A 67,495-nucleotide genomic window follows, 5' to 3' on the forward strand; every position below is an offset into this window, starting at 1 on the left:
CTCGGGTTACTATGAAAACTTTTAGAACGATTAACATATGACACCAGTTTGGAGTGATGCACATTGGCACAACAATTCAAGATAGCTGTAATTTTGGGTCTTAGTATCCTAAGAAAAGAGTTTGTTGGGGGGAATTGTAGAACGTAGTCTTGACTTTCCAGCAAAACATATTAGAAAGATTAGATGAGAACTCACCTGTTTGAAGCTATAATCTCAATTCTATAAAGTAATAGGAGGGTGATATTACGTCAGGAGAGAGCCTGCCATGTGTGCATGCGCAGTAGAGCCAATTTTCAAAGAGTGAAAAATGGATCGTCACTAGATGAAAGATAATGGGAACTTGTAATCCTGTTTGAAACAATGCAATCGGCAGTCAAAGATTCATGTCTTCCGAGTTCAAGATAAAGCCCAAAATTGGATCACTCTTTGTGGCTGTCTATTTGTGACTTGTCTCAGTGTCCCAGAAATCTTAGGCTTTCATAAAGCCCCGAGTGACTGCTGTAACAGAGTTCTTTGTCTGTTTTACAGTGTCCAAAATAATAAGTGTATCATCTGGATAGGAACCATAGTGTGGCCCTTTTTGCCGTAACACTGCCAAGAGAGGTTTCAACAATTTTTTGGATAGTCCTGGGGCAGTGATCAAGCCATTAGGTAGGACCTTATAATGCCAATATTGGCCTTCCCAAACAAATATGAAGAATTTTCTGTGAGACAGGTGGATGGGGACTGCATAATATGTGTCCTGGAGGTTGACTGATGCCATGTAGGCATTTTTTGATAACATCTGTGAGGCAGTAGGGATATTTTCCATTTTGAAATGTTGATAAGGTAAATACTTGTTCAGATCTGTTAAATCCAGTATAAGGTGGGTACCTCCATTTTTCTTAGGTCTTGAGAAAATATATTAGAGACAATTCCCCTGTTTCTCTAGAGCATGTTTCATTGACCCCCTTTTGAGACAGTTTATTAATCTCAATAGATAGAGCTCTTCTATCAGTTTCAGATAGCCTGTGGCTTCTTGGGGGGTTTGTTTCTGGATGGTGGCAACGTGGCCGCAAATTCTGGTTTGTAACCATTTATGACATCTGAAATATATGGGTCAGATGTAACAGCTCGCCTATTATCCTGAAAGGCATACAGTCAACCTCCAACTTTGGGAGAATCATGAGGGAAACAAGGGGTTTTTCATCTCTCCCCTCAAGACCTAACGTTTCCCTGTGTGTGAGGCGCTGGGGCAGTTGCTTCTTGTTGCCTAGTGGTTGGTTCTTGCGGTACTGACTCGGGTTCCGCTCTAAAAAAGGCCGGTCACAAGTACCAGAAAATGGCGGAGTGGCAGTGGCAGGGGCACGGGATCTGGACCAGCCCGCCTCCTTGTAGCTTCGTTGAGTAACACAAGCGAACCCTGGCGAGGGCCTGAATCCCCTGTAGGGATGTGGGCTTGAGTAGCTCTTTCTTTGTCCCTTCGTCACCCCCGCCGTAACTTTCTGTTCTTCCATGAGGTCCTTAAAGGCATAATTTACCATTTGCAGATGAAACAAAACCCAGCATTAGTGGTTTAAAATAGTTCTACAATGTGCATTAGGGAAAGAAACAACCACTGTAAAAATTTGAATCAGTAAAATCTATGTTAACTATTATTAAATATACGAAATGTGAATAAAAGTTATAATAAAAATGTTTCCAGACCAAACCGTCTACAGTTACGGTTTGTTGAGAAAAATACTGATACCTCTGTATATTTTAGGCTTTATCACAAAAATTTTATATGGTAGGATGTTTTGTGGTACAACAGACCTACACATACACATCAAATGTGATATCTTGAACATTTTTTAAATCACAGCTCCCAAAGGTAAACAGGATCTTTAACCTTCTTGCTGAGGTTTTCGCTAAACAGTAGTTTGTTGGTAGTGCCAACCATATTCTCTGGCTTGCACAGTCTGGCACATCTGGTGTCTAGGTGTGGTTTGATAAGCTCACATCGTAAGCAATTCAACTCGAAAGATGAACTGCAAAGAAGGGCCAGCGCATCTTGTGGGTTCATGATGTTGCCCGATGGAAGCGAACGGATGAAGGCATTAGTGCCCTTTGTCATTGATTTCTGAATATTTTGTAGTTTCAAGTCTCTTGACTTGGTATGTGTCGGAAGACTGTCCCAAATGAAGGGGTTCATTTTGGGGGAATCCTTAGCTTGGCAGTTGCTGGGCAGGGCATATTTAGCTGCTGTCTCCCTCTCCAGTGCTTTGGTTTTTTTTTTTTTATTAAATTGAATTGATAAGGTTTATTATTCCTGAAATTAGCAGCCCAGAGGCTGAAATACATTCAGTTTACAGAGTACATGTATATAGATAAAATCACAGTGCTTCACAAATACATTTAAAGGTGTTTACAATAAACATATTGCGAAATTATACATAAAATCATACATTTATCAATCTAAAACATACATACATGTATACAGTACAACAACAGAGAAAAAAACCCTACTCATTACAATCACTTTCCTTTACAACACTGGATTATGATTATTTATAAAAAAACACTTAATCTAAGCAACAACAACAAAAAAATACATATGCAGGGATGTAAGAAAAGAGGAAACGTTATTGCACAAAAATTACAAAACTTTTTACCATTCAGCTAAAATTACCAAAATGTTGAAAAAAAAATCAATGAAACTATTAAACACCCAAAACTCCTAACATAGTATAATTCATCAAATGTTGCATTTTCATTTTACTTTATTATATCATAACAGAATCTATATAACAATCACACTTCATTACTCTCCACATATAACAAAAAAAAATCATATGATTATACAATAGATTCGAAATTGCACTTTAATATTCCTCATATATAAATACAATTGTATATACCAAGATGTCCATCATACGTCATAAAAAGTGAAAGAAATATACTTTTAAAAAATGCAGTTTTCCAGTTGATATGTGAGCAAATATGTAGCTGACTGAGCAATGTCTGCTTCTGTTGGTTCCCTGATATCAGCATTCACTGCAAACTCTGCCGCAATATGTGGAACTTCGTCTGGCATGACCACATGGGTAGCATTCCTCGTCATTGTGATCGAATGCGTTTGCCCCAAACTGGCCCCCAAGTATTCGCTATGCTTGCCACTGTATGGCTGCTGTGTATGTGTGTACGTGTCATCAGCAGTGTGTGTGTGCAGCCAGTGGCTGTCCCTGCGGTGTGACTGCAGAGGAATGCGATACTCTGTAGAGTTTCCAGTACGAGTTTCCTATACGAGTTTGAGGTGGTAATCGCTAAATAACGGCTCTAACAAGTCTTCCAATTTACTCAGTCTAGTGTTCACATTGGAGCTTGTCGATGATGGGGTTTTTGCAAGATTTGTAGATTTGCTCTTCTTAACTTGTGCTTTGCGCTGAGCAGGTTTCATTTTCCCGCCATCTTGTGGAGGGGCACACAGCTCTGTGAGCTTCCCCTGTGCGGCTAGTTGTCCGCTCATGGCGGCATGTGAAGCTGCCGTAGGCTCGCGTGGAGTTGCAGCGCGAAATTTCTCTCTCACTGAGGTCTGCAATGCCGATGAAACCATGATTCGATGCTTGAAACTGCCTATAGAATGCTACCTGTGATTCGCCCAATTGTATTCTAGAACTGTATTCTAATACAGTTCTAGTATCTGGAACCCATATACCAAGAACACCTTCATGAGATTGGCAAATCCATGAAATAGCTGCCAGATAAAACGGAGAAATAAAATCCTCCGTCTGATTCATAACATGCACTATGAGGTATTGGCTCTGCAGCGCATGCACACATGGCAAGCTCTCCTGACGTAGTACTATCTAACGAGTATTATGCAATAGAATTTATAGATACATATTCAGTATTTGACCGTTGATTTTTTTTCCAACCCTAAATTTCCATATTTTAAGTGACAATTTGAAATATTTTGCTTCAGTACTGTTGCTTTGTGAAATCTGAACTATCCTGATATTATGTGAGATAACAAAACACTAGTACTGTAGTGGAGAAGCTGTATTGACCATGCCGAACATATGGATGAAAAATCATCGCTGGGGCGAAAAGACCTCGTATCTACAAAATGTCAAATGTTCAGGAGAGCCAAAAAACATGGCAGCCAAAGCACTGTGGCAAATTGGGAAAGCCTTTCCTTTGACATGCCGTGGTGGCTTCATTTTTGGAGTAAGACAGTTGGGATTTGGACAGGACATCACTTAACCCATTGTTTGACCGTTAATCCAAAAAGGTCATTTTCACAAAAATTGCAGATACAAGGTCTTGTCACCCCAGCGATGAAGTATTGTTTTATAAGCCAGGTTGAAATTCACTTGTGCACATTTCCATAACATCTTTTCTGTTTTCCTCAGTTAGGCCCTTCACTCATTTTCAAAGTGACATAATGCACAAGTACGCTTGCCTGATGTAACAATTTTATGGAATTCATGTTCAAACAAATAATGAACATGAGCAGTACCCAGTACTAGACCAGGTGACCAGAATGGCCCATCGATTAGCACAGTGGGGTGTTCATAGTATTCATTTCATTGTTTTGCATTAAAGGTTGTTTTTTTTTTCCTTCTCTTGTCAAATGGTAGGCTTTCATGAACACTTTGTTACTATCTGGTGGATATGCTGGCAAGCATCATTTATGAGGATTTTATGAATATCAATCATTACATCATAGATGTTTATAATCTCGGTGGATTAAAAACCATTAGACCTGTTTTCGCTGCTGAGTTTTCCTGTCATGCACAAAAGTGGAACATGTACTGGATTATGAAGTGTGAAGCTGTCTCAAAGCCATGATTGTATGTGTCACAAAACTGCACTACATGATTTCAGCACTATGGAGGTGACTTAGCCCATCATTTACAGAAACCTGAGGTGTGGTATTTGAGAAATGTGGAGTGAAAACCACCAGATTTAAAATACTAGCGGGTAAAACCTGGTCCAGTCTTCTCATTTTCTTCCATAGAAAAACCAGGTAATTTGGTCTTATTCAAGTGTGCTACCAATTGTGTGTGACTGTACAATGCCATCAGTGAATTGCTATTAATATATCTGTATATGTTGTCTAAGTCACACATGGCAAGCAAGGCATTGATTTGATGTATGCAGTGTTTATATTTTCAGTTTTATATGTAAAAGGCAATAGATCAGGTCTTCCACAGTCATCACAATGAAGGACTAATCGGTCTAATATTTATTTCTTTTTATTGGGGGGGGGGGGGAGGGGATGGCTGTCAAAAGTTGCAAAGTTATTTGCAAGTTTAATGAATTTGTCATGCATTGCAGTGTTATTTATTTTGTAAAAAATTTGCACATAGAAACAAGAGTTTATGTGAATATTGCAGCAATCAGTTTTGTGAATGCCCAGCAGTACTTTCTGTAAATACTTTGTACAAAGTTTTATGCCAAGGAGTGTTTCATCTCATGATTCATAAATTAAAAACATTAAAAAAAAGATATTTGTACTGGCACACGATGTAATTATTATCATAGTTTGAAGATGCTAAAACAAAGAGTATAGCATACTTGCCAACTAATAAGATTTTATCAGATTCAGTAAGATTTTTTACATTAAAAATAGCAAAAGAAGATTTTCTGTCAGAGAGATAAGATTAAAAAAAAAATATTTAGATATACATTTCATGTGTATTTTCTGAAGATTTTACTGAAAGTAAGATTTTAACTTCAGTTTGCATATAAAATAAGATTTTTGCAATCCACGTGTAAGATATTTCATCTTGAAATGTTGGCAGGTATGGTATAGGTAAAGGTTGATGTTACGTGGAGAGTTTGTTTGAGTGTGCGTATGTGTGGGCATGTCAATCCTTTTTCTATTAAGGATTTTGAATTATATTGGACAGATATAAAATCAAAATGACGTGGACACAAACTGAAAAACAATGCAGGAGAGCACCATCTCACGTCTCGACATATTCATTTTTATTGACTTTTACAATGAAGCACCCTTTCAAATTCAATACATTTACCGTTTGTATTGACTCTCAGTTAGTTCAACAAAAAATATATAATGCATATCACTATACAACACAAGCAAGCACTTTTTGTTTTTCAAAGCTACATTTAAATATTTCTATGCATTTTCTCTCTCGTTACTCTGTGCTACTTTAGAAAAAAAAATCTTTCTAGGAATAATATTTTCATATAATATGCAGATAGAATTGATGCAACTACATACAGAAAAACAGAGTACTCGACAATGAAGTGATGTTTTAGACTTTCACACTCTACTGGTTGCTTTGATAGGCACATAATAACTTTGAAACTAGGAAGAGAAAGTATGTTGTGTTCCCATAAAGTCTGTCTTTGTTGGTTTGCTTGAGGCCCAAAAGTGCGATATGCCCTGTTCGAAACAGGATAAATGTTGAAGTGTGAATTTTCTTCAATTTGTCTCCGTCTACAAATGAAATTTGTAAGTTCGCTACTGCTGACCTGTAATTTAACAAATGTTCATTGTAAGAACTTGTTGCAGTTTGTGTGCACCAAATGGTCCAAATCACATTTTTTTTTTTTCCAAATCAGAGTGCATGCTATGCGGAACCCTGTTCTTGTCCGTAGTTTTCTGACAAATTTTAACAAAACTGAACGATATCCTAGGGGATATTCCACATTTGAAACAGATGGGGTTTAGTACAGAGCTCAAAGATGGTGCACTGAACTTAACAAATTACAGTGCATTATTGTCCTCATTGGTGACATTGAAAAGTTTCTAATATTTATACAAGAAGACTCGAGGACTTTCACATTCTTGTTCCTCTTTCCCATCTTTTTCTGTTAGATGGAGAATGCAAGTAATGCTTGGTAGAGGCAGATCAGACAGTACAAAAACAAAAAGATAAAATGTATTTTTTATTGAGGCTACAATAGTCACCGCTTTACATTTGTTCTCTACTCTCGCACTTATTCAATACACATGTTGGAAGAAGACAACTGTACGTACACTGAAAACTTGGTATGACGACGTTCTCAGGGACAAAGAGTTTTCAGTCATGACACAAGGCAGATAATTACGTCCCACCTCTCTCAACTTGCTGAGATTTTAATACTTTTCACTCTGTTTCCTTGCACCCGCACACAACAGAGAGGACACTTGGTGTACTGCAGTCAACCTTGCCTAAGTCGAATTTCTTTGGACTGAAGAAATACAATGTAGCTTCCACTTTGAGAAAATTTGACTTCTGAGGGATTAAAGGGATGGTATAGTATTGATGGAGATGAGGATTGTGCTTTTGACTTTTTGTGAGATGGCAAGAAACCACTTATGAAATAGCATAGAACATAACATTCTAAGAGGACTTCAAGGTTTATTTGATGGAAATTGGGTTTGGAATGGCTGAAACATCCAAAAATAAAGTGAAACAAAGCGATCGTAATAAAAGGTGGGTTCCACCTTTCATTAGGATTGCTCTTTTTGGATTTCTTAGCCATTTCAAAACCGATTTTCATCAAATAAATGTTGAATTCCTCTAGAAATTACATGCTCTTTCATATTTCATAACGGGTTTCTCAATATCTCACCAAAAAAAGACAGAAAGAGAAGAGGACTTGAAGAGACCTTCGACTTAATGCGAGGTCAACTGAAGCAAGGTTGACTGTACGTACATATTCACAGACTGATACAGATATATGAAACTCATCATAACAAGCTCCTTGGGACCTCTAAAATTTCCTTGTTACATCAGGGTTAATATATTGCCTCATTATACATGTACCAGGCATCTTGCTATGTCAGACATTATTATGAGGTTCCACTTTTAACAGGAGGAATGGAAAGATACAAACACAGAGGGGGGGGGGGGCAGATGAGCAGATGGAAAATAGAAAAGTAGAAAAGTGTGGACAAGAAGAGACAATAATATATAATATATAACACATCTCAGGAAAATAATCGGTTGCGGAGATATCGATGTTTAAAAGAGAGCATGTCGAGACGTATGGGAAATCACTGTTTCGAGAAAAGCGCCCTAAAAGTTTTCCTTGCGACGCAATCGCGATCAAGGGTCACGCTAGTCAATTTTCACCTCCGGACAATAGAAGGTAAACCCTAGCAACCCCCGAAATGCTCATTCAAGCACAGCGTCGGCGGTCTCCTCACCGACCAATCAGTGACCAGGATGCCAGGAGAAGCAGCTGGGCATAGCGCACCCCGCCCGCACGCACCAGTCGAGCTTCACGCTTCGGTTAGCGGCAAGCAGCAAACTGACCAATGAGATCACTCCGGTCGTTGTTAGGGGCGGAGCCTATCTGTGGCGCTCAATCCAAATTTTCGAACCGGTTTCTGCTTGGTTGAAACGCCAAAAACATGGCCCAGAAAAACGCTATTTTTTGGGTCTTTCCTTTCATCATTTTGCTTCAAAATTTCGACAGATGATAGAAGACATGTCAGACCCCAACAATATGTCAAAATCAGAAAATCGTAAGTTTTGACCAATTATGATGCTCAGACTTCAAACTCGATTTTCACGGCTTCGACCGTGCGCGACTTTAGGACCTTTTTGTTGTAGCGGGTCACATATACATTGAAAGGGATACACACGAGTATAGACCGATTCTGTGACGCGCTATGTGTATTTTTGGCATGGGCAGCGCCATTACTGCGGTGTCTCAGCCGACCCCCCATCCCACTCCCCCACCCCTCTCCCTACATTAGCACGCACACGGAATGAAAAACTGATGCATGGTTGCTTTAGCCAATGGGCGTCTCGTACTGAGTGCGCGAACCTTTGTTACAAGTGCGCGATAAACATGTTGCCCGGGGGTGGGGGAAAGGATCCGGAGGGGGGGTAGGCTGGGACACTGCAAAATGAGCTAATGGTTGCACCCAGTGCCACAAATTGTCTGCTGCCCTCAACGAACCCGAATCGGTCTATAGATACATGTGATCAGGGAAATACAGTGTACACAAGAAGAGAGAGAGAGAAAGAGAGAGACTGACTCACAGACTGACAAACACATGGAGACAGACACAACTGACATCCATTGTCCATGAAACGTGCACAGTTGTCACTACAGGTAATTTAGGACTGAGATATATTTGTATCTGCACGAAACTGATCTCTTTCGTCACAACGTATATGATTTTTAAAAAATTAATTGAAAATTTGACAAATGTAGATATCAAAATGGCTGTGGGAATATGCCTTTTTCTACAGTGAAGAGGTGTCTTTTTATGGAAAGAAAGCAAACTATCTGTATGTGCCCTTTCACGCTTTGTACAGGTGACACAAGCAACTAATAAAATGCAAATAGAAAACATGTTTGATTTGCAAACAGAATGATATTAATAACAATAATAAACATATAATGGTAAATGCACTAAAAATGCTTTATACAAACATGACATACACTTCATTTTTTTTTTCTGATCACACAATGACTCTCTTCAACAACGTGAAAGCAAAATGAAAATAAATACAGAGTATGACGGCTTGTGATGTGACCAAAATGTACAGGTTACATTTGCATATACAATATGTAATAATAACAATATCATAAACAACGTATTCACATTCAAACATTGTACATATATATATATCTAGTATGAAAGTGTACTATGAACAATATGAACAAGACTCATCTTGTAATATCTCTTTCAATATTACCATGACACAAGTATTTCTCACCAATTATTTTCACGTCACATTACACTGTTTGCAGCTCAGCGAAATCAAGATACGTCGGGGAATTCCATCGGCTCAAAAGAGCTGCTTAATAGATAACGTCTGGTACACGTCACACCTTTTTTTTTTTTTTTTAAATCACAACATCAACAGATTCTTATTGCAAATAAGACACATATCTTGACATATCAAACTCACAACAACCATATGGCATAGTCCTAGATTTTTCCGTAATGATGGTGGACTACAAGTGCAATAATAACCCGGTAACCATCGTCTGCTCGCGGCATTTTGCGACTGATCGATTCTAAAGAGCTTGTGATGCGTGGCCGACTTTGTTCCACTGACAGATAGTACTGTAGAGTGTTTCACAATGGAAGACAGAAACTGACGAGATCGAAGACAGCCTACAGCAAGAGAGCGTCTTTTCTCGTCCGACTGCTAGTCACGTGGGATGGAAGTTGGTTTAGCGGTGCGCAAGCCAATGATCAGGCAGTCAACAAAGAAGGATCTTTTTTTAGAATCTCTCTCTCACTATTTTGCAAACAGAATAGCACGGTGCCAGTTGAGAAACAAAACACACTTGTTGAAAGCAATACTACAAAGAACATTCATTTCAATTTTGTCTCTTGTTGTCTTTAGAATGTATAATATATTACAGATATATGTTTCACAAACAATTGTTCTACTTCTTTTGATAAAGAAAGGTCATCTTGGGGTACATCAGAGCGCAACAATGAACGTGTGCATTTAAAAAAAAAATTAGGGAAGGTGCAAGCTAGGCTGCTTAGAATTTGATTACAAAAATCATGTAAGAGGGTGATGGTATTTTTGAACACATCATTCGTAAGGCAGTAATTATAACTGTCGGCAGTGGAAAATAGTGTACCTATATCACAAAAATGGCAGAGTGTCACTTACACATCAAATAGAATGAAGCTTTCAGAATGAGAAAGCAAACTAGACATGCTTGCAAATTTCTTCATGAATAAATTGCTACCCACCTACTCAAACTTTAAATTAAGTCATCACAAACCATATTCTTTTGCTTTAAGTTCAGTTTTACCCTTATTTCTAAATTTGAATCCAAAGTACACTGTAGTTCCATGTCACATCAATTCACTTTGTAACTTTCCTTTTCAGCTTTATACACTCGAGTATCTCCCATGTGGGCAATGAAAAATAATGACAGCAGAAGGAACTACAAGCACACAGTATATACCATACAAACATTTTCCCCAGTAAAAACGTCTATCAACATGTAAAAGAAAACATTTAAAGACCATGATTTCTTCAACATTTTCTAAATTCATTAAAATTTGAACATCACAGTAGTACATTGTTTGATGTCCTTCTCCCCTGGGTACACTACCCATTGCAAAGAATGAACACTTGGAACTTGCAGCATCTCTGACATCACAAAATTTGATCGCTTCGGCTTTCTTGTTTTGTTTTGTTTCTTAAATCAAAGTCAAAACACGAAATTGTTGACTTAAAACCAGACTTAGGATCTTGTGCAAATTAAATGAGTATTGATCCCCATTTTTCCCCCAGTTTCAACCTAATATACCTGAATGGCACCTGTTTATAGGTGGAAATGGAAAGCATTGGGCATTTCGTTGAATAGAAGAGTGACGATGCAAAACTTTAGAGTCTTCATCACTTCAATTAGAACATCAAAGTGTTTAGAATGATGGTAGATATATCTAAAAGGTTGGGGGGGGGGGGGGGGGGAGGATGCATGGTGAAACTTATCACATGGTACGCTCATCTCTTCCACCTGAATGAATGAAAGCTAAAGAGATGGGGTATACAAATGCTGATCTGACATAATCATATCAATCACTAAAATCTCCACCAGGAATTGTTGCTTTGACGTTAGCTGAGATGATGGGTACTCGCTATGAATGTATAAACTGAAAGTCAATGTATTTACGTCATTCTCTTCATAGAAACATAATTTGGTCACATTCATTGGACGATATTCTACACTCAAATCTCTACAAAATGACTAAATCTTCTCTTCTCATATAAAAAACAACAACAGGAAAACAGATAAATCAAAATCAAAATCACAAAATGCATACTTTTGAATCCAGATGATCCTGGTGTGTGTTCGCTCATAACTCTGACTCCGCATGTCATATAGCATAGTGTCTTCGTAATATAATGCTCATTTATACATATAAATAGTAAAGGTCTTTTAACATTCTTCTCAAAAAGTTCCCTCCACTCTGTCTACACACTGATATCCCCAAATTGACGGGAAACAGCAGCTCCATGTAACTTTTACAATTTTTAAGTTTTTCACGGGCCTTCGCTGGGACAGAACTGCGAAGGTTTTGCCTCCTGTGGCAGTGTGTTTTCGTATAGGTGCAAATGATCCTCGTCCAGTAAAACATTGCCAATGCAGCCGACGTAATTGATGTAGCTTGATGACATGCTGCCCGGCACACTCCTTCCGCTTCCTGTGAGGGAAGGCCACGGGAATAAACAATGAAAAGAAAATATGATTAATTGCTCTTGATGAGATTAAAGCACACATTATTCTTTCCCTATGCGAAAATTCAGTAAGTAAAGAGATGTTGAATTGAAAACTACGGGTAGTGTCATCTTGCTCGTCTGACACATATTAAAGCAGTTTTGTCTGAATATAATGGCAGAGGATTCTGTGCTTTAAAAAGAAGAGTCTTATCTATACATGAGAGCAGTCATACCAAGACAGGAACAGTATTTCTTCGTCATAAGTGTTCACCTTCATATATAAGAAAATTTCTGCTAAGTACAAAAACAAAATTTCCCAAATGGGAGACCAGTCCAACCTATTTGAAAAGGTCTCCTTACCCTAATGTGAAAGCAGTCCATAGATTACCCAACCATATTATGCACCAGTTAAGTTAGGAGCAAAAGATCGCTAACAAGGACTCTCAAACATAAATCACAAAAAGATTCAAAGATGTATATCACAAAGAGATTCAAAGACATATATCACAAAGAGATTCAAAAACATATATACAACAGAGACTCAATGAAATATATCACAAAGAGACTCAAAGACACATACCACAAAGAGACTCAAAGACATGTATCACAAAGACTCAAAGACGAATACCACAGAGACTCAAAGACACATATCGCAAAGAGACTCGAGGACGTATACCACAGAGACTCAAAGACATACACCACAAAGAGACTCAGAGACATATACCACAAAGACTCAAAGACGTAATATATCACAAAGAGACTCAAAGTCATATACCACAGAGACTCAAAGACATATATCACAACGAGCAGTCTGAACCCTTTGTGTCCTTTGAGTGCTAATTAGCACAGACAGTCCCATAGCATTATACACACTGTCCAAAGTCCCTGGTACTGAGAGGGTTACTGTATACGCCAAATATTTCACGAGGTTTTTATTTTCGCGAATTTCGCGAGTCGCATGCTATTCGCGAAATTAAAAACACGCGAAAATATTGACTCTGTACGCGTCTACATTTCTCCGTTCAGCGCAGGACTCCACAATCGCGAATTTAGCCACTCACGAAGTCGTCGGGAATTCCCGATTCGCGAAAATTTAGACTCACGAAATATATGGCGTATACAGTATTTACTTCATTCCATGGCAAATTCACACAGATACCAGGACATCCACATCCAGGCATTAGATTCTTCTTAACTAGATATTATTAAAGCTTATATCTTACCTAGATATAAGATGCCATCAGTGTCCAGCTGGGATGCCCCACTCTTTGACTCGCCCATCACTGGAGTAGCATCATCCACTTGCATAGAAGCAGTCACTAGATTTCTGGGAGATAAAAGAGATAAGTGGGAGAGGAATAGCATAAGGTGACTAGTGAACTATCAAGGGGCAGAAAGTGGGAATACAATGCCTGCACAGCACAATGAAATACATGGCAGGGTGCTGCATCAGTGCTTTCCCCAAAAATTTACGTATACCAAACATAACAATCTGAAAATATGTAACAGATCTTCCCCAAATATATCACAAGGCTCTTGTCAGAAGGAAACGAACAGTCTTTCCATGAAGGTTATTAAAGTTCCTTGCCCAGAGGCATTACTGCTGCAGCTAATGAACTCAAACCACACTGTAGAGACCTTACGACTAGTGAGTCACATCATTGAGATATATTAGAGCCATGCATCTGAACCAGTGGGCTGCGAAGCTCTCTCAGTTGGGTTGCGAAATTAAATAAGAGAGATTTGTATTTGGTGAAATTGGACATTGAAAAATTCATAAGAGCCAAAGTGGGCCTCGAGATAAAAAGGGTCAAGGGACGAGAAGTGCTGTACTGAAGCATGGCCTCATAAGCAACATGAATGGGAAAGAGGATCGGAGGCTAACAATGGGCTGAACATTACCTTGTTATTGTGACTGTGTGCCAGACATTATCGTCCACCCTCTGCACCGAGCGTATCCTTGTGATGCCCTTGCCGAGGTTGTAGGCGTACTCCGCGAAGCCGTCCGACACGGCCACCGCTTGGAAGTCGGCCGTTCCAACGCCGTTCCAGAGGAGGACGCCGTTGGGCTGGTCAGTTTTGAAGGTCACTTCCAAGGTGTGGGTCCTCAGAGCTTGCCGCCTGATGGTAGCAATGTGTAAGACAGGTCAGAGGTTAAAGGTGAAAGGTATACATGATCAGACAATACCAGTGAACTATGGTCTCCGTTCAAGCATGGCCGACAGAGTTGAACAAATCGTAGATAATTAGTGATGGGTTACATGAAAGGACAAAAAGGCATACTGTTATTTGAAATTTAACACAGCCCAGGACATCGCTTTCAAATCATGAACCATGAAGAGTTCCAGTAATAGATTACCAGCAATGATATCTCTGCGATGGTGCTCACAAGCAGCTTTGTTGATGAATACATCTCAACCATCATCTACTGTAATTGGCCTTCAACGAAGATATTTATGAATAAATGTGATACCAGTACAGTGTATTCTCTGACAGTTTTTTAGTTAACCTGGTCATTGCCAATTATGACTGCATACAATGTAACAACGTAATATTGGGACGGTCATCCTTGGGAGGTTCAACATGATGCTTTGGTGCTCGTTTAAATCAGTCTGTGGAATCATTGTACTGCCTGCCTACAAAGAACAACACATTCTCCTACTCTTACGCAATCAAAAGAAAGTGACAGTGCCACTGAAATTGCACCTCCTGATACGAATATCAAAATACACCCTCCTTTGTTCCATACTACCACCAACATCAAGGATATCTTACTTTTTCGAGACTCCATTGAAGTACTTAAAAGTAGACTGTCCATCAAATCGCACTGGGTCGTTGACATCAATAACCTGAACTGGGGCCGTGGTCGCTTCCGTTTTTGTTAACATAGAGGGCGTAGTTCTACCTCGGTTGGTCTCTGGTACTTGGACCATTTGCTGTGTTCTCCTCGCTGGTGTAGTGAAAAATGATGAAACAGATGACCAAAAAATAAGTATAATAGCAGTTTATTGCAACACCTATCAACCAATAAACCATATAAAAACTTACGTACTATCCTGAAACTTTACTTGTACATATAACTGACAAGATAGACTAGTCTTAGGATTTTATGTCGGTAAAAGCTACATGATCAAGGTCACAAGTTAAAATTTTACTTCAATGCAATAATTACATGAGCATCTTTGTGATTTAAAATGTATGATGCTGCGAAGTTGCTGACTTGATTTTGAAGTCAACTTCCAGTGGGTTGGAGGCTAACATAACAACTTCCACAGAATGTTTAGAATAAATAATTTTGTCTTTTCATTTTCAGAACAGAATAGAACAATTTCACAATTAATTGAAACAACTGAGTTTGAGGCTAGAGGGTCATAGGATGAGGCAGATAGTGGAACTTTACATGCACAAGAAAATTACTGGTAAAAATAGAATAAGCATCTTGGATTATTGATAAACAAACCAACTGAAATTTGTCATGGCAGGACATTTTCAAAAAAAAATCAAAAGGTACTGAGAATATTCATTCAATTATGCTGATATTCACAAAACCTTGGGAACAATTATCGAGCAGATACAATGTAAGTTCTTGCAAAACTCACTCGGCGGTGCAGTTGGTATCATGTTCACAGCGTCGTCCAAATACTCTTCGATGTTTACTTCTGCTGTAGCTAAGGCTTTCAGATCCACGTACTCCTCTTCGCCAACAGCAAACTATAATGCACAGACAAGACACAAAACATTTATGTCCAACTGTAAAAGTGAAAATTTTTTTACATTTCACATGACAAGTCACTAGTGTGAAAATAAAAAATGTGAATTTCTTGCTTTTTACATGTAACACTATTCTATGTTTTCATTTTATGGAATTAAAACATGCAGAATTCATTGCAAATGATTAATGCGAAATTCATCTTACCACAATCTTCACAAACAAATATTTCTACTTTTACAGTCACACAGACACACTCACATTTATACATATGTCTAGAATAACAGACTGTTTGAAATCAACCTGAATCATAGCAACAAATGATTGTAAAATGTCTTGACTACAACGTGCAGCTCTATGTTACTTTCTGAAAACGTTCTGGAAGATGTGTAACGCTGTTTGAGATGTTTTATCAACTTACGTATCTGATGGCTCCCTTCAATCCGTCTGTGATGCCAGCCCGCCGGGCTATCTGGTTGTAGTGTCGCACCCCTCCCAAGTACAGCGGCAGACGAAGATTGAGCTGTGATGCTCCTCCCTACAGAATATACACGTAATGAATGAGAGATGACTCCTTAAAATCATTATTAAAGCCCCTGAAAACATGATTCTGTGCTCTTTTCTAACCACACATTTCTTATTATTAATCACCAATGTCTTCTAAGGTAGAGCAAAGTTTTCCATTAAAAGTAATGACATTCTTGAGTAGTGTTAAATTGCAACTGACTGACAAAGTGCCCTACATATATGTATTAAGAATTAACATCAAACCAATCAGTGTCTAGCAGTGGCCATGTTCAAAATCATGGGCATACAAACTCCGACAGGATTCGAACTTATGACCTCCTGATCACTGCCTGTTTGTTTTAATGCTCATTTACAACGATGTTGCAATAAAAACAACTCCACGCAAGAATTTCATTAATCTGAATAAATATGCAGCACATGCTGCATGCTATTAGGGATTAGAACTTTTGGAGGATAGTTTCTGAACCCCCCCCCCCCAAGAAAAAAAAACCCACATGAAAAACACCAAATTTAGAATCTATGATTCAATGGAGAAATAATGATCACTGTTCTGTTGTTGTGCCACATGAGAGTCCACCTGTGAGCCTTGCCTACACATAAAATCTCTCCTCACTCCTGTTCAAAGAAAAGTTGCATGACCAAAGGAGATGTTATATATGTGACTGTGCACCTCAAAACGAACATAAAGTCGCACACACTGATTTTGCATGAGGACTGAAAATAAGTGAAATGGGTCAACCTAGCGGAACTTGACCTTTTCATATTTTCTGAAAGAGCGGGTCTTCTTTTACATTATACTAAAATTTGGTATCGTAAAACGGGCAGGAAAGTGTGTTTTTTAGCAGTTTATCTCGAACATTTTTGGTAGAATAGTGTGATTAGGTGTGTCTTTAGAATCCATTTTTCATTTCTGAAAAACCTTGTCCACACTCTTCACTTTTAACACTAATAACTTTTGAAAAGATAGCGCTACTGCTTTGAAAGTTGGCATTAATTATGGAAAGAATGTGTTAATGAGACATGCTTAATTTCAGTTAAACTGATAATCCCTTTATTGTTGTTACTCTGGTGGTTTACTACCTGTTTTTTGTCCCATTCATCGCACAGCCAGCACGGTTTGGTAAAGATTAAGCGCTTGAAGAGACACTGTACTTCGGAGCCTCTTTTCTCAGTTCACACTTTTAGTGGGTTTGTGCTTTCTTTCCAATATTTAGATAGGTTAGGAGAGTCCATTTGATTTGAGTTATACATCATTTTAAAGCTTAAAGTCTGCTCTTTCAAAATATGGTCTTAACTAAAAATTCATGTCTGGCGACTTTTTGTTTGTTTTGAGGTGCAGGGTCATATATGGTCTTACCTGTGATGATCCGGTCACTGTGGGGTTCTGGTTGATGGTCATCTCACCGGACTTTCCTCTGCGGCTGACCCTCACGACTTGCCACTCGTTGAGTGGAATACGATTCACACTCCTATGAGGAGAGAATGAAAAAAAGGAGGAAAATGGTCATATTGCCTTTAAACAAAATATCCTTGGGTCTGGTGCACAGTAGTACATACATAGCTCTCTGTTCAGTTCCTGCAGACAATCTTTCGAAATGCTTCAATCTGAAAACTTTTTTTTTCTTCCAGATGTGGTGCCAGCTTTTGTGTCTTCATGAACTAGTCTTCCAAGATTCTGGGAGCATCCTCTCACAGTGGAAAAGGCACTGGGATCTTAAACTGTGTTTTATCAAGGTCCGCTTATATGAAATTCAATACCAGATGATATTCGTAAAGTTACCTCTTTTAATGTATTCAAACGTAAACTTAAGGAGAACTTTATACAAAATTATCATTCCTAAGTTTTTGACATGCTTGGCTGGCATTACATGTATTCTATCTAATGATTGTAACTCACTTTGTTCGTATTGTCTTTGTAATGTAAATGTAGTGTATTGTGTATCATGCTGTATTGCTTTATGTTTTGTTCTTGCAACGGTAAATCTGTTCATCTCATTTTTTTTTTTTATAAATATGAAATAATTTACTACCAATGCATTTTTCAAAATTGATTTTCTGGGTCGGCCAGATTTTAAGGAAACTTAATTCCTCGTTGGCTGCTTCCCTTCAGCTTTATGTATTCCAAAGTTATGTTGTTGTTTTTTTTGTCTGTGTCTGTCATGATTGTTCATCAATGTCTTTCTCTGTTGTTTTTATGCTGAATAAATAAATTCAATTCAATTCAATTCAACTCAAAACTGGAGATCATGCAAACAAAGTTTAACATCATTGCACAAGTTGAATATTTTTTTTCCTTCAGATGCCCCTCTTGCCCCATGTAAAAGTGACAATGATCTGATAATGATGTGGTAGCAGTAAGAGCATGGTTCTCTGAATGTTGTGTTAACACTGAAGATACATGTGTTAAACCATACTATGTTACAACTCAACTCTTATATAATTGCAGACAGCACACGCACACCAATATAAAAAGCAAAGTTGTGGCACGTATATCCTCTCCCTAATCTTTCACTGACATGATTTTAAAACTACAAGTTTGATATATTTGTGAAGAACAATTGGCATATTCTGAATAACCATTGTGAGGTTTGGGTTTGTTTCATTTTGTGCATGTGTCGATGAGGGAGCGACAGGTAGAGGAAACTACGGTATACGCCGAATATTTCGCAAGGTTTTTATTTTCGTGAATTTCGCGAGTCAGGTGCTATTCGCGAAATTAAAGACACGCGAAAAAATTGACTCTGATTCCGATGTGAATGTGACGTACATGTTTACATTTCTCTGTTCAGTACAGGAATCCACGATCGCGAATTTAACCACTCGCGAAATCGTCAGAAATTCCCAATTCATGAAAATTTAGACCCGCGAAATATATCGCATATACAGTACATAAAGTACTTAACTGGTCACTGAGATAATAATTAGTCTCTTCATTCATTGAAGACCGGATCATTTGTCAAAATTTTCACAAGTTGGCCCTGTTTTCTTCATCTTACGTCAGATATTCACCTGATATCTTTTCTTTAATTTCTATCAATAAGATCAACAAACCAGATACAAGAAAATAATTATTTACATAACTATACCAGAGCAGTAATGCAATACATACACAACAGTCACAAAAATGAATTGACACCAGTATATTCACCTGATGTCGGCGATGTTGGTTCCCAGGTCGAAACGGAACTCGAGGTAGCCATCGCGCATGTTGAGTGAGATGAAGTCCCCGTTGCCGTTGTCCGCTTGGCCGATGTAGAAGATCACTCCATCGGGGGAAGACGTCAGGAACTCCACGTCAAAAAGCGACTCCGTCGCCATGCGGAGGGAGGGAAGCTCAATGAAGGAATTGCCAGTGAAGGCCGGAATGAAGATCTGGTTGATTTCTGTGTATAGACATACGACAGAAACAGAGAGAGAGAGAGAAAAAAAAAAGGTTTACATCCTTGAAAGACTAGAAAAGAAGCAAACAAACTTTGACATCAAATCACAATCTGAGAGGTTAGTGGTCACTTCACAGGTTACATCACATTTTGAAGACACTACTTGTGCCTGACTGGGGACTTTTTGCCAGTTGTTTTCTGTGTTGTGTTGGTGAACAATGGGCACTGCGTACAAGCACAGTTTGGTAACGACATGGCTCCACAAAAGGCACTTGACCAGCTTTTGACCAATCACAGTCTTCAAAACTCATAAGGTGAAAACCAAGTTGGCCAGACTCTCTTTACACACGGCACTGTCTGAATTGACTCTAGGAGATACAGCAAACTGCATGCCAGCACCACATTACATATGAGGGAAAAATACAAACACTTTGATATGGACTGTGAACTCCGATCCTCACCATCATCACAGAGCTCTCCCTGCCAGCCCTCTGGGCAGTCGCAGCGGTAGCCTCCCTCCGGTAGGGGGACGCAGGCTGAGCCCTGGTAGCACATGTTGCCCTCACACTGGTCCACCAGTACGTCTCCACACAATGGACCTGCAATAATAGGCAAAACAGAGGAAGCATGATTTCAAAGCGAATACACTTATTTAAGTGTCCGAAATGTGTCTTCCCCCCCCCCCACCTTTCATTTACTTACTCAAACTTCCACAGTTACACTGTCAGAATTGAGCAAATAAAATACAATCTGCTTACTTTTTCTGAGATCAATGATTCACAATGCAGTTCAAATGGCTGACATTAAGAAAAGTTTCTTTTCTGTCTTTATGAAAACATTGCCACTATACATGAAATTCTAACTTCAAAGCCCACTTGTCCCCAGCGCTCATCTTAATTCAACAGACTGAGACTGAGCTGGCAAAAATCATCTCTACAGGACTTTTACACCTCTCCACAATTCTGTTCATGTAGAAAAATCTTATCACAGCTCATCAAGCAAACCATATCTCAGGCCTATTGTATGTTCTTTCTCTTTCTGTACAGAAAGAAACAAAACAAAACAAAAACACATGACCATGATTGCAGTGTGAATAAATATATATATGAAGAGTTTGTTTGCAAAAACCGATAAGTCCATTTTTGAAGATTTTGAAGTAAGATCTCTGTCATAAAGTACAAAATAATACCTTTTAAATGATATATTGGTCACTACATATAAAGGTACATTTTTGAAGTTATGGTCTAAAGAAGCATAAAATTTCTTATTATTCTCTTTATTTTTCTTGACCTTTAATCGCAAATATCTCCATTTGGCAAATATGGAGGGGTTTGCAAACAAACCCTTCATATATATATATATATATATATATATATTTATATATATATATTATCAGACACACTGTCTGTTCACCCTCTATAGTAATGAATGGACTCACCCAGGAAAGAGTCCCGACAGGTGCAGCGGAAGTTCTCTGCATTGAGGGCCTGGCAGGTTCCATTGTTGAGGCAGGGGTGTGACTGGCATGGGTCGTGGCCGCACTGTCCAATGTTAGACCCATACTCTATGTCCCTGCTGGTGGAAGCCAGGTCCAGCTGCTTGCCGTTGACTTGCACAAAGCGGATGCACCCGACAAAGCCCTGGCTAGCCCCAACCAGCCTCAGCCCGCTGCCGGTGAAATAAAAGCACACTGATCTATTCAAATGGGGTTACTACTTGGTTTTTAGTTTTCTGGAGTATCATTCGAATCATTAGAAAATACCTCAGCACACTTACAATTGTGGAATGGCTAAATAAGGCTTTACATTCACATTTTGGGTTCAAAGTTTGTTTGAACTCTCATCATACTTTTCATTGCAGGTTCATCATCTTACGACCATTGTAGTTGGTAAAAGATCACAGTAATTGAGGCTAATCAAAAAATTGTAGGAATATGACACACCATATATAATACTCACTTCTAACCTTCTAATCTCACAAGCCAAACACATTACATATTTGGTCATGGTTACGGAATACGGTTTGGTTCACTTTGATTCACTTTTGAGAACTAGAATGCAGCCTTAGATTCAGAAACAACATCAAGCATGTGGTATGATTGTCATCTGCGATGTCTACTCCTCTTTCACAATATCAACATTACAATGCAAACTGCTCATCACATGCACTTACACTTCTGCTGGGAGAGTGTGGCCTACAATCAGATCCCCTCCAAGATTGAGGGCACCGGACAGGCTGCTGCTGGTGCCGGTGACAGAAGGCTCCCTGTCCACGCTGAGGGAGCCGTCGCGCCTGTTACGGTACGCCCTCACGTGGTGCCACTCCAGCGGCTTGACAACGGATGGGCTGCGAATCACCACCGCATCACCGAGGCCCAAGTCGAATCTGAGAGAAAAATGGCCGAGACCGAATGTCACTCTGTACGTAGTTACAATATATCTCTATAAAAATGAACCACCTTATTTACAGAAAGCGTAAAATGCTTCAGTGTTAGGTTTGCTGCTTGCAATGACTTGCAAAAGTGCTATTCTGGCTGCATGCGCTCATCGCAAACTGCAAGGGATAAAAATTAATGAGGGCTCTGTGATGACCTTTGACCCAGCTAGAAGAGTTAGCTCAGCTGAGCAAATCCACAGTTTCATCAAAAAAAACTCAAAGATTGCATTGTCACCCTTTGTCTGCATTATCTATAATTTGAGAGCAATATGCGATTCTACTGCAAAACAAATCTCTATGATATATACAAGGGATATGAAAGGAAGATTTGTCTCAATGATATCAAACTGTACACAAAATTTCTATTATTTGTGTATCTGAGCACAATTTCATGCTCAGGTACTAGTATACAGCTGACGTAAGTTAGGAGTGATCACACTTTTGCTATTAAGAATGTCAGGTTAAAACTAACAAGAAGTATACAGAAATGAAACAAGATCAAATGTTGAGATGTTTGAAGAGTTCTTACAGGTTTAAAGTTTACATGAAAAAAAAAGTCAGGATTAGATGGGTATGAAAAATAACTTGCAACTTTGATTCTGAGGAAAACATTTTCACTTTAACATAATGATATTCTAATATAATATTACTAATCATTACTTCAGCTGTGCATGAATAATTGTTTTAAGAAGCAATATTTTACTTGTAATGTTGTGATGGATAGTTATACATGCTGTTATACTTTAGTTATACAAAAAAATCGTAAGCATATGATATTGGATGGCCATAGATATACACTATATAGCCATGCATGTTAGCTGAGCTGTTTTCATGTACTAAATGTATGGATATCATCTATCATTGTTTACATGCAGTCTATAATGTCTGGTTTATTTCTTGTCTGTGCGCTGCGAACAGTAGTAAATACATGGAATGCAGCATACTGCATCACGATGGTTTACGTTAAACTGAGAAAGGACATGTGTAATGTGTGGGCTACATTTCACCAAAATCATTTCATATACTGATCATGTCTAAAAGTGTTAGTCTGATCTCTGATCTATTGAGAGATTAATCTCTGTGGTTCATGATTAATCATGATATGGAGAAATGCAAAATATGGGCCCCTTTTGTTTTGCTTTCTGTCAAAATATTTCATAAACATTAATTGAGATATAATACTTTTATGCATTGACAAATTCAAGGAAACAAAAGAAGCTAATGAACAAAGTGAAGTTGGTCTTTTATATGTTTATCTTTTTTTTCCTCCATATTTTGGGGGGCAGGGAGGTGGGGAAGAGAACCATCGATATAATTTATACACAAGCACATAATTATGCTGAATGCATATAATAAATGTGATATCATTGTGAACATAATGCCAGGCTGAAGGAACAACAGAGTATGTCTGAAATAACAGACTAGTTTTGTAAAATCTCTTCCTTAGGAGATATTAATGATGTTTGTTACATAGAGAGAGAGAGAGAGAGAGAGAGAGAGAGAGAGAGAGGGAGACAGAAAGAAAGGGAGAGACAGAAGAGAGAAAGGGAGAGAGAAAGAGATAGAGGGAGATATGGAAAGGGAGGGTGTTTTATTTCATTGCTTGTAATGCAATATGAAGTGTATAGTATGCCCCAGTAAAACACTTCAATACAGATTTCAAAAGAGATGTATTATAATAGTATATTTGAACAGAAAGGCATATATGTTCCCATTAAAAAAGAGAGATTTACATGAATTCATAGACTGCCATTATCACACAGTTGAACATGAGATATAATGATGGACACCATGCATTCTTTGTCCCTTTGCAATACATAAAGAAAAACGTGTTAGTGCATATATCCACACTTTTATTCCACATTTCACTCATCTGTGGTTTCATTTGAAGAGACAGACACATGGACAGACAAACAGAAGTGTCAAACACACACACACACACACACACACACACACGGTGAGAATTAGTGGTAGAAGAAGTCACAGAAATCTGGCAAATTCACATCAAAAACCCACCAACATACTTCAAATTAGCTGTTAATACCCACTGATGAATACATTGATTATTAACAAATACACAATTGTAATTGCACAATTTTTATGCATATTCACCGTAAAATGCGATAAAACATTTGTTCTATTAAGTGACACTTCCATCATGGCTGCACACTAACACATTTTTTCTTCTGTCTGTCTGTTGGACCAGTAGGTACCCAGTTTTTCCATTTTTTACTGGTCCATTCCTGAAAATGTTAGTGGTCTGACAGTGATTTTTACTGGCCAGGGAAATGCTTACTTTGAATGCATTCTATACTTCATCTTCATTTCACGTTCTCAATAGTTGCCCCCCCCCCCCCGCCCCATTCCAATTCACATCATTTAGTAGTATAAAAACAGATAAAGGAAACCAGTACTAGATAGAGGTATACTTTTGTAGCTTGTAGTAAACAGAAGTAAATGGTGGTAAATAGTAGGAGAAAGTGATGTATATATTAGTAGTAGGCCCTAAATAGTACAAAGAGGTATGCTTTTCAGAATGTACACACTTCATTTCAAGTACAAGGCAACACTATGGGATTGCTTTCTGAGATGGCAATGAGATATAAGTTGGTTCTTTGCACATAAATTATCATTTTTGGCATCATATAATAGTCAAGAAAATTGAGTTCTTGTGTTATGATCATGGTTTAAAAGCTCTTATCAGTTTCATGAAAACGGTGGTGTAGTTTTCTTCATAAATCACATCATTCATTAGAATTTATCAGTGGTTCACAAAACTAATTTGTTTTGATCATAATTAACTTAAATAGGGAGTTTTAAAATCTTGATTGATCCAAATACATGTATACTCAATATCATTGAACTCGTCTATGATAAAAGAAGTTCATCAACAAAATGCACTTAAGGACCTGCACTAGGTGGATGGCAATATTCATGTAATAGAATGGTAAACATATCTTCACAGCCACCTAGTTCTACAGAAATGACATCAGGTCTTAAGATAAAGTGCATTAATATGATTATGTCATGAAAGGGGGATTAATTTGTTAGCACAAATGTACAATTATTCATTAGAAAGTGAACGATTCTCTAAAATGTGGCGAATGTACTAAAATGATGTAGAGTACATGCATGGTTTATTTCTAAGGACAACTGTAAGAGCAGATCATAAAATTTAAGTAAAGTCATGCTGAAACTGTGACAAGTCTATCAAATGATATTGTTCTGCTTCTCAGTCTAAATGTCTGAATGGCGGAATAAAGTTGACTTTCTAAGTTGAAGCAGCAACTGAGAACTACTGTAGAGATAGACCAATGACACTGAGATTGCGAATACGTAAAACTTCTTTGACATAGGCGATGCTGTACAGTTTGGCTGCCTGCTCTTTGCATCATATATCATAATATTCTGCCTTCAACTACGACACATACAACAGGGAGAGAAATGGAACATACCATATGTTCACTCTTTCTATTAAAATTAATAGAAATACACGTAAAGGCATGACAAATAAAACTGCACAAACAATAACCTTCACTCTCATTATGCTGCATATGATAAGGTGAATAAATCTAAATAATGCTCATTATATATTTGCATTGCAGTTATGCAAGAGAATTTGGAAATAATTAGCATGTATAATATTCACAAATTTTCATGCTTTGCCACACGCTAGGTAAGTACAGTTTCTTTGCCAAAAGAAAAGGAACAGAAAAGACAAGAAATGCAGCGAAAGAAATAAAAAAAAATTGTGAGCTGGCACAGACATAAATTAATTGCATAATTGATAGCAAAAATGTGTGTATCTCATCACATAACAGTTTGTGGAAATGTATGAGGGATTATGGCAATGAAAGACATCGAGATGAAAGACTAGAGAATTGAAGCAAAAATTAGCAATCTATATAGGGCAGAATATTTGGCCAGAATAGGGAGCAGAGACACATTCAACAAACCACCAATATTTGATTGACTGGTGGTCCATGCTAGTGGGGGAAAAAATATAGAAGAATTGTTTTTGTTACTTCATTCCCCAGCACGCTCAAATGTGAATACGGATAAAACAAGGGGCCACGAGACGTTGACTCACCCATTGGATTGTTCGTTGGAAAGAAACCTGAATCGAGGAGAAATACAAGAGGACGAACCATATGTTGGGAAGAACTGAATTCGGATAGTCGAGGTTTTTAATACTCAGCAATGAATGCATCATCAGCTAATAAGAATCTTGTCCGTGTTAGGGCTGGGAGCAAGCAAATGGTTGCAAGCTTTACTTTTTTCAATCATAGTGGCCCTAGCACCAAATATATAAGGTTAATAAAGTTGTATTGGGTATCTCCCTAATAATAGTTTTGAGCCAAAAGAACTTCACCACAATTTCTACGGGTCTACCTTGCATTCCAGCCTTTGAAATGAATGCAATGTTTGTGCACAAGTACTTTTTTGGTGAGTATTTAACTGATGATACAATTTGGACCAATATGCTGACTCCAAATGGCACTGAACAAGATACACACAAAATGGTACTTCTTACATACCTGCCAACATTTCAAGACGAAATATCTTACTTGTTGATTGCAAAAATCTTATTTTATATGCAAACTGAAGTTAAAAATCTTACTTTCGGTCAAATCTTCAGAAAATACACATGAAAGGTATATTTAAATATTTTTTAAAAATCTGATTTCTCTGAAAGAAAATCTGATTTTGCTATTTTTTACGTAAAAATCTTACTGAATCTGATAAAATCTTACTAGTTGGCAAGTATGTTCTTATGTGAGCTTCCTTAGGTTGAAAAACATAGAGCCCTAAACAGGGAGTGCTGCATATAAAAACAAAATTTGAGCTGGACTTTGACCATTTATCACTACTACACTGGGCAGGTGTGAAGGTGAGAGATAAATTTATGATTTTTTTTATCATTTTAACACTCTTAAACATTAAATTCCATTAATCACCTGACTGGTGTTATTCTATTTGATTCATGCTTTGACATATTATATCATAATTAGGTATTTATAGAAAATGTAAAAGAATTTGCCCCTTTATGATCTTCTTTGTATTTTGATGAAAATCCTTGCAAAAAAGTATTACCTTTAAAATATAATTAAAATTAAGTTTTATATTATTTAAAGTCAGTCAATGCATATTCTGCACTGTCAAAAAGGCTTAAAATAGCCTACAATATTTTCCTTTCAAGAAACTGTGCACTGCACGGGCTCACTCTTGTTGGAATGTCAAAATCATCTTCTAAATGGCTGTCATATTTGTTATCTTTTATTGGTGGCACACTGTGATTGTTTCATCAAAGCAAAAATGATTTATGTAGATTTAGCAGGGGAAAAGTCTTACACTACCACTACCTGATATTTGATATTTTAGTTTGCTTGACGAGGGGTGAAAATATTAATCAGCTGTTTAATTCTAATTGCTGTCAGTTCTGGTTGGTCCGTCTAGTTGTGTAAAAAAATGAGTTTGTCTCTAGGGAAGCATAGAAGAGAAATTATGCATGTAGTGTGTTGGTTACATTATCAGCAAAATGCTACAAAAGAGGGGATTAAAAAAAGTCAAACTAAAGAAGATATTGGGAAATCAAATTATTCAAAGCAGCTTCAGGAGAGAATAAAAGCTAAAATTTACTCTCACAACAGACTGGACGTACATGAACGCAACAGACAATTCAGAAAATAAAACAAGCGACTAAACCAGCTATTTGAAAGATCTTGATCTGAACAAGATAGATCCACCATCACTCAAACATGACGACACACAGACAAACATGTACAAATGTACACTAAAAACACGAACACATCTAGCACTTTACCCAGACACAACGTATGTACATATTATGTGTATTATGAATGTATCAAACACTCAAGTAGATTTGCATACATATAAAAACATACATAATACTGTACAGGCACATGTCCTTGTATAACAGAGTACTTAGAACATACACAAACAAACATACACACATACTTACACGCAATAAAACAAACACATTGTGCCATAGTTTACACTGAGTTTACATTGAATATTACAAGAAACTTCATAATGACGTGGTGGCTTTAAAATCCATTTCCAATTGTGAACTGCCGCTGAAAGTAAGAGCTATTCTAATTGCTTTCACAAAAAACAGAAATCATAATAATTCTTGGCAGAAAAGCTTTTGAAAAGATTTCATAATTGCAAAATCTGTAGAGGTAGAAATAATGTATGTCATGAGCTGCAAATATTTGTTACTGGGATATCAAAAAAAAAAATATACAGAGCTGTATACATCTTTGTTACACTGCACACAATATCATGAAACAAAAATCTTATATGAAAACTGCATGCCATAAAATATTCTCTTAAAATAGGACTTCATCCATTGAAGAACCACACTCATCATTCTAATCATGCCGGTCATGCTAAATGCTCAATTGAAAAGAAAATTCTTCACTTTCCTAATAAACATCAACTAATAATTGCCACAGAGACATTAGTTTAGAAACATACAGGATTCTTTTAAACAACTTTACCTCATCTATTTCTGATTTGCTGTAATTGATATTCAACCTTTTTTTTTTAAACTGTTTTATTACTACCATTACAGTTCTCTTGTTTCTGACACAAATTTGAACAGTGATCCTTCCAGATGACCTGGAAACTTGCACAAGGCTTGCCTAACATAGCACCAATTCAGGCACGCAGTCGGTCTCATCACCCAGCAAAAACACGCAAACTCAATAGTTCTATTTCCACTATATGTCTTGAGAAAAATCAGTCCAAAGTTGACATACACACATAAAAATCCTCACTCACTCATAGGTATGTCAATTCTAAACTTGTACAGATTCTCGCATGCTTCCTTCGTAACAGTTCTCACCTGAACTCCACGTGATTATCAACGATGGCGAGCGAGATGAAATCGCCCGTGCCCTCCTCGTTCTGCGCCTCGTAGAGGAGCACGCCCTCGCTGGCGTTGGACTGAAACTCCACAATGATCTCGACCTCAGAGAACGCATTGTCCATGGGTGCAAAGGCCAGGTAGGAGTCCCCGGCGAACGACGGCGTGTCAAATGTGACAGCTGCACGGGAGCAGAAATGTGAGGGAGAAAATTATGAATGCAGGGATGTCAACTTTGTGAAAAGCAATGCAGTACTGTAATTGCCATTATTTTCACGTACAGATATTTTCGCGAATGACGAGGTCATAGACATTTCCGCGAGATGTTGTTTTCGCAAATCGATGCCGAGGCTTACGTTAATGCTCTATTAACAAAGCGCATGGAGACAATTTCGCGTGTTGTTAAATTTGCGATCCAACTGCAATTTGCGAAATTCACAAAAATTAAACCCTCGCGAAGATAACGGCTTATACAGTATTCTGAGGGCTGAACTGAGAAATTTCAAAGTTGGAAGCAAAGTCAGAAAATGTCTACATTTCAAGGAGGGCAGCCTTCTGAGTGTTTGTGTGATAAGATTTGTCATTTCATTTTAATGAGCAAAGCACATTTCCTTGGAAAGATGAGATTCTTGAAAATACACATATACATTGTATGTACATGTATATCACACAAGATGAAATAAACATATGGTGCAGGCATGAATGGTTTTATGGCATCACTGACCCTAACAGCCTTGTCAGGGATGCCAAACTTGTACATAGCATTGAAATATTTATTCTGAGGACTGAAAAATGTGTATTTCTGGTTTTGTTTTTGTGTTTTTTAAAGTCTTGTTAGTTTTCCTGCAATAGAAATGTGTATTAATCAACACAATTTTGAGAAAACATTTTTTTTCCATAAAACCTGCATTATTTTTTGGCCAAGATAAAACAAAACAAAACAAAACAGTACAAAATGCTGCGAAAAATGTAACTGCAACCTAGTTATTACTTGCATTTCTGGTTTTGGCTTTTGCAACTGTACGTTATAACACTGTTTATTCTTATGATTCTTGTGTCAAGCAATTTTTTATTGCAAGTGACTGACAAACTGCCCTTTATCTACATAAATAAACAATAACTATTCAGTGTTTTGAGTGCATGCCATGAAAAAAAATCATAGACATACATACTAGGGTGGGCTTTGAACCCATAACCTCCTGATTGCTAGACAGGCATCCTATCCACTAGACCACTGAACTTACAAACAAGTTTGTAGGTCCTATAGCCAGTGATAACTCTGATTTCTCATGCACAGCTCGACACTAACTTTTTAGTCTGGTGGACTGTTCGGTCAACTAAAATCTCTAAATATGAAATTTGGTGGCTAAAAAAAAAGAAGATATGTAAAGCGTGTAGCAACCTGAAATAAAAGCTAGAGTAACAATACATTATGAATATTATCATAGTTGCTTGATCAGGCCACCAAAAGATGAATTTTGGTGGCCCGACACCAACTTTTTGTGGCCCTGAGCCACTGGGTCACCACTAATGTCAAACTCTAGATGGCAGTGAGTATTGCATAATTTATCTCTTCATATTTAATGCTTAACATTACGGCTTAATGTTAGTATTAATATTTCCACTTACTCTCTCGGCAAACCGGTCCTCCCTTGCCCAGTGGACAGAGACAGGTGAATCCGGGGGCGACCTCGTCGTTCTGACACGTACCGCCGTGCATGCACGGGGAGCTGTCGCATCCCATAACCACCATCACGGTTGGCGTGGGCATTACCGAATCTGACATAGATATTTGTGGGGGGGGGGGGGAGGAGGGGAGGAGGCATATGGATGATGACATAGGCATATTTCAGACATAGAAAGAAATCATTCTACACAAAAGAAGTTTTCTTTACGAAGGTATTGCACGTTGCACTTTGAATCAATGAATATATTACTGAATTCAATGCTTCCTGCAATTTAATTTTCAATGTGGGCAGTTACTACTACAGTAGCAGGTAGCAACAATTGATCAGCCAATCAGCTATCAGCTGCGCAACAGTTCCGTTACCATGGTAGCTGTAATTTCTGTCACAAAGAGTAGTTGCAAACCCCTCAAAAGAAATAACATGTTACATTGTAGTTTAATCAACAGAAAAAAATGGCTTAGGCTGCATCAGCGTATTGCAGACTGAACAATTACTGTCAAATAAATGCATATGATACAATTACGAATTTTGAAAGAAGAAGTTCACACACGGTTCAAAATGGCCCAATTTAACAAAACATACATTCTGATTAACTCAGAGCTAAAATTCCATCTGAATATTCCCTAACCCTTACACAACTAACTTTTTCCATACATGTACACTATGTATCATGATGTAAAACCTATACAATAAAAAACCTTGACTTGATACATTCGACATTAAAGGACAAGTTCACCTTCATAAACATAAGGATTGAGAGAATGCAGCAATATTAGTAGAACACATCAGTGAAAGTTTGAGGAAAATTGGACAATCGATGCAAAAGTTATGAATTTTTAAAATGTTTGTGTTGGAACTGCTGGACGAGGAGACTACTACAGCTTGTGATGTCATATGAGTACAACAGTATAAAGAAAATGTAAAGAAAATTCAACATATTTTCATTTCTTTCGCATAATAAAAGAGCATTTGGCTTGCCTCTTTCTAAAGGTAGGGGGAATAATATTACCCATAACATATGTCGGTAACGAGTCAAGGGAATGTGTACTTTTTTCAAAAGATGAAATTTTGTGAAATTCTCTTTATATTTCCCTTATATTGTTGTATGCATGTGACATCGTACACTGCAGTAGTCTTCTTATCCAGCGGTGACTGCACAAAAACTTCAAAAATTCATAACTTTTGAACGGATTGTCCGATTTTCCTCAAACTTTCAATGATGTGTTCTACTAATATTGCTACATTTTCTCAATCCTTATGTTTATGAAGGTGAACTTGTCCTTTAAATAGAAATTAGCTTGATGCAAAGAAATGAAGAAAAAAAAAGTTGCAAATTAAAAGTTGTCCACAGCCAGCCAGCAAATCAATATGCCTTCAATTTTATGCATGGAAGGATGAATATGCTTTGCAGGAGGAAAATAAATTGTTTTGCTGTGACGCAAGTTTGAACAATAGTTTAGCACTTTTTGTATGATGTTATACAATATGTCACTTCTGAAGGAAAACTGATGACATATTAGTGATTCTAAGATTCTTTTCTCACTCAAATCAAACCCAGGGCAGCTGTGAGGGAGGAAAATATATATATTTTTTATTCTACTGTGACGCAATGAGTTTCTGTAGTTTTTAGATTTGGGGGATGATGGTATTAGCCACTTTTGAATGGAAACCGATGTGAGTCTATTAATGATTCCAAGTTTCTTTTCTCAATCAAATAAATCCCAGGGTTGTCAGTATTCAAATATGCAAAATAAGTAGATTCCATCACAATAGGCTTAAATAATTTCTGAAAAGTTTTATATTCTCCTATTGGGGCGTGAAGACACATCTAAGTTTTCAGGAAGTTGCTTGCAGAATTAGGGAGACACAGCAACTCTACTTTCCTTCATAAAAACTGAAAATTTGTGATAATTCTTTAAAAGCCATGCAGCATGAACGCATCTTTTGATGTCTTGAAATAAAAAGTGGAAAAAAAAATTGCCAAACAAAATGGACTGAATTAATGTCAATACGAATTGCACTTACACAACACTCCATTAGATATGTGGGAAATTAAAATGAGTAACAAAAAAAAAATGCATCATCAATATTAATTTTGTGCACTGGTAAGTATGAGATTGTAGTACATATTAAAGGTAAGGCAAACTGGAACATTTGTGTTTCATTATTGGGATCCATGAAATGGACCGAATTAGTTGACTCTCATGACAAAAAACAGTGGAATGATATGAGCCTGTGTTGTGCAGATAAATGTAATAAAAGATAATAAAAATAAATAAGAACAAAAAGAAACACATCTGTTGTGATCAGTACATTATGGCACACCAAATTAATAATAACAATGATAATGATAACTGAAATAACTTGAATGATAAGTTATAATAAAGAATTCTTGTAAATTAGGTGCCAAACTTCAAACCATTGCATTTCATGCATGAATACACAACAAGTATTTTCACATACTCACTCAGGAAGGCACTTTGAAAACCAAATCCTACTTTGAGCACTTCTATGAAATCTCAAAATGCTACAAAGATAAGCGCATGAATAATTAATGCAACTTTTGTGGTTATGCGTGTCAGCAAACCATCTTCAGTTATATCTGCCAGCAATGCATCAGAAGTGATTGAGTAAACTATGATAAACAGTGAATGCAGCCATGTTGAATAGGGTTTCATTCTTTTTTGGCTCAAATGGCTCATTTCCGTGACCTTGCTGTTAAAAGTTGTGTTAGCGATTGGGAGATTTATGCCTGGTGTTAGGCAGAACTGTTCAATCCATTTTCTTTTCTCTCTTTTTTTTTTCAAACATGATACCTCATGCAACGAGATCTCACACCACAATCGTAGCACATCAAAGGTAGTAGGATATTTCATTCTTGCTTGCGAAATGAATAATCAAGAGAACACATAAAGGGAATTAAACATTGAAGCTCATTTAAACCTGGTATCATGATATCCTTTTTACAGCTAGAGTCAGCTTTACTAGGTGTTCTAAACTTTACATATAGTGAAAATTGCAAATAGATTTGAAAATTTTATCAATGGGAATTTGCTTTGTAGAATCCCTATAAAAAGACAGCATTTACATCATTCAAGATCAATTCCTGAAAGATGAAAAGAATTCCTTTCTATTTGATAACAAAGGCTGATGCCCTTAAGAAAAAAAAAAATGCTGAAGATACACTTGCACAAAATTGAAAATGCATAGGAAAATGCTGCAAGAAAAAAAAAATGCCACCAAAATGCAATATCAAAAATGCATGCAGTTGAAACTCTGCAAATTGTAAGTAAGGAAACAAATTTTTTTTTTAAGTCATAAAAACCTGAAGATGTCACTCCTCAGCTGCAAAAATCTATCTGCAGAACACAAATCCAAATCTATTTTGAAACATAAAATGTAAGCAAGATGTCTACATCTGCAATCACTTTAGAGGAATTTACCTGATTTGCCTGATAAAATCAGTTACCTGATTGCAGAAAGAGAATATGTAATTTTCCACCATGGTACAATAAAAATGGATGATACACCACATATTCCCGAAATTTGGCAAACTGGTGCAAGCTGAAACAACAGTTAGCCTCCTCCTATGTGTCATGATTACATGGGTGAGCCATAATGGCATAGAATGAGCATTTATTGTGGATGGAAAACTTTCACTTATAAATACATTCTTTTAAAAAATAGGACACAAATATTACACTCAAATCATTTGAGACCTCATCCATTTCAAGCTTAACGACTCAATGACGGTCTCCTGCATTCACTTATCTCTGCCATTTACTGAAAAATACCATATATCTTATTTTATGTTTCTGTATATGTAGCCATTACCATGATGTTCGTTTGCAATTGTGGATAAAAGTTGTTACAAATTTATCTTTAAACAACTGTATATTCGTTCATAATTGAAATTGTCCACTATGACAACAGACTGCTCTCTGCAATCGCTTATGTGTATCTATTTGTGTAATGTTACATTATCGTTTTAAATCACGGCACTTGTTATCCTTTGTCTTTGTGCTTTTCAAATTTGTATTCAATTTGTATTTGATTGAATGCAGAAATAAATGAAATAAAATAAAATGTTATTTTATTTCATTTCAGATATATTATTATTTATTATTATTATTATTTTGGAATATATTGGAAAATATTGGAAAATTAATATATTTATAAATGAAAAACAGTCTCATGTATAATCGCAAGTCTACTTTCCACATTTACTACTGAAAGGAGAATGGAATGATTGATTATTACTGCAAAAAAAGTTTTGCCTCCCAAAATTGTTTCCAAATAGAGTTGATATTCCATTTTTCATCGTCTATAATAGTACCAATTTACGACCTTCACATACAATCAAAAGATGAAATGATAAAGATGAAACAAAATGACATTGCATAATGCAAAACTGCAACATAAGTAAAATGCAAAATATGAAGTGCAATAATAATGGAAAAATAAAAATGTGGCATTAAGGTCATGCACACCTGTTGTTAAAGCAGCAGAAACAAAGGGTGTGACTGAGACAGTGGTAGGGGCTTTAGATGAAGGCACCACTGCAGCTGTGGTTAGGGCTGCGGTTACATGGGCAGCAGTGGTTACGCCGGAGCTCTGGTCCCCGGCCAAGGTACCTGCTTCGGCGCCGGGGCAACCGGCCAAGTCGGGCCCCTGGGCAATGGTGATGCCATCGGAGCAGCATCCGTGCTGGGTGAGCTCACAGCCTGATGCGGGAGTGGGCGGGAGGGGAATGACAGCTGGAAAGGCAAAGAAGGAAAAGAAGGAGAACTTGGGGGTTGAGAACAGAATGATAATTGTGACCCTAGCATAACAGAACTCACAAAGACTCACCAAGGTAACAATTATTAGTTCATGCAAGATTCTGATAAAAGAGATTATTGGCATTGAAATGAAGAGTTTGAATGAAAAACAGATGAATGCCATTTTCACAGTTAAGTTTATCATCATATATAAACAAAAATTAAATCTTTTCAATAATAATGAACTTGTCACATAACACGAAATATTTTTCTATGTATCATTAAAATCATCAGATATATTCCTTGTTTTTCTGCAGTTTCAATCTCAAATAGCTTACAAAAGAAAAGACAATTTCACATATCCCAAATGATAGTTTGATGCAATTGTAAAGCTTTCATGTAATCCCCCCCCCCCCAAGAAAATTCTGCTATTGATCATTGCGAGGACGAAACTCACTCTCGCATCTGCCGTCGTTCTGCACGCGGATGTCCTTTCCTTCACGGCACGCGTAGACCTCCAGCTGGCAGCGGCTGGCGTACGTCACGCTGTCATCGCCGCACACCTGGCTCGGCTCGGTGGGGCAGGACGAGGTCTCCGGACACACACAGGTGGCGTTCCCGCCTTCCACCGTCGCCTCCTGGCAGCGGGCGTAGTGCTGGCATGTCACGTTCGCGCAGGTGAGGCCGCTGACCTGTACTTGCTCTTCCTCTGTGCAGTGGCAAATCACAATCAAAATCAAAATCATTTGTTACAAGAACCTGTAGGTCCATAGTGTGTCAACCACAAGTGAAACACCATTTAATTCTTTTGCAAATACCTAAAATTACCGCCTGCAAGACACTTTTGCAAACTTTGTGAGGAGCCAAGATTTGCAAAAGTAAAATGCACATGGAAGTGTTTGTCTACATGATGTATGAACGCCAGTGTCAATTCACAAACGTTTCATGCTGTGAAAAGGCTGTCAGCTCCAATTTGTAGAAAGATTCATGTGGCGAATGTTTTGGGTTTTACAATATTTGAGAGTTATTTCAGAATTTTCAGGGGGGGTCGGGAGGGTCGTACGACACCCCCAAATTTTTAAAAGGTCCACTTTTTGTTAAAGACATTTTTGTTTTACAATGGCTTATTACCCTATATATAACAGGAAAAAAAAGTGACCGAGTGGTGTTCCAGCAAATTGGCAAAAACCTCGTAAATTTTGTAACTCAGTTTTAATATACCATAAAAGTTTACCTTATTTCTAAGCCGCACTGCCATGCCGAAAAAGTCACTTTTGTATGCACCAAATGGCCCCATTTTAAGATATAAGATTCAAAAACTCCCTACCGTGAGAGGGGGGACACCCCCCCTCCACACCCTCCCCCTGCTCGGTCGCTCCACTCCCTCGCAAAGGTAAAGGTCCAAAAATTTTTATTACAACCCCCCCAGAAAAAATCCTGGATACACCCCTGACTTAAAGGTTATTTGTATATGTCCATATTTCCTCTTATTATCACTCTCACCCTGCATCAAAATGGACATACTGATACCCCACTTGGTCCACCTCATCCTGACTGACACACTCACCAGTCATGCATCCAGTAGGGGTCATCACCATGCCTTCACGACAGGTGTTGCACTTCAGCCCGGACACACCCTTCTTGCAGGTGCAGGCTCCAAACGTCTGGTCGCAGTCGTCCCTCCGCGAACCGTACGGTGAGCAACTGCAGGCTGTATTGTTTAAGACGGGAAAAATAATTGATTATGTCACCATTATGGCATTAATAAAAAATTAGTCTAAAGAGAAGGGGCAAAGTTCAGATATCTTTGTAAGTTTGTCATGTCCAAAAATCTTCTTACCCAGTCGCAGAGGGTCTAAAAATTTATCCTATGCTAGTTTATAAATGCAGCAAGCTTGGAAGCATATTACCCGTATGTAGTCTTCGAAATGAGAGTTCACTTTCGGGGTCTCCTACCATATAGAACTCTGTCAAACAGTTGCAACTTGTTCACCCATGATTACCATGGAAACAGCAAGACAACTACCAATCAACTGTAAGGATTTCAGCCACTGCTATGGTGGCTACAATACATGCAGTTCTTTTTTCTTTATAATTGATGCATAATTCTCACATAGTATACCATCTTTTCTCTGTCTTCTTTTGTTTTAGGTGTTTTTTTCTAATTTAGAAAACTCTGGATGTAACTTTGATGGAGAACAGAAGTAAGTGTATATGAGCTTTTTCATTGAAAAACTGTGAAACATGACAGAGAATTTCATATCAAAGGATGTTGGTGCAAATTTGTGAAAATTCAATGCCGTGAATATTTCTGGTTTTACAGCAGACCCCACCCCCTCCCTCCCAAGCACACACACATATTCATCAGCTTTGCATACACAAGCTCCAAGATGAGAAAGAGAGTTTGTACTCACGCTTGCAACCCGGATCGTTGCTCGACAGCCCCAGGAAGTGGTAGAAGCCGGGCTCGCACCTGTCGCACTTCTTGCCCCCCACGCCCGGTTTGCAGGGGCACTGCTGGGAGACCGGCTCGCAGAAGAGGGAGTAGGAACCCAGAGGGTGGCAGTCACATACACCTTGGGGGTAAAAGAAGATAAAAAGCATGGGTGTGTCTCGGTGACACCAAAGCATTTGCCATTTCTCCATGTTATGTCATGCAGCTTTGCATAATATAACCTCTCTCAACTTTTAATATACTCTGATCTGTGCAACAGTTTCACTCCATACTTTTTATAATCAAACGTTTGAGGAACCTATTGATGTTGGTTGTGAAGTGCCATGAGAAATGTCCCTATTTTGATAACTTAATTAAAACAGGATTTTTATCCTTCCCATTAAGCTGTTCCAATAATATACTGATTAAGTCATAACTTTTCAAATGGGGACTTTGCAGGTTGCTACATCACTTGGAAAAATCAAGATTCTCACTACTTAATTTGTGTACAAAACATTTGGAGATGTGTGGTGCAATGGTATCATGCCCCACCTAATCTGCACATATAATATGATCATTTATATTATAATTTACTGAGAACCTGTGAAATTCAAATCTTAACATTTCTGGAAGTCAAAACTTACATGTTCTGCCCAATATGAATGAAACTTTTAAGTACTCTGCTCATCTGACTTTACACTCGAACTTTGAACTTGGAGACGAGTCCTGGCCCCCTTTTCTTTTTTCGAACAACATTTACTCGACTCAATCCACTTGCAGTGCCTTCACTTACTTGGGCATCCCTCGTTGTTCTCGCCGAGAGCTTCGGTCTGGTTGTCGGGGCAACAGCCGTATGTGGACTTGGCGCAGCTCGGCTGTGACATTTGATCTGTGGACAAACAGCAGGATGACTGAGACAGGAACTCAAAGGCATGCTGGGATAGCGGCCGAATAAAAGCCAGCCTCAGAAAAAAAAGGAGGGTTTTTGATTCAGAGCGCAAAAGCAATGATTTTGAGGATGTGGAATTCTACAAGCTTTGGGGAAACTATAGAATCTCCTGCCTACTACTTGTACACTGTACTTACATGAAAACTGAACTACTCATAAATGAAGTGCAAGTAGTTGAAATAATACATTTGTTGCGTTAGATATCTAAATTAGTTTGAAAATAAAGACTGTAAAAAAATAAAGAGGACAGCTCAAGTGGCTAGTATTGTATATTCATCTAAACGCTGGTGGATCTTCCATGGTTTACATTTTGATGTATTGTGTGCACTTTCGTACTGTAAATGTCTGCAAAACAAATGAATACATCAGAAGGTGACATAGTTTGGTGAATCAATAGAAAAAGAACGAAAGTACAGCTTTAAACTTTATGTTAAGAATTGAGTTATGGAATATTTTTACAATGATTCTGCTAGATGCAGTTTATATAAGTACATGGAGATGTGTATTGCAAAAACTACCACTAAAAGACAGCTAAAAATTAGTTTGTCAAATCAGTCATATCGCAAATGTCTAATCTTCTTATTAAAACTGACTGAACTTGAATACGTCTAACAAGAGTAAAGAATTATAATCTTGTCACACTTTACTGGATTGAAAGTAATATGAATTGCTGATACTACAATATCCATTTGTGGTCCTGTTTGGCAGTTTGTTTCTTATTATCTTCTTCATCATTCAGGATTGGGTGAAAATGTGGGGAAGGGGGGTAATAATTTTGATGCAAGCTATACACAAACCTTCGGCAACTACAGACGACAAAGCGGACCCGAGTCCATTGGAGGCATAATGTGACGGAATCCACATACAGTTGTATGAGAGACAGCAGAAGTGTGTGGAGAGGAAGGGGGCAGGGTGGCGAGGGGAACGGAGAAGAGAATGAGCGCCCCATGGAGGTGTACACACCGACCAGATTTAGAGTGATGGATGCCCAGAAGAGGACCATTGTCACCATGGAAACGGGATGCGAGGAGGAGGAGGAGGGAAGAATGCACACATAGAGGAGTGTGAAGTGTGATTAACAGGCACGGGGAGGGCATAGGAGCAGATTGATAGGTTCAAAGACAAAGGACCAAGACATATATAGCAAAGGTCATCGAGTGACGTTGGAATATGTAAGGAGGAGAAAAACAGGTTGGGAGGATTCAGAGTATAAGGTTTAAAAGATTGAGATGGTGTTTATCATCACATGGTGGCCATTGGTATTTAGGAGGAAAGGGAGTAAGTCATGGTGAACAAATATGAAACAAAAGAGAGTGGGTTAAGAGAAATGTGTGTGGAAAAAAAAAAGGATAAGCATCATAGAACAGGAGAAAAGTAGAGTGATGTTCGATTAGCATGAAGGTGGACACATTATTGACAAGAAAGATGAGTAAAGTGATGATGGGAGAAAAGAGAGTTCAAAAGAGCAAAAAATGGCAAACGAATACACAAGGAAATGGCATAGACAAGAATGACCAGAATGAGGAGAATTCTCAAAATTTTGAAAAGAAATATCGGCAAAAGGAATGGATGAAATCAATGTCAGAGGGATGTATATGAAGATTCAGAAGAAAAAAGTTCCTCACATGAGAATCACACACAACAACAATGGGATAGAGATTTTCGAAGAATAAATGACAGGACAGAAATATATACGCAGAAATCATATCAGCATTGGTTGGGAAGGAGAATAATGAATAAACAAGGGATGTCATAGACAATGATGCATGGTTGAGAACAACCCAAAAAAAAATGAAGGCAAGATTACCAAAATAAAGTGGTAACATGACGATTTTGGAAGGTTGGGGGTTTTTTTTCGAGGGGGAGGGGTAAATTACATTATTGAGTGGCAAAGAAATGCATGTGAGGGGGAAAATGGGATTGGGGTGAGAAAGAATAGGGTAAAATGAGAGAGAACATCAAAATGGTTCGATTAGTAACTTGCATGAGCTAGTACTGAACATATAAGTTCTGTCTAGAATTATATACGCCTCGTCACAAGACAGCACTGGTTAAATACACTTTATTTTTTCTAACATTCACAAATGTCAAGTGTCTATGAATATTCTACAATGTATCACGGGCATGCTATGTTGTTATAAATACCGGTAATCAATGACAGAGAAGTAGTAAGATCTGTATTAAGTCTATAATCATATGCACGTTCCAGTCGAGACGTAGAAGTGTAAAGAATAAAGGGGATTATTGACGCGTATGAAAAGTACTGATATACGACTCTATTCATTAGCAACTAGAGGCACTGTGTGAGATACTCAAAGAAGTACATATGTGTTAATCTTGACATCTAGAAATGTTAAAAGCACCTTGCAGTGTCAGCACATGATCCATTCAAAAGTGTGAAAACACATTCTTTCACATGATGTGGTCTTCACTGTGCACTTTATGTATACAACAGACTCTACCAATGGGCTGCCAAGACATATAACACACAAAAAGTGCAGTGAACTGATGAATCGTCTAGTTCACTTCTGTGGCATACAGCATGCCTCTATTTGTGACTATCATCATCTCATTAATCCACTGACAACGTAAACCTTGTGGGTATTGTGCAGAGTCTACAAACATTTTAGGATCTTAAGGAAAAAGAGGCTAAGATACCGGAGTCTCCTCTCCTGTATTATTGCAAGAATGGTGTTGCAGTCACATAAAGTTGAAGTATTCGTGTGTGGTACTCTTTTTTTGTGTTCTATGCTCAATGTGACTGATTCAATATCCTTTTTTTCTCTTTATAGGGCGCGGAGGCAAAAGCCATTGAACAGATGTTATGACGTTATGAAATAAAGAGGGGGTTTTTTTGTGTCTGTTTTGGCTTTTAGTGAGGATAGCATTTTATTCAGGTGATCGCAATTTCCATACTTGATTAATTTAGATGAAGTCTTTCATAACAAATACTTGCTGCAGTTGACTACAATCAACACACATGCCAGTTCGTGATTTTACCTACCGATATCAGTTTTTCTGGCATTTTTCAATACAAGAAGACTTTAGGAAGACTCATTTTTCTTTAACCATTATTTCACTGAATACTGTGATATAACACTGCACTTCTGACTGCATTGTACTTACGATGGCACAATTCAATTCTCTTATATGTTAGGGTTTAAAAGTACAGTATGAGCAAAAGTCGATCCGCCTGAAATGCATTTGGATACATTGCTAAAATCATTGCACAAGTGTATTACACATCTCTGGACGCACCATATTTCCAAACAATCTAGGTTATACAAATATCAAAAGGTGGAGAGTGTGTCTCACAAATCAAGGCATCACTAATTTGTGCACGTGTACGAGACAGTCCTAGGCAACCCCGAACAACCCTGGAAACAAAAGCACCAGATACTGATTATCTTTTTTTCACTGAATGGGTTCTCACCGGCACAGCAGACAGAGAAGACGCCCCTGGGGTGGATGTGGCAGTAGCTCCCAGAGGGGCAGTCCTCACCCCCATTGCTCTCCTGACAGGTGTAGGGGTCTGAGGAGCCCTCCTGGGTCAGGGGCGTGTCACCGTCACATGGCTCCATCTCTACATCTGATGATGTCAAAAAATAAAAGTTAGTTCAAAGGATGGTATAGTATTGGTTTAAGTGAGGATTCAGCCTTTAAGTTTTTGCAAGCTACTAAGAAACCACATATGGAATATTACAGAGCATACAATTCCATGAGGAACTCAAAGTTCATTTGATGAGAATTAGTTTTGAAATGGCTGAGATATCCAAAAACAAAATAACACAAAGCAATCCTAGTAAAAGGTGGGTCCTTTCTTTCATTAGGATTGCTTTGTTGTTGTTTTTCTATATCTCATGGGAAACATTAATATCAAGCCCTTTATAAATGTCTATCACTCTTATTATTATTCACACTATGTACATGCATTTCTGTTTACATGCAGTCATTTTCTTCAATTCAGATCAACTGTATAATTTTGATGAGGTATCCCGTTTTCAAAAAGATATTACTCATCATATTTCCCTAGATCTACATAACAAAACTCAAGCATAATTTCTAACACTATGCAAGAAGAGCGTTCTGAAAATCCACTGATCATTGCATACGGATTCTCACCTTCACACGTGCCGACCTGGTCCATCACAATGGCGACCTGCTGTTCGCACGCAGCCTCCCGCATCTGGCAATCGTTGCCGTAGGTCACCCCGTCCGAACCGCACACGGGCAGCCTGACCGCCGGGCAGTTGAACTTGCAAACGCACTCGTAGGTGTCCACAGATAGAGGGCGGCAGACTCCCCCAAAGCTGCAGGAGGTTTCGTCACAGAGGTCCGAGATGTCCATGGGAAGTTCCCCACTGCCCGAGATCTCTGATCCGCTGCCAGAAAATTCTGCATCAGATTTCAGGCAAAATTTCATCTGCTCGTAAAAAACCCTTACATTTCTTGCAAATATTTCAACAAAACAAGGGAAGAAGATCACACTCTATGACTGTAACATATATCATTCTGTCAAAATGTAGCCAACACCTTTGTAGATGAGAAAAGAGGAAGAATTTATTCAAACTGACCCTTTTTTAAGCAATGTGACATTATTTAACATTGCTTTCAATTCGTTGACATCTAATTGCCCTAAAGAGAACCATGAAAAAACTCTGTAAGCAGCAACATTTTCTAGATATCAACTCACTTAAAGGGAACCGAAACACAAAGAGCAATGTGGACTGAGTGAAAGCAGTAACATAGTAGAACACATCAGTGAAAGTTTGAGGAAATTGGGACAATCGATGCAAAAGTTATGTATTATTCAAGTTTTGGTGTTGGAACTGCTGGATGAGGAGACTACTAGAGGCTAAGAAGTATGTGTGGACAACAATATAAAGAAAATATAAAGAACATTCAACAAAAATTCACTTTTTCTAGCATTATGAAAGAGCACTTGACTAACTGCTTTCAGAAAGCAGGGGGTATATTTGCTATCCCCTTAATAAAGGTAGGGGATACCTTTTACAGACCTCCCAAAATGCAGCAAAACATTAAATATGAACCTCAGGGGACTTGTTTAGGCCACTGCTGAGAAATTTGGAAGTCAACAGTTACCTACAATTTGAATAATGCACAAAACTCAACTACAGTTCGACCTCGATTATCCGGCCATGTCGGGACCAGCGCTCATCCGGATAAGCGAATTGGCCGGATATGGGAGACACAATGTTAATGTATACAGCTGCCATCCAAGCTGCCGTCCCAGTGCACTGGCAGCTAGACAGGTAGCGTACCCCGCAACGGTGGTGTAATCTATGCTAGCCTGCGCAAAATTGTAGTCCCTTCTTCACAGAAATAAAGTATATCTTTATGTGAAAATCATACATGTTCTACCCTATTAGATATCAAGAAACCTATCATGCACATCTTATGAAATTAGTGAAATAGATCCATGAAAGTCACAGTTTTTTCTTAATTTTTGGATGAAAAAAAAAGTCCTTCACTGCATGAACGCGTCCGGATAATAGAGATTTCCGGATATAAGGAGGCCGGATAATCAAGGTCGAACTGTACTCAGTAGTTCTGTGTGTCAGCCACACTAAAGCCTTTTTGTTGCAGTCTTCTGTATTTTTTTTTAATCTATAAACACAAATCTATAAGTATAAGAGCTGATGTAATAACATATAGAGTGTGTGGCAAGAATGTATATAGAAATGTTTGTAAGTTTTGATGAACATTCTTCACAAAATATACATGATGGACACACATGCAGTGCACGGGTCTGCAAAGGTAGCCTAGTAATGTACTGGAATTTATGGTGAGCCCCGAAAAAAATTCAATTCAAAATCTAACGGTCAATAAAAATGTACTAAATGTTACCTTCCACTTTCAATACTTTATGGGAGTTTCTAAATGATACTCTCTTCAACATACCACTGTATTTATACAACTCTTCATTTGAGGCATGCAAATGGGATTCCCTACCTTTAACATATGTCAGTATCAAGTTGATAGAATGTGTAAATTTCATAAAAAATGATATTTTTTTTCGTGGATTTCCATTTATATTTTCTTTATATTGTTATCTGACTATTAATTAAAAAATAGAGATTTTTAACCAAATTTTAGAGATACAAGGTTTTGTCACCCCAGTGACGATGTTTAATAGATCCAGAGACTCACCATCACAGGGACCGTAGTAGTCAATGGTGAGGTTGGACTCCTGGCGGCAGGCAACGGCCTTCAAGTGGCACACGCTCTCGTAGGTCCTGCTGTCTGACCCACACACCTTGTCCTCGTCCGCCCGACCAGGGGGGCAGGCGTCCTGGCACACACACATGCCCTGGTTGCAGATCTGGTTGTACCTCTCCACGTCGCACTCGACTCCGACGCACTCGTCTGTCGAGAGATTGACGAACGAAATGGGGAGAATCACCATGTATTTTGAGAAAAAATTCTCATACACAATGGATTCATTACAGCACATGCTAAATGCTGTTTGTTGTTGCTCGTTTGAATGATATGCAATATGTGAACCTGTCTTGCTTTGTTCATTTTAGAGTATAATGCATTTTTGTACAGCAGAAATCTTTCCTACATAGGCTTGTACTCTGCAGTGTTTTTTTGTTTGTTTGTTTTGTTCTCACTTACAGAATCAGTCAATCAATCAATCAGTCAATCAATCAACCAACCAACCAATCAATCAATCAATCAATCAATCAATTGATCAAACAATCAATCAATCAAACAGTAAGTCACTCAATTAATCAAGAATATATCACCTTGTTGTTTAGGGTAGATTAATCAAAGCACAAGAATGTCAGTAATAAATGTAACATTTGGGCAGTTGTTGCTAACACCTACTTGTGATGACTACATTACAAAAGCTAGTCAGAATGCAAGCGAAATGCCAAATTCTTTGTATATGTGCATGTGATGTAGGAGTCATTCCATTCTATTCTTCCAATGTCATCTTATTCTAGTGGACTCACCACATGTGCCATAGGAGGCCACTGAAATGTTCTTCTTCGTATTACACATCATGACGTGGAGTTTGCATTCACTGGCATACGTCTGGCCATCGGAGCCGCAGACGGGCAGGTTGATTGGCTGGCAGCGGTCACTGCAGGTGCACGTGGGCCCGTTCTCCGTCATCAGACAAAATGCACCATGGGTGCACACCACAGAGTCACAAGATTCTGGTAGTAGGAGGGTTAAAACAATCAAGTCCAAAGGTAATCTTGCTAGAGACATTCTAATCTTGTCCATATTAAAATTGTCAACACTGTTTTTTTTTTAATGCATTTATTTTTACAAGAGAAAAGTTAGATGAAACTGGTTAGGGCCAAATTGGCAACTCTGTTGGTGTTTTTTTCTACGCATTTATTTTTACTAAAGATAAGTTAGATGGGCCTGGTCAGGGCCTAAGGACATAAAAAGTTAGAGACTTTAAAGAATATCAAGAGCAATCATGTCTGAACAGTCGGAGTCAACAAATCTTTTCTTTTCAAACAAAATTAAGTTCTTGTGTCAAGTTGTTTTTATCGCAACTGATTGACAAAGTACATTGAAGTGGGGCAATTCATCAATCAGTCGGGATAAGATTTTTTCTTATGAGCTCCCTCCAGAAACCATTTCATTAGCATAGGTTTGAATAATGATACTGTATGATCTGAGTGTGATATACGTACTTGAAGTGATCACTAAAAAAGAAAAGAGGTACAACGTACCACAGTATCCAATGGACGAAATGTGCAAATCTCTCTGCGTTTCACAGGCTGCCCGTCGCAATGCACAGGCGCTTGGGTAGTCAATGCCGTCGCTGCCGCAGACCGGCACGGAGCTGTCCGTCCCCTCCCCGCACTCGATCTGGCACGAGCACACGGCCGCGTCACCCTCCACCAGACACGTGCTGCCGAACATGCACTCCAGGGAGCTACACAGGTCAGAGAGTTCTTGGGCTGTTTTCGGATGAAGATGAGAGGAAATGGTGAGAGATTAGAGTGGAAAACATAGAGAGATTGTGAAAGAGATGGAGAGAAACATATATATATATATATATATATATATATATATATATATATATATATATATATATATATATATATATAGTGAGAGAGAGGGGGGAAGAATAGAGAAAGAGATGAAAAAAAATATGTAATGATACAAGAAATAGCAAGAGATAGATTGAGAGATAGAGAGATATACAAATATATATTGGGATACAGAGACAAATTGAGGTAATAGACGGGTAGACAAGTACATATATGAATGGAAAGATTAACAGATACGTATAGATGGAAAAAAGGTGAAAAGATGAATAGATGAACAGATAGATAGATAGATACATGTGTTAGATAGATATGAATATAGGTAGCAGAGGAAGATGGTGAAAGAGAGAGAGAGAGTAAAACAAAACATGAATTCACAATTGTAAGAAGCCTTAAATGCTTAAGTAGCAACACAAGTTCAAACTATTCAAACAGAGTCAAAGTTTTCCACTAGCATCGCTACAGTGCCTTATTACTCACTTAATTGAGAAACAAAATATACCAAAAAACAAACAAACAAACAAAACAAAACAAAAGGAATAACATTCCCAGAAATCAAATATTTGGAGTTGATGAAGAATGTTCTGTACGGATGAAGATGACAACTTCCATAAAAAAAATAAAATACTCATTCAACCCAAACAGACGGCAGAATTTATGTATCTTCTGTTCACTAAAACTATGATATATCAGTTCTGTCTACCTGAACAGCCTTGATAGATACGAGTACCAACAAAGGTAGAAAAGTACAACTGTCCTCTGACTACCCAGCATCCAAGCATTAAGGATCATGACTGAAATGATGCTATTCTGAATGACCAATAGAATTTGGATGTTGTCGCCAAACTTACTGCACACGCCTTCCGCAACGACAGTGATGGTGGTCTCCGTGCTGCAACTTTCGCTGTCCAGGTGGCAGTGGCTGTGGTAGGTCACCCCGTCGCTGCCGCACACTGGCCGGTAGATGTCAGGACACACCGGGCAGACACACTGAGGCATGCCATATTCATCCACCATGCACTTTCCAAAGTCGCATGTATGGTCTGCACATGGGTCTGGAGAGGTGAGAGGCAAAATCAGATAGTCAGGTTCTACAGTATGGTTCTACACTTATGTATAGGCATTAGGGGTTTACTGTAATGAGGATTTTATTCCAGTACACAACAGATGAAAGGAAAAGTTTGATGATGTACAATTGTACTTTACTTCTTGGGTTAACAGGTGAAAGGTACATGTACTGTTTACCATTGGGAACAGTGATTAAAAACTTTTTGAGTAATCACATTTGATGCATATGCATAGGTCAGTTGTATCACAAAACATCATACCATAAAACAATTTTTGCAATAAAGCCTAAAATATAAAGAGATGTCACCAATTTTCTCTCTAAACCGTAACTGCAGTTGGTTTATTCTAGAATCAAGTTTATTACAACTATTGTTCACATTTTGTATATTAACAATACTTAACATTGATTATACTGATCAGCATTTTTGAATCGATTGTTTCTATCCCTAAATCACATTTTAGAACTGTTTTTAAGCATTAAAGCTGGGTTTTTGCTTCATCTGCAAATGGTAAATAATGCCTTTAATAGACCACTTACGTGTTCCCTGTTCGCAAGGACCCTGCGTGTATACAATGAGCAAGCCTTCCAGGCCGCTCAGGCATGCCACACGCAACAGGTCGCAATCGCTGGGGTACGTATCCCCGTCGGAGCCACACACGGGTCCAGTCGGAACCCCGGGACAGAGACCGTCACAGCTGGGCATCGGCCGACGATTCCTGTCCAGCTTACAGATGGCATTCTCGTACTCCACCGTCTGGCATGGATCTGTTTTTGTCCGGTTTATAGCATTTTTTTTTTAAGTGGGAAGAAAAGGAGGACACAAACTTAGAAAGCATCACTCCTTGAGTTCACGTCATGCAACACTTCACTGAAATATATTGCAATAATACGTTCATTTTAGTACAGACATACCTATTTAACACACAAATATAGAGCATTACAACTTTTCTTTTTCGTTTTGTGTGGAGTGGTGAGGTTTCCCCTCAGATTTAGCATTTAACATTTGAATACCTGACAATTAACAATTGAATACCTGAGTATAAAAAAGACTCAAGTCCAATTGAGAGAATTTTGAGCAAATTGAAGAAATGAAAAGGCAAATAACATCCTATCATATTAAATTTTTCAGTTATTGTAAAGTGGTGTATGCAAACTGAAATGTAAAGCAGTCATTTGAATGATTATCTGTATTTGCTTTACTTTGACGGAGTCTCCAAAGACGAAAGCCACATTTGGATTTGGACCCTTCTCATATTTAGATATTCTGTTGTTATATGATTTTGTCATGAGTATCACATGTAACCTGCTGATGAAAGTTTGAACAGGACTTTGCAGGCTTCAAGCTCTCCAACAAAAAAATCTATTCAAGATGACTGACCATGCAAATACTTACCGCACTCCCCTTCGAATACGATAGTGATGTTCTTGCGCTGGGTGCAGGCGGCGACGTTCATCTCGCACTCGTTGGGGTAGTCCACGCCATCACTGCCGCAGACCGGGCTGAAGATCTCGAGACAGATCTCTGGGCAGAGGCACTCAGCCACCCCACCCTCCTCAACGCACTGGGCACCAAATCGGCAGACCACGTCGTCACACGGATCTCTCTCTTCTGCAGAGGACGAATGCAAAACGAGATGAGTTCAGAAAAGCCTGTTCATAGTGTAGCTACCCAAGGGATACAAAAAGTGGCCTTTATAGACAGGTGGCCATTATGGACAGGTTCTTAAACATGGCTTTTCTCTCATGGGGAATTTTCATTAGTGGCCATGTATGGCAGATGGCCACTATGCACAGGTGACCACTAAGACAGGTTTGACTGCATGGATATCAGATGTTGCAAAGATGGCAGACCGATGCCTTCTCCTTAGAAGAAGATGAACTCTTTGCTATCCTTTACAATCACTGCTGATTTTACAAAGTCATTTATTATAGTCTAAAGAAGCTATTAAACTTTCAACATACTTTTAAAGAAACCTCCTTTTGATGAATTCCAGCAAAACTATGCATACGATTATTAATGAGGTCTTAATTAAGGGGGGGGGGGGTTACATAAAATGGAAAAAATTGATACGATACCACCACCAACACCACCATCACAATCACCACTACCAGTCTGACACCAGAATATAAGAAGCATCAACAGTCCCCAGTCACATTTTTTACCGCATTCTCCATCGGCGACGAGCGTGATGTTTCTCTGCTGCATGCAGGAGGCCACGTGCATCTGACACTCGTTGCCGTAGGTGGAGCCGTCGCTGCCGCAGACCGGGTCGTACACCAGGGGGCAGTCCTCCGAGCACACGCAGCTGGCCAGCTCCCGGTCCTGCACGCACTCCGCCCCAAACCGGCAAGTGATGCCCTCGCATGGGTCTCTCTCATCTGGAAGGAAGAAAAAAATCACACACTTTTCAATTTGATTTTTGTTTTTGCTTCCATCAATGCAGGTAATAACATCACTTACATCACAGAGTACAAAATTTAACAGGATTTACTTTTGTTCTACAACATTTCAACCCAAACAAGAGACCCGCGGGTCTAGCGCTCACCTGAGTATCGCAAGTTCACCTTTCACGCAGTCACTAATCTAAATTATTCACAGCTCTACTAAAATTTGACCAGGCATTCTCAAGTAGAAGATAAAAATGTCCAATAAGGGCCCAAATTTTTATAAGATTCCTTAATTTGGGGGGATTAGGGCCCCCTGGGGCCCTCTGGGTGGAGCATGGTGCCCATTTTGATAAATTGAAATCCTTACCCCCTAGGGATGCTACCTGCCAAGTTTGACGAAAATCCATCATGAGGTTTTCAGGAAGAAGATGAAAATATACAATTCAGGCCCCCATTTGGACCTTCCCAACCCCCCCCCCCCCCCCGCCCCCAAGAGGGGCACCCCTGGATCTGCTATAAACAAACTTGAAACTACAGTCATTAATGTACTCACTCATAGTATTATCTTAGCTCTCTATAACTTCTGATTCTAGAGAAGATTTTTAAAGATTCCTTCATTTTGGGGGTTTGGGCCCCCCTGGGGGCCCCCTGGGTAGGGCATGGATGGTGCCCATTTTAACAAATTGCGATCCTAACCCCCTAAGGATGCTACCTGCCAAGTTTGGTGAAAATGGGTCATGGAGTTCTCAAAAAGAAGATGAAAATGTACAATTTAGGCCCCACTAGGACCCCTCCCCACCCCCCTCCCCTGGGTCCCAAAGGGGGCACCCCTGATTCTGCCATGAACAAACTTGAAACCTCAGTCATCAATGTACTAACTCATAGTATTAACTTAGCTCTATCACTTCTGGTTCTAGAGAAGAAGATTTTTACAGATTCCTTAATTTTGGGGGGTTTGGGTCCCCCTGAGGGCCCCCTGGGTGGAGCATGGTGCCCATTTTAACAAATTGAGTTCCTAAGCCCCTAGGGATGCTACCTGACAAGTTTGATGAAAATCAGTCTTGGGGTTTTCAAGAAGAAGATGAAAATGTAAAAAGTTTAGGCACGACGGCAGACGCACAACGGACGCCGGACGCCGGACGAAGGGCGATCGCAATAGCTCACTTGAGCCTTTGGCTCAGGTGAGCTAAAAACCAAGGGTGTATAAATCCACTAATCAGAACTGTTGCGTGCTCAGTTCATGCTCTGTGCTTTATTAGGCTTTCCTATGCCATACTTTGTTGCAGTTTACAATAATTTTCAAAAAGTATATTGGCATTCAGCACAATCCTGCTTGCAGATTGAGGACAATCTTTATCAAAACTGTTTATCTTTCAATAATGGTAAGAAATTACGAATGTAAGGCACATGATAACACACAATTTTGTTGTCCTTTTTTGTCCTCTCCTGTTTATGTTTCTTTATCTCCTTCTTCTCTTTTCCTCATCTTCTCCTACTCTTCTTTCTTCTTTATTTGCTGAATCTGCCTCTTTAGATTCTTCACAATACTCTCTGCATTCTAACTCAACCAAATGAAGCAATGCTACATCTTAATCACTATGTGTGTATGTTGGTGTATTTTCTTTATAGCAGTGGGAACATGAACAACGACGCCAATTAAGATGTCACCCATTTATGCTGCTGAAAATATTTGCAATGAAAAAAAAAATATGTGAAATGGAGGGGAACTAGCAATTCACCTAAAAGGCTTTAAAGGAAACCCAAACCCAAAGAGCAATGCGGATTGAGTGAAAGCAGTAACATTAGTAGAACATATCAGTGAAAGTTTGAGGAAAATCAGACAATCGGTGCAAAAGTTATGAATTTTTAAAGTTTTGGTGTTGGAACCGCTGGATGAGGAGACTACTAAAGGTTATGGTGTCATGTGTGGACAACAATATAAAGAAAATATAAACAGAATTCCACAAAAATTCATTTTTCATGAAAATTACACATTCCATAACTTGATATTGACATATGTTAAGGGTAGCAATTATTCCCCCTGCTTTCTGAAAGCGGTTAGGCAAGTGCTCTTTCATTATGCTAGAAAAGTGAATTTTTGTAGAATTCCCTTTGTATTTTCTTTATATTGTTCTCCACATGTACATCATTATCTTCAGTAGTCTCCTCATCCAGCAGTTCCAATATCAAAACTTTAAAAATTCATAACTGTAATTTGCATCAATTGTCCAATTTTCCTCAAACTTTCACTGATGTGTTCCACTAATGTTGCTGCTTTCACTCAATCCGCATTTCTCTTTGGGTTTGGGCATCCTTTAAAATTTGGCCATTCATGGCATCCGTGGATTCATTACTTGAATGGTACTCAACACCAGCAGCAAGCCAGAGCAGGTGAAAATGTGCAGGGCACTGTGGATAAAGTTGAGTAAACAAACCTATGTTTAAATGGCCAACCTTGCTATCAGCTGATCCCACATACTGAACTCGTTTCCGGTTACAAAGAAAATTTAAATCACACATTGCAAGCTATGAGGGAATCCACAAATAAAGTTCATTCACCAGCTCAGCTCTTCTATCGTGTTGATGCTTTGTCAGTTGAGCGCATATTTAGCACTTCTGGGTCAATACAAACATTTTCAACTGCACTCTGAGATCTTTGGGGAAGTCTACACATACATTGTACCAGTACATCGAAATCTCAGTACCATCAGACATAATTATTGGGCTGTCCTTGTGAAAGATTTGTAATGGCCTCATTTTTTTTTTTAGAGCTAAAGACAAGTGTACACACATGCAGACAAGTGTAAGAGTGCCCACAATGTTGCCTCCCCCATAGTGTGACTAAATTCTGCTGCCTCCAACTTTTGAGATACTGTATGTGCCGTACTGTCAAAGAGCACCTTTTATAAGGACACGCTTTGGGAGTGTCATTACTATCGCTGTACTAATTGTACACTACATGTACCTCCAGGCTATGTCTACAGACACTGTAACCATATTGACTTATGAATGTAATATCCACTTTTGATGGGTGACTTGAAACAAAGACCCATCAATCTGTGAGTATTTCAGAAGCTTTATCCCTGTCATGGTAAATACAGGACCAAAAGTTCAGCAAAGTTACCAATATAAGAAGAAGGTGGTGTACACCTGCCAATAATACAGACTTACCATGATAGCTATTTCAAAGAGGAACTCTTCCTTTAAGAGGTACCCTGAACACCTGAGACTGTCCTTACTACACCCATGCTTCTCTCCAAGCCTTTCTATTTCCTGAACAAATACAAATTATATTTTCACAACCTACTCTGATTTCCCTCAATAAGGAATTAGCAGGACAAAGCGTAGCACCGGGGAGCCATGCCGCTCCCTCTGTTGGGCCGGCCCTCCTCCTCCTTTCTCTCCCCCATCCCTCATCCTTTCCCAGTGGTCCTTTTTTTCTCCTCCTCCTCCTCCTCCTCCTCCTGCTCCTACCCCCTCCTCCTACTCCTACCCCCTCCTCCTACACCCCCTCCATTCCTCCAACTCACAACCCCATTTTCAGGCCACCCGTTTGTTTTGGCTGCATTTATGAAGGCCAGGGAGAAAGGAGGGTTTTAAAGAATATAGGGATGGGGTAATAGTGTCACAAGGAAGGAGGGGGGGGGGGGCGGGAGGGACCGGAATCAGGGAAAGGGGAACAAAGGGGCGGAGAATACCAATGTGCGAATGTGGGCTCCACCGAAAGGGAGACTTGCATGGCAGGTGGGGGATAAAATGTGTTTGCTTACAGGTGGTTGGTAGGAAAGCGGGCCATTGAGTTGTATTTGCCATACAGAACAATTAAGGGTGACCTAGTTAATATGATAGGGCTCTTGATATCATTAGTATTCCTAGGAGGGGTGAGAGGTGGGTTGGTGGTGGGGTAGTCATGGGAATGATGGGAAAGCTATTATATGTGGTGTGGTTGAAGAATTGGTATCCCTCTTCTGGAGGCAAACGCATTATTATGTCATTGCCACTGTCATATTTCAGGGTCCTGCTACCTACCTAAACGGGATACCGGTACACAAATGTTTGCTTAATGGTATATAGTAACAGAAGGATACCAATTTTTCCACTTTACAGCATACAGTATGTCCCCCCCCCCCCAAAAAAAAAAAAAAAAAAAAAAAAAAAACAATCAGATTTTGCAGCGATAACTTCCAATATGATCAAACTGTCTAAATGCTACTTCAGGGTCTTAGCTTTATTTTGCAGAAAACCTCATTCAATTTGGTTAAGTGGTCACAGAGAAATGTGGATCATTGTAAAGCATGGCATGGGTCTGATTCTTCCAAATTTATCACATATGGATGTTCTTGCAACTGCATAATGTGTGAACACAATGGACAGAACTTGGAGGGAAGGGATTCCTGGCATGCTCTACAAAACTCCTCATTTCTCTTTGACCACTGAGGTAAATCGGATGGGGTTTTCTGTAAAATGTAGGTAATAAGTTATAGTTTCATACCATGAAATTGTATTTGGATTGATTTACTATTTTTAAAGTTATCATTGTGGAGAGTCCTTTTGTATTTTTTTTTTTTTTTTTTTTTGGGGGGGGGGACATATGGTGCAGTGAATGAGGCAAAACTCATTATGCATGAGTGGAGACAATATCTTTTGATTAGGCCTTTATTATGATTGAGCAATTTTTTAGCAAGACTATAAAATTTCTTTCTTCTCTTGATGTGATTGACACTTTGGTTGCGCTACTCCAAGTAAACTGAATGTACAGGTGTACCAATATTTTTTTTCTTCTTTAATACAATTTGTAGCTTGGAAGTTAGTTCCAATCCAATTGAGCAGAGAAGGGGGACTCAAAAGCCAGCTTTAACCGCAAGGAAGTTTCTATTGCAAGGAGGCCAGAGCTTAAAAAGCCTCTGACACTTCAAGGTCACATGTAGTGTATTGTGTCAGAGAAGGGTAACTCTGGGAGCACATCATCACCCTCTCTCCTCCCGCTTGCACCCTTTTCTCTGGCAACTGCTCCCTAATAGGATGTCAAAACAACCCTGTTTTCATTGTAGTCCAAGTTTGTTTGGGTTACAGTATAGCCAGGGATTAGAACCAGCGCATTGCGGCCATCCATTATCGAGGGCTACATTGTACAATTGAAAGACTTGGAACACGGTATCTGCATTGTAATAACATATGAAAAGTCAGACTTCGGCAGAGTGCAAGGATGGCAGTTTACTCTCCCCAATTTCCACCATTCACTACCACAACTTGTATTGAGCAACAATGGATTAAAGTATTTTCTTTTAAATGAATGAATGAATGAACATCCCCCACCCTATCCCCCCCCCCCCCCCACTCAGATAAGCTATTGCAACTGAACACATTTCAATGCTGGCAATTTACATCACCTGCAGACTGGCTTGCTAGTATGCATAAACACATATACATACATGTATATCCCCCTCCGTCCACCCACAATTGAAGACCTAGCAACAGTTAGGTTGTCAATCACCTTGATTTTTTTTTTTCTGAGGAAGAATAGCATAATTTCATGTGTTTGACAGGCACCAACATGAAACAGACAGACAGACAGATAGGCAGACAGACAAACAGAGAGAGAGAGAGAGACAAACAGACAAACAGACAGACAGAGATATGAGATGTGTACTCACCACAGGCTCCTTGCGATTCGACCACGATGCGCCTCTTCTCCAGGCACGACGTCACATCCATGTAGCACTCGCTGAGGTAGGTGGAGCCGTCCGAGCCGCACACCGGCGCCACCACGTCGGGGCACTCCTGGTTGCAGATGCACTGCGCCCGGCCCACCTCATTCTCCACGCAGGTGGCGCCGAAGATGCAGAGCACGTTGTCGCACGGCCCTGGCCAGGCAAGAAGGGAAGGCGGAGAAGCAAGAAAGGTTAGCGAGAGGACGAGGAGGTGTCTAAGAATTTCCATTTCAAGTTTATGATTAGGAGTTTTTGGCTTTTTTGTCCCCTCTTTATATCCAGTCCGTCAAGTAAAGCTACTCTGCAGCTGTACAGTCTGGAGAAGATAGTGGGGTTTAATGTGATGTCGTAGAATCTCTTTGGGTTTCTCACTGGTCTCTTGGACAGATTCCGTGGGAGTACACCATCCAAGCAAGGAATAGTAGGGTCCGCAAATTCAATTACAGTGGTATATCTCTTCCAGCTCTAAACTGATGATAAATGACGAGGCGTGAGCAGATCTGATGTCGTGCGACAGTCTAACGCAAGTTTCACTGTTACGAAGCTGTGTGCACTAGTGCCTCAAAAGGTGTGCGAGATTGGATCAACTCTTATCACCTGGATGGAAGACACTTTGGTCATTGAAGTTTACCAAGCGGTTCACTCCTCCTGATTCGAAGGATAAAGACAGCGAAATTGGTCCTGAATACACTGTGCTGATGCGAAAGCTGATGCTCGGATCCTTTCGGTGGGTTAGGAAGAAATCTGTTGTCTCAACGTTTTACAGTGATGGAACGTTAAAAGCTCTCATAAGGTACGTAGTCAGAAAAAAATGACTTTGCTCCGCCCTTCAAGATATGATAGAACTATACTCAGATGAAGCAAGTCACTGTTAACTGATGATAGTTGCAGCATAACACAAGCAGACACATCCTGGCTGAATCAAACACACACAAAAATAAACTTTTCAACTGACATTGACATAAATGGCAGCATTGCAAGGAACCACAATCACAACATGAAGTTATACCGGCACGCAATATTCCCGAAACACTTGACTTAATCAAACAACTTGGATCTTGTCCTTTGAGCACACTAAGAACAACTCAAGCTCCGATGAAACAAAAAATACCCTCCTGAAAAAATCCTGTTGTCAAGCGAAATTTATCCCAATCTTGCTAATGTACTCTTAAAAGGCCAAGTTTATCCTGCTGATAAACACATGGTATGCATATCCAAAAGAGCAACAAATCTTTTAACTATCCAGACATAAACTGTGGGCAGGAATGACTAGGTGTTGAAAGAAAAAGTCTTTAAGTGCTGGGGTGCATGTACATCTTTATTTATGCAAGGCCTTTTATAATGCCGTGCAGGTATATACACTGAGCAGTCTTTGCAAATTAAAAGGGGGGGGGGGGAATTCCTAGTTCAAAGTGTTCCTACATGAACTCCTTTTCATGACACAGATAAGGTAATATTTATATAATATTGACTGGCCTCGAGGGAGATACCAGAAATATTGCCCAAACTGAAAGAATATTGCCCGAGTCGAAGACGAGGGCAATATTCTTTCAGTGCGGGCAATATTTATCTGGTATCTCCCTCAAGGCCAGTCAATATCATAATTATTACCTATCCCCTAGGTAAATTAAGAAAATATGTGAATACAGCTATACACTATGATATAGATCAAGCCACATTTGACTACCTGTAGATCATCACCAACATGTCGAATAATTGAAAAATTGTTCATCAATGTATATCATTCAACTCCAACTTCAAAGATACATATGTAGTTGTAACAGGCGAACTTCAAACATCTGAACGCTTTTACACTTTATTTTTGCTTCTGTTTCAATTTGGAGAGTTGTAATAACTGATGGTCACTGTGCAGTTAGATGTTTGACGCGTCGTGCTGCTGGAACTAGTGGAAGTGGTCGACCTTGTATGAGTTGATTTATCGGCGTTCTTCTGCGGTGCGTGTAATCGACACGCAGCGACGTCCTTGAATGTTTTCTCTTCGCGGTCGATCGGAATGTTTACATGAGGTGGGAAGAGAAGGAGTGGAATCTCTCTTCCCACCCCCTGTTTTACAGTGCACTCCCGTTAGAACGAACACGCGGTTATAACAAAATTCTGGTTATAACGAAGTAAAAATTTGAGCTGCAATGTCATCCACTCTATGTATTTCTATCGTTTATTTGTTCGGTTATAACAAAATTCCGATATGACGAAAGAATAACTGCCGGTCACGAGGATTTCGTTATAACGGGAGCCCACTGTATATGTAAAACCCCGGATGCTCGTAATATGCTCTAATATCGCCCGCTGAACTCCCGACCCTGCAAAATAACAACTGTAATTGCCTCGCAAAACTACCTCGTATAGGTAATAATGTGAAATATGGACCAGGTTGATTCTTTGAGAGGTAATCCTTTCCACATGCAAAAAACTGGGAATTCCCCCTCCATAATGTCAGTACACATGTCCTCCTGTATTACAGGGATCAATAATAACCATAGGAAAGACAAAGAAATGCAAGCCCTAGCTGTAAACGGACAATTTGCCATGGCATTACCTGTTCCTGTTGTGAATCATGAGTAAACAATGAGGATATGATGACAAATATAGTACAAGGGGAATCCCCCAAATCATGCATTCAATTGGCTGGGGGCACTACAGTTGAGCAGGTGGCAAGAACTCCATTGTTGATGTAGAAACATATGCAGATACAACTAATTTATATTTAGATTTATAATTTCTATCCTTCTCAGCTGAAAAGAAAACGAAATTTTGAGCTATCACTCCTCTTGAGCTTAACATCTGTAGACCAACACAACAATGTAAAATGATAAAAAAAATTTCCTCTCTTTCTCTCACCTCCTCTTCTCTTCTATCTCACACTCTCCATTTCTCCCTCTCTCTATCTCTCCCTCATTCTTTCTTTGTTTTATCTTCTCTTTTCTTTTTTCCCTCTCCATTATATTTCTCTTCTCTCTCACCATCTCTCTCTCTCGATCTAACCATCTGTCTATCCATCAAACAATCTGTTGCTCATATTGCCGTCAATGAAATAATGCAAGGCGAGAAATAAACACTAATACACTAATATGAGGGCACACCACTTATCATTGATCTCACAATGGCCAATGCACAAACTGACAATGACAAATCGCAGGACTACTAAACTTGGTGTAGCAGTGGATGCTACGATGGGTATTCTAAAATCCTACTGGTGTTGTGAAAGAGGATATTTTTGCATGAATAATATTTTGCACTCTGCCCGGATAAGATGAATTTCATGTGCTTTTAATTCTTGTGCAATCAAGACATTGATTACGAGCAGATACGGCAAGCCAAAAATATTTGTATCTATTTTCATGCTAGTTTCTGGTTGCACGAAACGCGTGAAAATTTCTACACCACGAAAATTTCATCATGTACAAACATATTTGTCCAAAGGACTGGATGAGGCATGGGGATGTCAAGATCAAATTATTCATGATTCAAGGCAGGCATGAAATTCTGTTCCACCAAAATTTTGATTTGAAAAACATGGCACTCACAATATCATCTGTGTCAATTAACCCGCAATCATTTATAAAGGATAGCCTTGCCCAGCAATATTCATATACATCTGTCTAGCAATTGGGAATTGATTAACAGCTTTTAAACTATACAGTGTTCAGTGAATTACTAAATTATAAAGGCACCACATATAGCAAAGTAAATTTGTGGGTTCATCACCTCCCACGTTTGATTCCTATCTGCGACTCCAATAAGTATTAAATGCATCGATGCCAAAATACTCCACAAAGATGCCCATCAGACTCGCATCGTTTTTATGGCTCCTGTTTCTGAGATGTCTGACAGACAATCTATCAAGTCTTTTCTTCGTATCACTGAGGGAGGCAAATCCCAATTTAATGTAATCTTGCACTTGGACATGTTGTTATTTATCATCCCTTCTTTGAGTTCCTGCATCATAACCTTTTCCCATTTGCCCTACCTAATTCCCCTCTGGGTGTGGATTGGAGGACTCAGAAAATTGAATGGGAAGAAATGATCTGCAACAGAGTCAATGCCAAACATTCACCCTTGACCTTAAAACATCATTTTTTCCGCTCGTGTAAAGGAAAGACAGCCTGTGCAAGGGCAGTGACTTCGTCATCAAAGCAAGCTACCAAAAGGAATCAGGGGTTGTATGAAACATGAAGATAATGACACTGCAGTGAATAATGTTCAGTTCACAATCAAAATCTTATCAATTTTATATAAACCACACTTCAGCAGGTCTAAGTGGAGTAAAAACACACACACCAAATCCTCCCCATTTATTAAAAAAAAAGTGTTGATGAAATTGAATAATAAAAGATGGAATAATTACAAGCTGATTTTTTTTTCTAATCTAAAAGTGAAATTGAAGATGCTCCTCTACCCTTTGAATGGAAAACTCTTCATCTTTTCAGGTGAATTCATTTCACTATGCTGTCAATTATTCAGCTCAGTTTAGTTTCGGTTTAGTTTATTTTGCAAATCAGAGTGAACAATGATAATGGCATAGCAGCTTCACATAAGAATGCATGATTGGGTGCTCAAGGAAGTGCAACAAACGAAGAAAGCACGCATAAATTCTACATATGTGAACTTGTTTTATCAGGTCGTACTGTTATGGAATAATGTTGCTAAATTACTGGAATGTGTGAGCCTCCTATGTCGTCCTTCCTGCTTAGTGTATCATGTTTTGTTTTTCTTCTTTTTTTTTCAGAGTATTGGTTTATCTGCTCAAGAACCATGATAGATTCCATAAATCTGTACACGGCATTATTGATTTATGTGCTATCTGACGTGAGATTACTGTATACGCCGAATATTTCAAGAGGTTTTTATTTTTGCTAAATTTCACGAGTCAGCTGCTATTCACGAAATTAAAAACACACAAAAATATTGACTCTGATCCTGATATGAATGTAACGTACACATACACATTTCTCCGTTCAGTACAGGACTCCACAATCGCAAATCTAACCACTCGCAAAATCGTCCAGAAGTTTCGATTCACGAAAATTTAGACTCACGAAATATATGGTGTATACAGTATATGAATTGTCTGGAATGCCCCTTTAAACATCGATAGTACAAGAGGAGGTTTTTCGTGACTCATCTCCAATCATCTAATCATCTCTCTCCACACCGAAGTACCTCTCTCATCCATCCCCTCCTCTCTAGTGCACGGCATCTCGCGCTCTACCTCCCTCAATCTCCACTTCTCTTCTCCGTCTCTCATATACCTTTCTCTTTCTTTCATCTTATATATCTCCATCTCTTCTCTTTCTTCTCTCATTTTAGTTTTCTAATCTTTTATCTCTCTCTCTCTCTCTCTTTCTCCTTCCCTATGTCACTTCATCTTTTAGCTCAGACTACATATTACCATGAGGGGGAAAAAAAGTGACAATTAATCCAAAATCTGAGCTATCATTCACTTTTGGAGTGGACTTAATCCTCCTACTTTATGAGCTGGATTTGTAGAGGAAACATTCATCCCACTGTGATATATGCCCAAATATGTTGGGATGCCATGGTTATTGCTTTACTGTCATTTTAATGAAAAGTTTGCATAAGACTTTGTCAATTTGTACTTCTTTCAGGCAATGCAGGGCAATAGATTTTCTACATCTATCTTTCTCAGTCTGTCTGTCTGTCTGTCTGTTTGTCCGTCCGTCTGTCTGTCTTTCTCTCTATCACACTCTCTCACCCACCTTAAAGGGATGGCATAGTTCTGGTTGACATGGGGATTCAGGTTGTAACTTTTTTTGAGGTAATTAAATACCACTTGTATGAAATATAAAAGAGCATACAATTTTAAGAGGAATTCAAAACTTATTTGATGAAACTTGGTTTTGAAATGGCTCAGATATCCAGAAACAAAGAGGTCCTGACAAAAGGTGGGTCTCATTTTTTTTTAAGGACTATTTTGTTTTACGTTGTTTTTGGACGATATCTAAGCCATTTCAGAACCAAATTTCATCAAAAACTTTTAATTCCTCTTAGAATTGTATGCTCCTTTATATTTCATATAAGTGGTTTCTAATTATCTCCAAAAAAATTTAAAACCTGAATCCCCATCTTAACCAAAACCATGCCATCCTTTTAATACCTCCCAGGGCTCTCGTTAGATGAAGCTGCTCTCTCCAGTCAGCGATGTTCTCTAACGACCCCTCCCTTTTTCTCCATCTCATCCGTTCCCAGGTCCTCCTCTCCTCTGCCCCCCAAAACCCTCTTCATCCTCACCAGTCTTCAAGGACTCCTACCTTGCTTTCACATTTACCGCGAGTGCTTAATTTGAATGCTGAATTACGAACATGATTACAATTATGATTCGAATCATCATTCGTTCACATGACCAAGGAAGGCTTCACGGATTCTGTGATTTTGAATTTCAGAGCAAGGAGGGGAGTTGTGGATTCTTTCCAAGTTTCCATCAATCACTCTTGAGCCACAAGTAGTGCAGTCAGAGCGCTTGAGCACGGTCGTGCGGCAGAAGTGATTAAAAGGTGACCGTAAGATCCACCCTAAAACATGATTAGAGGTCAATTACATTCACATGATTGTTTCGCTGCTTAATTCATGTGAAACATGATTGGAAAACACCTCCAAACCACCATTTGAAATACAATCAGAATTATGATTCAAATCACCCTTCACAATTCCAGTTTGCATTCACACGGCAAGAATGCTTGACTTGAAAAACGATTATAGTGATGCATCATTACAATCGTATTTCAAATTAAGCACTTGGGGTACGTGTGAAAGCTAGCGAAGTTGCTCTTTCCATGACAGTCAGCAATGTCCTCTAACGACCCCTCCCCTTTTTCTCCATCTCATTCCTGCTCCCAGGTCCTCTCCCCCACCCCTCAAAAGCCTCTTCATCCTCACCAACCTTCTGCGACTCCTAGACAAGCTGTGGGCACGCTGGCTAGTATTTATAGAGCGCCTGCTAAGTTCCCATCTTTGTCTACACATTTTGGCCCATCACAGGAGGCAACCACTTTGATGAACTGATATGTTGTCATAATTGGATCTGAACTGGATGATAACATCTTTCCTCGTTATTACTCACTGCTCCAGACTTCATTTTGATTCTCGTTCAAATCATTTCAAACCAAAATTAAATGCGACAGTCCTTGCTGTCAATTATCTGTATTCATGTATCCAAGTTTGGAATACTTGGAACTGAGATGATGACAATTTTTGTTTTAATCACAAAAAAGACTGAGGTCAAGAAAGATATGTCATATCTCTGATCAAACTGTGGTGCATCTCTCTCGGTTCATCCTTCTTAATCTCGCCATCTCGGCATTTTCCACTGATGCTTCTCATTTGGTATCCTTTTCTTGACAGTCCTGCCCCCATTCCTGCCTAATTCACCATTATAATCTCTCAGGGGCCCTCTTTGCTGGGCTGAAACGACCAATTAGCGAGAGCCGTTGCTAGTCTGGCCGTCGAGCAGACAGCTTCGTCATCGCGGCCGTGCTTCCGCTGCGGCGTACGATGACAACAACGACGGAATATCCCAACAGCCCAATTATCACTGTTTGCTGCCACGCCTGCCTGCAACATGTTTGTTAAGACCACATTGCTCCGTGAACGGAATTCTATTAAACCCTATCAGCATCAACAGTTCAGATGCTATCGATTCTACACATGAACATGTCAAAGACGGGGCTGAGAGAGTTAAATGCATAATACATCGCAACCCCTCTGCACTCTTAAAGGAAAGGCACACAGCTCAAGACTAGATGCTTTTAGAGGCTGAATGTATCCATGCAAAATAATCTGAGTTGCCATGGCGACCCTTCCCCTCTCCATGTCTAATTACATGTCTCGAACTAGTGGAGCAAAAGCAAAACTCCTAAGCGCTCTGAATCCACTTCATGGAAAGTCACCTTTAAGCACACTACCATGCGACATTTATTACCTGCTCAGGAGGAAAATGGAAAGGAATTAAACCTTGGTTGTATAAAATGATATTACTCAATAATAACCTTTAGGACAATTGAATATATTATGATATGAATTATAATGGAAATAAAAAACAAAGCTCTAAAAGCTCATTAGAAATGGAAAATAATCTGTCCAGAACATCATTTGTTCCCTCTGTGAATAATGTTCTTTGTCATTTAAACTTCTTTGATGAATCCAGACACGATTCGTATTTGCATGAAATGATATGAATAAATGCGTTCATCTGTAACATCTCACTCTTTTCTGATTCACTCCACAGCATTATCTCATTCCACGCAGGGAAGACAGCTGCAACAGACGAATCTCACTCCTGGTGTTGCAGTCATGTTCACACAAACATTGCCATACACACTCAAAGTAATGAAATACAATGCTGGAATAATCCTGCCTTCTGTGCCAGCATTTCAAAACCACTCTTACTTCCTCAAAAGACAGGAAAATATATATTGCTTCTTTCAGCTTTAAACTCTTGACAACCCCTCCCCTTCCCCCCAAAAGAAAAAGCATGATCACCAAAAATCAAGAAAGGGGAAAATATCACAACCAAATCAATATTCTGTGGTGGGTAAACACGTCATTAAGAAATGAATCTTGCGTCAACATCATCAGGATGATGAATCAGGTTAAATCCTAACAGTCTACGACTCAAACTGCAATCCCAAACCCAATAATATCCCTCAGCCTCCATGCATCTTTCCCTGCTGGCTATTGCTTCCTCCATCTTTCCAACTGTGGCAGGTAAATATCTTCTTTAGATTGGAAATTTATGGCGGAAAATAAATTCATCGCATACCACTGACTTTTAATATCTAACCCCCACCCATGGGCCAGCTTGCATATATACTGTTATCAGACTTGACATTTCACCATGTGGATTTTATTCATAATTCTTTTTTTTTATTATATGATTTTTCTTGTTTTGGTTTCTGTCCAGAAAGCTACTGAACAAAGAAGGTTCGCTGGAAAGGGCAAATATCTAATACTGAATATATTGGAAACTTCAATCAGCACATGTGTTTCCACCAACCAATATGGGTAGAAGGGTATCCAGAGATTTCACATAAATTGCAATCCTTGCAATAAGAAAGGAAATCCACACTTTCCTGGGTCTCCAAGCTTGATGTCAATGATGTGAATGAGCAGATTATATCTTAAATGATTTCTAGGTGCTAGCATGATTAATTCTAATCTTGGGCATTGACATTGCGCAATTAAGATAACGTAAGATAACGTAAAATTTATCATTTGGTCTAGTCTTCATGGATTAACATCTTAATGTCAACTTTTAATAATTTTCTCTCTGTAAAGAAAACATAATTGTATTCATGTATAAATTTCCAAACTATGTAAAAAATTTTCAACTCTGTGAGCAACTTTGTGAGTGACATGTGACACATTACGGGAGTCGGGCGCCTTTGAATGTTTCTGAACTGATAAACGGCATTATATAACTGCTGTTTCATCATCATCATCATCATCATCACCATTTTCTATGCTACTTAATATGAGAATGTAAAAGATTTGAAAGCGTACTTTTCTTTACACTCTTTGACTCTGCAATCTTCAAGTATCTTCAAGAATATGATTTTCAGAAAGCAACTACCATATGTAATAAAATGGCGCTTAAAATTGACAACAATGCAATCTGTATCTATTTTTGTTTCATGGATATGAAAGTTATAGCAACGTCATCTTTGGTTGTCATGACAACATTGGTATCATCATTAAGATACAAACAAAAATTATTCAGAATTGTTTCACGGAGAGTTTAATGCTATTTTCAGCGGACGACTGATATCAATTCTGCAGAAATACCTTAAGCTTTAACCCGTTGAGAACGGTATGATATTGCTATACAACAGACATTTCCTACAGACACTTGCCTGAAATTACTTGGGACTCGTCTTCAGTTAAGATATTTCTCCTTCATTGAACCTACTTTATAAAAAAAAAAAAGCCTGTCATATGTACATAGGGTATAAATTAAAAATAATGACTAGGCCTATATACCCTGTTGAAAACATTTCTTTCAGTTCAATTGCAGATAATGGATTGGGCAAAATTTATGGTGCATTAGGCAATGGCTTACATTCCATTAGGGTTAGGCTAATTTCATTTATAAATAACCATTTCATGCAACAATATTTTATGACAGCGGGGCTTCAATGTTCTTGATATATAGAGATGACATAAAGATGCAATAAACTCCACTAATCATGATATGATATCACTTTGCAAAAAAAAAAAGAAGAAAAAAATCTGCTAAATGTTCTATTAAAACCCCTTCCCTTTCCATAATGAGATAAGATGAAGTTTTACAAACTGTTGATATATGTTCAGTTTTAAAGAAATGTTTTCGTAAGGGTAAACTCTGAAATATGAACATTTGTCTATCTCTCTCTCTCTATCTATCTCTCTATTTATCTGTCTATCTGTCTATCTATCTACCTTTCTGTCTATCTATCAATCTATTTATCAGTATATATCTATCTGTCTGTCTGTCTATCTGTCTATCTATCAATATTGAGAAAGAAGAGAATGAAAGAAAGACAAAAAAGAGGGAAATGACAGAGAGAGCAAGCTTCAAATGTCACATATAACATGTGCCTCTCCCATGCTTAGCAATCACAGCAAACACGGACATGTATAGAAAAAAAAAATGTATTATTTTCTGTCTATTGAAGAATTTGCTATTATGAAGCACACAAAATGAGCAGATAGAAGCTTAGAATGATCATCCATTCACATGAGGCACCATAGATAGTCTTTAGTCCTGCTGTTCTGAACATTAATCCAACAAATTTGCAACACGTGTGAAATGCTCCACTGGCAAAATTTCCACGGAACTCCTGCAAACACCGACTGATTATCTCACAAAGACAAACATGATTTTCCACAGCTTTGCAATTGCTCTTTGTTTATGCTCCACATATTCATGAGCTCTTCCTTTCAGCAAAAACGTGTTGCAGAAAATTTCCACAAGTGGCAGCGATCACTCCACTGATTACAGCGCTTGCATCTAAAAGAGAAGTCAGAAGTTGTTGATACAGAAAACTAAGCAACCTCTACACACTCTTCCTCAAAGTCTTTGGTAAATCTCCTGAAATCACATCACACATCCATACATCTCTGGTGAAGATGAAGCTATGTCTTGATGTCACTCCAGAAAGTGGCCACAGAAAAAATTTCTAAATGAAGTCACACCTCATCACCTTCATCTACCCTGTTGCACGAGCGAGTTTCACTTTTCACTGCATGTACAGTATTCCTCTTTTGCAGCAACCTGTTTGGATGCGGATACCAAGAAAAAAAAAGATGCCCGCTGCCAGAGAGGATTGGCAGGCCACTGGGTCCCCATTGCTCCCTACGAC

General features: G+C 38.7%; 2 protein-coding genes and 1 pseudogene across 2 annotated transcripts in view; 1 reads left to right on the forward strand and 2 right to left on the reverse strand.

Annotated features, from left to right (window-relative positions):
• LOC140238626 (coiled-coil domain-containing protein 150-like) overlaps positions 1-473 on the forward strand; it is a 36,561-nt gene extending 36,088 nt beyond the window's left edge. Inside the window, exon 26 of the mRNA XM_072318527.1 lies at positions 457-473. Within this exon, the coding sequence (XP_072174628.1) occupies positions 457-473 (17 nt within the window). The remainder of the gene's footprint in view (positions 1-456) is intronic.
• A 603-nt stretch (positions 474-1,076) lies between these two features.
• LOC140238627 (uncharacterized) lies at positions 1,077-5,947 on the reverse strand (annotated as a pseudogene).
• Positions 5,948-8,830: 2,883 nt separating this feature from the next.
• Positions 8,831-56,349, reverse strand: LOC140238628 (agrin-like). Its single transcript, XM_072318528.1, has 29 exons — positions 56,064-56,349; positions 50,185-50,400; positions 49,415-49,630; positions 48,559-48,786; positions 47,804-48,007; positions 46,632-46,862; positions 45,894-46,100; positions 45,085-45,300; positions 43,036-43,308; positions 42,360-42,502; positions 38,758-38,875; positions 37,945-38,106; positions 37,098-37,241; positions 35,988-36,239; positions 35,261-35,527; positions 30,712-30,861; positions 29,062-29,263; positions 26,281-26,307; positions 21,927-22,139; positions 21,193-21,422; positions 20,216-20,353; positions 19,523-19,757; positions 17,732-17,843; positions 16,268-16,384; positions 15,742-15,848; positions 14,913-15,083; positions 14,040-14,258; positions 13,361-13,464; positions 8,831-12,121 (listed from the first exon to the last, which is right to left on the reverse strand). Exons 1-29 carry the CDS (start codon positions 56,347-56,349, stop codon positions 11,961-11,963), a joined length of 5,349 nt encoding a protein of 1,782 aa, XP_072174629.1. The 3' UTR covers positions 8,831-11,960.
• Between the last annotated feature and the right edge of the window lie 11,146 nt (positions 56,350-67,495).

Source organism: Diadema setosum, chromosome 15 (genome assembly GCF_964275005.1).
Source record: "Diadema setosum chromosome 15, eeDiaSeto1, whole genome shotgun sequence".
Lineage (NCBI taxonomy): Eukaryota > Metazoa > Echinodermata > Echinoidea > Diadematoida > Diadematidae > Diadema > Diadema setosum.

Coding starts and splice junctions, on each gene's coding strand:
- LOC140238628 (XM_072318528.1), bottom strand. CDS start 56,349: ATGGAAATTCTTAGACACCTCCTCGTCCTCTCGCTAACCTTTCTTGCT. Junction 38,876..42,359: donor ACCCCAGGGGCGTCTTCTCT/GTCTGCTGTGCC, acceptor TTCCTGTCTCAG/TCATCCTGCTGTTTGTCCAC. Junction 29,264..30,711: donor AGGACCGGTTTGCCGAGAGA/GTAAGTGGAAAT, acceptor GCTCCCGTGCAG/CTGTCACATTTGACACGCCG.